Source organism: Eucalyptus grandis, chromosome 1 (genome assembly GCF_016545825.1).
Source record: "Eucalyptus grandis isolate ANBG69807.140 chromosome 1, ASM1654582v1, whole genome shotgun sequence".
In the NCBI taxonomy this organism is placed as follows: domain Eukaryota; kingdom Viridiplantae; phylum Streptophyta; class Magnoliopsida; order Myrtales; family Myrtaceae; genus Eucalyptus; species Eucalyptus grandis.
The window spans coordinates 2933217-2990205 of NC_052612.1; the positions used below are offsets into that span (position 1 = coordinate 2933217).

The 56989-nt window shown below is 36.4% G+C and overlaps 3 protein-coding genes across 10 annotated transcripts; 2 read left to right on the forward strand and 1 right to left on the reverse strand.

Annotated features, from left to right (window-relative positions):
• Window positions 1–25723: 25723 nt before the first annotated feature.
• LOC104428003 (transcription factor bHLH153) lies at window positions 25724–27529 on the forward strand (the record flags this gene model as incomplete). The annotated part of the gene is made up of 5 exons (XM_010041003.3): window positions 25724–25819; window positions 26124–26189; window positions 26371–26436; window positions 26622–26669; window positions 27176–27529. Coding segments are annotated over 5 exons (447 nt in total), but the record flags the coding sequence as incomplete, so codon positions are not given.
• A 1316-nt stretch (window positions 27530–28845) lies between these two features.
• On the reverse strand, window positions 28846–45075 carry LOC104428004 (BAG-associated GRAM protein 1). Of its 4 annotated transcripts, none has more exons than XM_039307825.1 (20): window positions 44484–45075; window positions 43486–43536; window positions 43256–43353; window positions 42367–42442; window positions 40551–40615; window positions 39594–39627; window positions 39177–39305; window positions 39048–39094; window positions 36680–36800; window positions 36444–36560; window positions 36169–36198; window positions 35988–36087; window positions 34714–34820; window positions 33704–33847; window positions 33526–33630; window positions 32029–32175; window positions 31753–31806; window positions 30819–30882; window positions 29382–29443; window positions 28846–29285 (listed from the first exon to the last, which is right to left on the reverse strand). In XM_039307825.1, the coding sequence occupies exons 1-20, from the start codon at window positions 44661–44663 to the stop codon at window positions 29172–29174; spliced, it is 1845 nt and encodes a 614-aa protein (XP_039163759.1). In that variant the 5' UTR covers window positions 44664–45075; the 3' UTR covers window positions 28846–29171. The 4 variants fall into 4 exon arrangements, with proteins under 4 accessions (XP_039163759.1, XP_039163763.1, XP_018721527.2 ...); XM_039307829.1 differs by having other exon boundaries at window positions 43486–43555; window positions 44484–44617; XM_018865982.2 differs by lacking the exon at window positions 39594–39627 and having other exon boundaries at window positions 39177–39247; window positions 40552–40615; window positions 44484–45074.
• A 4590-nt stretch (window positions 45076–49665) lies between these two features.
• Window positions 49666–55888, forward strand: LOC104428005. 5 transcript variants are annotated; one of them, XM_039301174.1, is made up of 7 exons: window positions 49672–49768; window positions 50268–50662; window positions 50793–50846; window positions 52288–52604; window positions 52697–52753; window positions 53798–54273; window positions 55182–55888. In XM_039301174.1, the coding sequence occupies exons 3-7, from the start codon at window positions 50833–50835 to the stop codon at window positions 55497–55499; spliced, it is 1182 nt and encodes a 393-aa protein (XP_039157108.1). In that variant the 5' UTR covers window positions 49672–49768; window positions 50268–50662; window positions 50793–50832; the 3' UTR covers window positions 55500–55888. The 5 variants fall into 5 exon arrangements, with proteins under 5 accessions (XP_010039310.2, XP_039157108.1, XP_010039311.2 ...); XM_010041008.3 differs by having other exon boundaries at window positions 49666–49768; window positions 50493–50846; XM_010041009.3 differs by having other exon boundaries at window positions 50268–50846.
• The last annotated feature ends 1101 nt before the right edge of the window (window positions 55889–56989 follow it).

Here is a 56989-nt window from a genome sequence, read left to right on the forward strand (position 1 = left end):
TTTTCTACTAAATAGATTTACTTTACATGGACTTTACATAAAGTTATATTCATTTTTTATTTTCTACTAAATAGATTTACTTTGACGGATATGGGACATATCAAAATAAGTGGATTTGAAAAGAAGTATATGAAATTGAATGAAATGTCAATATGCATGTTTCAACTAAGTTAAACTTTTTTAACTTCTTTTTCTCATAAATTATTGTGATAGTTATAGTTAAGGCAAAAATTCATATAACAGGCTCCTTCAAAATATTTTAACATAACTTAAATTGAGTAAATAAACTGACTAGTTATTCATGTGTTGAAATATGTTGTACTTCAAAATACAAAAAGATATAATTCTCTCTAAAAAAAATTTTAATTAACTAAATAAGTTATGTATATCAATAAATTTTTATGTTTTCACTTTTTTCAATTTTTAAAATGAATAAGAGATAAAATTGGATTGGATAAATCTATCGAAAGGATAAAAATAATTATTTTGAAAATATTTTGTCTATTTTGAATTCTTCTCAAATTTAAAATCAACAAAAGATGAATATTTAGAGAATAAATTTGATATGCTTCCTTTTAATCCGCTTTCTTTCTTGAAATTGAACTCTATAAAAGATTCGGAAATTACAAATCAACAAAAATATATTTATTGGGCGAATGTGAGCCAGTTGACGTGCCTTGCCATATGACAATCAGGAAAGCATAGTGCCAACGTGGCGATCCGATTTCAACAACAGAATCTTTTCAATTCCTAAATCAAAAGCTCTAGATAATCTCTTTTTATCCATTAGCTAGATTTTTATCAGAATTGTAGTACTTAAAAAATTATTCCAACAACAATCTAATATAGTAAAGCTTCCGAACTTCTCTCTTTATATTTTTTTAATCAATTTCCAATTATTTGAACTTTACGTAAAACTATGTTCTTATTTATTTTCTACTGAATAATAATTGCTTTTAAATAACTTAAGATACATTTAAAATAAGTGGATTTCAAAAGGACCTTTAATTGAATGAAATGGCAATATATCAAATTTTTAACTTCTTTTATTAATTTCGACCCAAAAAAAAAAACTTCTTTTATTAATAAATAAGTCGTGTTGTAATATTTAACTTTTCTTAAAGTAGATTAGTGTTAGTGTAGTTTCTATATTTAATGAACATTGAGCAAAAAAAAAAGTTATAACATAAGCTATAAATCCAAATTATGTAAACATTAATTGTGTAGTCATTCCCATCTTGAAATATTCTTCAAATTATAAATCTTATTCATTTGTTTGATAAGATTATTTCCATTTATAATTTAATTTTCAATTTACTGAATAAATTATCCATCAATTTATGTGTATATTTTCAGTTTTTTGAATTATAAGATGAATAAGAGATAAAACTTGAAAGCGATAAATATTTTGGAAAGATAAGAGTCATGATATGCAAAATATTTTGTCTTTTTTAATACATTTCGAAAGGATAATAGTTATAATCAATTAACAAAGTAACAGCCGGTTGCTCGTTTTCCCACAGTTAAAGACCATCCTAAAAATCCCCCACCAGCTAGCGGGGAAGGATAAGAAAATTGGGAGATAAAACATATCAACACTTTTAAGCTTCTCATTATATGAGAAGTTACTTTTCTTTTTTGCCCCTTTTGAATTTATACGGCGTACACTTCATGCAAAACTCTTAATCACATGAAGTCTAGGCTTGGGAACATTACCGACATAGTTATAGAAAATCAATAAGCCCCTTATGCGGTCCTACTCTCTTTAAATTTGCTTTCTTTAAATATCCATCTTCGAAATTAGAGTGAGAATCGGAACGACTAATCAAGAGGAAAATGCAAAAACTCCATTAGAATATATAAATAATAAACCATGATGGGGAGTATTAAAATATTTAAATAATAAACCATCAGCTTAAATTTTTAGAATAATTGACACTAGTATCACTAAATTTCACAAAACCTTAGAAGTGGCAAAATTACTTTCTGAAACCTAGGCGTAAGAAAAAACAAAAGACTGAAGTAAAGAAAATCTACTGTGCAAACGCTGACCCCGCTTCCGCTTGCTCTCACCGTTCACCGATGCTCCTCGCCGCAAAAGTACGAACAAGACCATCATCAAATAGAATTCGAGGCGGGACAGGAACTCACCAATGCGCACCATCTTGCCATTGCCGCGTGTCCATCCGGCTATCAGCAAGAACACAGTAACAGATACCACCGCGGTGAATAAAGATGTTGAGATTATGAGAACAGGACTGGGATGGTCAAGGGCAATATAAATCAGGAGCGTGGCGCCCAAAACCGCAGAGACGACGAGGGTGAAAAGGAAGGACTCTCCAGCCCAGGCACAGTCAAATACGCCAGAGAACCGCTGGCTGTTACATGCTCCTTGAGGGGCGTTTAGGTCTCCTGCGACAAGCGAGCTGTCGTGAGCAGAGGAGTTCGGATATCCATTCAACATGTCCGTCGGCCTCTGAACAACCAATTCTATATCTGGAACTTGAGTATCTCCGGTTCTTCCAGCAAAGGACTGGTTCGGATTTGTGGCCATGGCCAACGACTCTTGAAGGTCTGGTGCTGGATTTGCCGCCATTGATTGATAGGAGTCCATGGATGATGGAAGAGTTAGTTTCTAATATCAACCACAATGCATTATAATCAGATGGGCAAGAGTTAGTTTCTAATATCAACCACAATGCATTATAATCAGATGGGCAAGATCCTAATCCTAAAGGGAGAGGGAATCCAGTTATCATGTGAAACCATGAAAAAAGACGGGGGTTAATCAGCTCTATCAACAGACAAATAATGATAAGGGCAATGACTTGAGGTGGCATCTCATCTAACATCATCTACAGAATAGGGTAGGTTTCTTCCCCAAGAAAAAATAAGGAACGTGTTTTAATATTTTAATATTATTTTTAAAAAAAAATCGATAAAAGGGTATCCGAACTCTGGGCCGGGAACAAGAGACCCGGATCAGATTCTGTCCCCGGCCATTCCTGGCCTTCCCCAAATCACGGACACCATCATCGACTATCACTTACCATCATCATGAGACTCGTCAGTCTAATGCCACCGGGTCATCATCACTGATCACCACCTTGATTCGCCGCGGGAAACGAACGCCAAATGGATGGATCGAAGACGGATGTTGCGATTTCCAAATGAAATGGAACGTCAAAAAGTCCTCAAACAAGAAAACAGCTTCGTTTAGACATTTTTACAAACGATTGGTGGCCGGTTTCAACACATTGCACGAAACATAATCAATTTCGGTCCATATGCTCAAGCATTACTCAAGAAATTCATGTTTCCTTAAACTAAAACAAAACGAGGAGGCTCGTACCTTGACAAAGCAAACTTTTGGAAAATGAATTGTTGCGAAAATGTCACACGGCTTCAAAACCAATTTTTCATAATCAAACTCCTGTCACATGGCCACAAGTCTATATATATATAAGTGAAACCCTTATTTTTTTACCGACTTCTCATAGGATTTTGTTTTCAATCTTAAACGATTTTATCCAAAACATATCTCTATATATTTTAAACAAAATCCAAATCTAAATTAAAAGTTGGACTTTCTTATTTTAGCGGCCAAATTCTCCAATGTAGATTTGAATTTTGGGAAGTTGATCTTCGGATCTTTTTTGCTCGATTTCAAACGTACGCAACACATCTAATTCGGAATATTCGAAATTTCACATTGGGCTCAAACTTGAAATATAATGTATCAAGCAAGAAGGGGATGTTCCGAAACTCATCATCGGTCGAGGATGACCGCCGGTATTTGAAGTTTCGGCTCGTCGAACTTCTCTCGGCTGACAAACGGACCGAAAAAAGCATGCCTCTCAAGTGATGATGACATGGGCACAGCAACGACCGCCACGAAAGTCTCAAGCTTCTCAGATTTGCTTTGCTCGAATCCTCCCTCGAATTCTAGAACGACCAATCCATGAGAACAAGGCCAAACTTGGCTGCAAGCGAGGCTTATGAAGTGGCCACGACGAATGAAGAGGAGGTAGATAACCCTGGTGCCCAAGGGGTGATTCTTCTTATTTTTGCAAGATTTGAGACAGTCACTAACCCTGGCCCATTTCGATTAGGCTTCTTTTTTTGACGTCAACAGTCTTACTTCTCCATTCTTAATGGTGACTTTGCAACAAACTTTATCCATTCTTAGCCATTTTGGATTTTTGGATTTGATGTTTATTAGGAATTATTAGCCATTTTTTAAATGTGTTCTAATGAAAACTATTAGTAAGCTAGAAGCAATAATTGACCTGTTTTCATCCCCAAATTGTGTAGTGGTATAGATCTATTGCATATTGAACTAAAACGGGTGGAATAGAAAAAAAATCATTTACTTAACCAAAAGAGCCATAACATAAGCTATCTCCCCAAATTAGACTAAAATCTTTTAAATTAAGAAGATAAATTGTGTACTTATTCACATCTTGAAATACTTGATACTACAAAATATAAATCTTATTCATCTAATAAGTTTTGTCTATTATTTCCAACTTAAATTTTGATTCTGTGAATAAATTATGTATATGCATCTCTTTTAATTCTAACATTAAGAAGGGATAATATCTAAAACTGATAAATATTTCGAAAGGATATTCATTATAGTTCTCAAAGATTATCCATGAGGAGAAATATTTAAATAGATAAATATTGGACTCTCTAGGTGCTTTGTTATTTGAAATTCAAACTCAATAAACAACACAACTGGTTACTCGTTAATATCATAATAGATAAGAAGTTTCTTTTACTTTTTTTCCCTTTTGAATTAACACAACTTCCAAGCTCTTAATTACACAAAGTCTGGGCTTGGAAATATACCAACTTAGTTATGGAATCAATAAGCCCCTCGTGCAATGCAATGCTTTTGTCTCTTTGAATTTTTAATATTGAAACATCCGCTGAAATTAGAGCAAGAATCGGAGCGACGGATCAAAGAGAAAATCCCCACTAAATTGAATTTTGGGTACAAAAGACCAAACAAAGTGCAGAAAAAGAAGAAGAAGAAGAAGATGCAGGTGTCATGGCTCGAAAGAAAGCATGTCCAAAGGTTCCTACGGACGGGCATGACACATCCGACCCTCGGCTTATCCCGTCTACTAGGGTTTTCTCGAGTCTTCTAGAACACCTTGAGACGGGCAGTAAAGTAATTGTACTGTTATGTAATAAATACAAGTAGCTAGTAGTTGAGGAGATGCAATCTTCACCGTTAGATTCAAGGGAGATTTATGGAAAAAACAAAAGGTTTCTATAGCTAAAGGACCGTGCCTTTCCGAGGAGGACCTCTTATGATTGCTAAGATTCCCAACAAGAGCTCTTCCGGAACGTTCCAAGGGCGGACGATATGGTCATTATGCCAAGATCTAGAAGTCTCTTGTAGTTGGTAAGTTGGGCGGTATGATCTCGTCTGCCGGATGAAAAGTCGATCAATGGATGTAATTTGAGGACCTCTAGTATAAGAAGGGGTGCATTCCCTCTCATTTGAATTCATCCAACCATTTCAGCAATACAAAGTTCCTTTCTTTCCATAGTTTATCCTCTAGGAACCTTCTTTCACTACAGCAATACAAAGTTCCTTTCTTTCCACAGTTTATCCCTTAGGAACTTTTTTTCACTACAACAATACAAAGTTCCTTTCTTTCCAAAGTTTATCCCTCTAGCAAAAAGTAACATCGTGTGACAATATTATGTAGAAGCTGTGGGAAAACCTACTGGAATGGCAATTGCAATGAAAAGATAAATTTATTCTTTGACAATCACCAATAAACAGGGCAATCGCAACAAAAAGAGAATTTCATTGTTTGACAATCACCAAGATAGCAAGGCAATCGTAACGAAAACCATTAATGCTACCAGAGCTATAATGGCCATATACAGGGATGACCGTTGTATGTATTCATTATGCGCAAAAACTCCAAACATAAGAACGAGGATTGTAATGCAAACCATGGAGTGAAAGACATATGCAGCATAGCGAATTCGACATTTTGAATTGTGCTCCGAGACGTATATCGTAGCCATGAGTCCCATCATGCTAATGGCAATCAGGAACGTTACCAGCTACCGAACTGGTGGAGAAGAGCACTTGTTCAGATGCCCAGCGGGGTGCTGCTGTGTCGCCGGAGTCAAAGATCGTGCCCCAACGGGGTGCTGCTCTATCGCCGGAGTCAAAGATCGTGCCCCGGGGTCTGCTATGTCGTCAAAGTCAAAGATCGTGTCATGAACAAGCAAATACAAAGAAACTCATTCAATGAGATGAGACACATACCAATAGACTTTACAATAAGAGGTTTTCCAATACCTTCCCAAAACCAGTAATGGCACTCGCACAAGTACCATGCCTTGTCAATGCTAAAAGAATTTAAAACATGATATTGATTACGAAGCTTTGAAATGCGTTTTAAAGGAATTTTTCCTATTGAAAATCACCCCCACGAACCATTTGGCGAGGCACGGGGCGAGCCAAGGACGATATTAGGCTATTAGCCCCACCTTGTCCCATTTATCCACCGCGTTTATATTTGTTGAGAAGTATAGCTAAGTAGAATCCTGCTCATAAGATTGTGGGACTTTTAATAACTAGTTATAGATGGTATAATTCAAAATTGTAACGAAAATTCCAATCAATATGTGTTTTAAATAAATAATTTTAAAACATGAATGAATTTTTTCCCCATACGAGACACAGTGCCCCTAAGAGGACTATCCCCCTCCTCCCCTCCTCCTCCTCCTCCTCCTCCTCCTCCTCCTCCTCCTCGAGGCAAGGCAGCGGCCGCAAAACACTACCCGGCCTAGTCTCCATCCTTAATGTCATTAATAACTAGATCTACTTATCATCTAATAAGAGTGCATTTGGTAATGATTTTTTCTTAAGAATAATTTTTTATCATAAATGGTTTTTTCTGATTCTACTCCGGGAACAATTTTTGAGCTAAAATACACGCTTGGTAATTATCCAAAATTCATAGTCCCATGATAGAAATGCATTTGGTAGAATTCTTAAATTATTTTATTTCTTTTAATTTTTTAATATTTTTATTTTATTTTTCTTAATTTTCTCTTTTTTATTTTTCTTTTTTCTCTTCTTCCTCATTTTTCTTTGTAGCCGATTGCTAGCCACGGTGGTAACCGACGTTGCTGGGCGAGGTCCGGTGAGCTCGTCGGAGGCTCATCTAGCCACCAACAAGGTCGAGCCTCACACTAGTTGGCAAGACTAAGCCTCATCCAGCCACAACAAGGCTCGGACCGATGACGCTCTGGCAACGTCACCGACCCTCATCTGGCAGATTGCCGGCCATAGTCGAGGTCAACAACCAACCAAAAGGAAGAAGAAGAAAAAGGAAGAGAAGAAGAGATAAGAAAAGAAAAGAGGAGAAAAGAAAAAAAATATGAACTAATTTTAGGAATTGTTCCCGAAAACAAAAAACTGCTTTATTTTACTTCTTGATTTTATTCTAAACCTATTTCTGGGAACAAAAATAATACCATCAATTTTCTTTTTTTTTTTTTTTTGTTCCGGAGAACAAAAGAGCAAAAATTGTTGTTTCTCGGAAGGTTACCAAACAATGCCTAAATAGTAATCTTTTACTACTCCCACCCATAACCAATTAAATTTAACATTCCGTTAAATTAGATGGAGACAAATCAATATGCTTGCTAAATAATTAAAGGCATTATTTGAGAAATTGTGCTGTGCTTAATCTTGTAGTTTTTTTAGCCTCCAAAAAATCTAATTTAGTTGTATTGTGCTCATTTTGATTCTGTTGGTACTCTGGAAAGTTTAGAGCACAAGTTACGAATTACTCCAAGAAAAACTTATTTTATTTGTTGTCAAGCAACCGAGACAAGATAAATTACCTAATATTTATATAAATGCATATGTATATGTATAGATTCATAAACCTATAGATTTTTGGAAAACAAAATAAAGCCGACATGCATCATAAAAAGCAAGATTTTTCTTTTATGCCGCCCAAATTTTAATCGACAATATAAGTCCTGGATCTACGAGGAGAAGGATAAGTCAAGTCAATATTCAACTTAGAAATTAAAAAAATAATCAATTAACTCTCTCTCTCTCTCTCTCTCTCTCTCTCTCTCTCTCTCTTTTTCACGAGTCATGAGTCTTGTTCGGTTTTCAATTTAAGTTATTTTGTCAAATCTTAGATTTAGATAATTGATCCCCGATTTATAAATTTAACATTTCATTCACGACACTTGCTTGATTCCCAACACGGGCTCTTTCGGCCTGCTCGGAACTAATTCAAGCCTGAACTCATTCAACCGAAGCCAAGCCCAGATTTAACAGAATTCAAAACTTAAGCCCATTTCCTATTTTTCTTTTCTTCCTTTTGTTTTGAGATAAATGCATTGAAAAACCTAAAACTTATTATGAAAGTGCAGTTAATTCATAAAATTTATCACAAAGTATAATTGAATCAAAATTTTAAAAGATCAATCAATTTCAAACTTGTTAAATTGGTTCAATTAAAATTTGTTAATTACATTTTGAAAATTTTAGAACTTGATTGAACTTTCATGACAAATTATAAGACTTGATTGCACTTTGAAAGTTTTAAGATTGGATTGCATTTTTATGATAAGATTTAGGAATTGATTATATTTTTTGTAAATTTTAGGACTTAATTGCACTTTTATGATAAATTTTAGGATTTTTAATGTATTTATCATTTTTATTTATTGATTAACTTTTTCTCTCACAGCATACTCCTTTTATCTCTTCTTCAAGACGAGCTGAGAAAACACAGATCTAAAAATGCAGCTCACTGCACCAGACCATCAACAATGGAAGCTAATCGCACCAGCACATCAAGATATTAAACATACGTTCCTCGCAGCAAATTTCTCATTCTTAAAGCAAGAACTACGCCATTTGTTATCATCTTCGGCCTTCACTGTTCGCCCGACTGCGTTTCCGCGCACGTCCAACCAACCCTGTTTATTGGATTTTAACTCAAATCATGACTTACCGAGACAAGAGGATTTGAACATTCTCCATGGACCTCAGCCATTTTCTCGCAATAGGACATAGGACATGAGAGTAAAACGCGGTAATAAGAAAAGACGTTCAATTCCTGTAAAATTGCTAAATTTTTTCTTAAAAGATTTGAAAATTGTTCAACATAACTTATTAACTTTATCCATTTTTGGATTAGATGAAAACAAAACTAATTCACGAACAAGTGGAGTGCATCTCAAATTGACAATCACGTAACATCTCAAGATTTCCCATACACAAAGGACCATATACAATTTAAGAAGATTGGGCCAAGTCTCGTCGGGTTTTCTGAATATTCCCAAGGACGGTCAATATGCTAAATATAACATGTTCTAGAGCATTCTTGTCGTCTTGGTAGATAAGGATACAACCTCCACTGTTAGATCGAAAAACAATTAACAGATTATAATGAGAAAGACTATTATATAAATAGAGGTGCCCCTCGCCTCACTTGTATCCATGCAACATTTGAGCAATATAAAACATTGTCTGCCAAAGCCGCTCTCTCTAAAGACTTTTTCTCTTTCTAATCCAGACAAAAGGCTTAGTTTAGGCACTCCATTAATCCAACATAGCCTAAGTTGCCACACAATTCCAATCCCAAACAATTGACCTATGACACATGCGTGCAGACTTAAGGGAATTCGATTTGGACTTTTCACTAGTAAAAATTCAGTTCATGACCACTAACGATTTTAATCTTAATTGTTTTCCAAACAAACATCAACATCAATATAGCTAATTGTCCGTAGTAGCAATCCAAAGGAGCACCATCATCGCTAGAAATCAATGTGAACCAGGATGACCCCTACGCGCATAGACTTGGAGCAGCTGCACCAGCCTCCCACAACCACCACCACCAGCGCCCTACAGAATGATTGAAGGAAAAATAGACACTGGTCCGATGTCAATCATTGTAACCACGTAATAACAGCGGCATCAAGGTTTACAAAGAAGAAGCCATTTGCTTGGCTTTGATCAGTTGCCACGTAAGTTGTGGCGCAAGCATCTAGTGGTTCAGGTTCGAACTCCCCATCACAAGCTCAGATGCTTCATCAGGAATAGGTCAACGTGCGGACGTTTCCGCCTCAAACTAAGAAATGTCAAGGAGGCGGTGGACGCACGTGACGAATCTAGGTCCGAACTCCGCATCACAAGCTAGTTTGGGCTATTGTTATTGCCAAGACAAGTCCAAGTTGACGGTAGATGATAAAATGGGCTAAAGCCTGAATGGAATTCCATTTCATACGTATATAATCACATTATTGTGTAAGAAAGTGAAATTTGATCTTATTCAAGTTGCTATGTCTTCAAAGTTCAAAGGCAGCCATCAACTATTGGGAAAATTTTCCACTTGCTTCGTGTTTGCACATTCAAAACCATTAAATCCAGGGGTTATCTTCTTTCTTAAGAAGAAGAGAGCCCAACTTTAGAAGAAGAGAGCCCAACAATTCAAACCTCTTCAAGATGAGTAGGAAAGAGCGTTTAATACATCACCATGTCAATGCTTTTCCTATTCTATGATCGCAACCTTTTCATATGTGTAGGCACGAATTACTGTTCTAAATGTGATTGTGCTAACTTTGATTTATCTTGAAAAACCTTGAAATTAGTCAATGAAGGAGAATGGTATCGTTTCTTATTGACTTGAACAGCAAGTCGGACCCAATCCCAAATGAATAAGGATTGCTTCCTAATTGTGCAAAGTTTAGTTACATTTCCCCAGAATCCATCCAAATTTACATCCTAAGATCATCATGCTAAATTATATGTAGTTTGATGATAATCTTGCTCATTTCAACCCCAGATACATTGTTCCTAACCTTGGAGAGAGGGAGAGTCCAATTATTGTTTGAAATGTATGATGATATTTAGTCTTCTTCCGATTCGTAGGATGATGAAAAGATGGGTGTGATCGTCTCCGTGACAAAATACATAATGATTAGGATAGAAACTCGAGGGAGGCATCGCATCAACCGTTGTCAACAAATTCAAAAAAGAACAAAGGAGGGTAGGTTCTTTTCCTTTCAAAAAGTATTTTTGCATCGACAGCGATCTCTATTATTGTTTTCTCAATGAGCTATTATTAACCATCCGAAAGAGAGAGCGACATGTTAATCTTGTGAAATTTACAATGCTATAATCAAATTAAACTCAGCAAATATTGCGAATTTCCACTCTCAAATAAATTTATCCTTGGATAACTACAAATCTAGACGTCATGGAAAGTAGATTTACAATTGAGCAAAGAGTCAAGACTTGGATTAGGAAGATGAGAGAAAAATGCCATGTTAACGCGTCTTGAATGGTTCACATCTCAAGATAAATCGCCGATTGATCAATAAAACCACTCGAAATTTTGTCACGTGGTTTGGCAGCTGTCTTTGGCAAAAAAGTACCAAATCGTGACTCCCTTTCAATCAGTCATAATAGCGAAGTTGATAAGAAGCCGCTCATTAGTATTATTTCCAAAGCAACATTTTATTAGAGTCAAGCAATTTAACGTAAATAAATACTATCCCCATTGACAAAAGTATTGATTTTCGCATAAAATGGGGACAAGTCCTTTCAGAATCAAAGAAATCTGAAAACCCTCAAAATAAAAATAAAAAATACACTTTGAAAAATATTTTCCTGTCTCAATCATTCAACTTCAAATATTAAATGTTGGATTCCACGTTTCATGCCACAATTCCCGTTGGCCCTAAATTTTCCTGTAAGCAAAGTCCAATTTGGTCAACCATATGACTGACCACCCACCTAACTCCTAACGTACTCACCTATACACACATGTATATATATATATATATATATATATATATATATATATTGATTAATAAATATCAAATTAGATTTAACCCAAATGTGAAGTCAATTTACCGTCAGAAATCTGTCGGTCAAATGTTCTGGCTGAAGATACAGAATACAGTCAAAGGAATGTCCAATCATATAATCTTTTGAGGATATAATATGCAGAACTAGTCTTTTTAATGCTTTTTTACCATGGGCAATTGAATCCTTGATATTTTATGTTAGTGAATTAAGTCCTTAACATTAAAAAAAGTGTATTCAGATTCTAATCCTACCCTAATGTAGCCATCGGAGGTTTTCAAAGGCTAAAAATCCCATATGTCACTTATAAGACCTTTTCATCATGCCACGTGACCACGGGCAAAAGAAACACTTAGATTTATGAAGTTAAAAATCCATTATCGACAAGTTTATGATTTGAATGCACCTTTTAAAAATATAAAAATCTAATTCATCAAAATAAAAATTAAGGAATCCATCAACTAACAACCAAAACTTTAATGACTAATTCCGCACTAATGTGTTTGGTGAGTTCCATTTAGGTAATGGCACATACATATGGCTCCAAAACGGCGAAACCAGAACCACCAACTAAAAAAGAAATAATCTTCTGGAGATTGAATATATTATTGTGTTGTTGTATTATTAAATTTAAATAAAGAGCAACTCTTTTGGACTGACCTTCCTTTAATTTTTCTTTTCTTTTCTTCTTAACAACAATCAAAAATTAAAAAAAAAAATAGAAAGTTAGAAGAAATAAATTATCTCCCAGACGGTCAGACCAGTGCAAGCATGGAGGGTCCCAAAAAGAAGATAATTCCTTAATCGAGCATGCGCAAATGGACTCCACCAATCGCTTAGCTGCTGCTATGATGATGAAGCCATTCGACAAATCAATAGATGTCACTGTCTAGTCATTGGCGTATCCTACGAAGTTAGAACAAATTAAATAATTTGAATAATAGAAAAAGAATAAGAGAGCTTCTATATGGTGTAACTTTTGCTTAAGTTTATGCATTATTTGCGACATTCCGATCCAATGAATCTTTTTTAAAACTGTTATGGCCCAGCGATCCCAAAATAATCATGAAGCACCACAATCCATTTTACGATCTTCAATTAGTTGGGCGTCAAGGAATTTTCAATGGCAACTAGAGATCATTGTTCAAATCTAACGAGGCGTTATAAATTATTTTGGAACTAAGATTTGAGGGTTGAGGCAACCTATGCGAATCAAAAATTTAGACTTAATCGGTTTATGGGATTTACTTCATGGTAATATTTCTGGATCATTGTAAAGATATAACTAGGCAATAAATTAATACTTTGATCGATATGTGAGTTACGACATACCGTTCAGAGTTCGCCTTGTTCTCTACAAGTTAAAATGAGTGGCTATTCTTGAACCTAGTCCCTCTATTTTGAGGTGATCAAGTGGACAGGTATGCCTACTAAAAAAACATACTAAGCCGCAGGTTAGTGGTTGGTTTATATCATGGATGAAAATGAGATAAGTTTGAAATATCTCTCCCATTAACTTTTTGTTATTTCCCACTTCATTCAAACACATTACAAATTTTGAGATTAAACTTCAAATCCACCTTACTAAAGTAGACGGTATTCCCCCCCCCCCCCCCAAAAAAAGTAGTTGGTATTAGATAATAAACGTATTGGATATCTTAAAACTTGTCTTGAAAATGCAGATGAATCTTAATACATTCAAAAATTGCAATTAAGTCCTAAAACTTGTCAAGAAATGCAATTGAGTTTTAAAACTTTCAAAAATATAATCAAATGTGACTTAGATTAGACCAGCTTTAGGATTTTATTGCATCTTTTAAAAAATTTAGAATTCAATTGCACTTCGTAACAGATTGTGGGATTTAATTAGACATTTTGAAAGTTTTATGATTCAATTGAATTTTCATTATAAGTTTTAGGATTTAATTACTCATTTTGAAAATTTTATAACTCAATTGCACATTCGTAATATGTTTTAGGATTTCTAACGTATTTATCTCAAAAAAAAAATATCTCCCACTTTGAGCTAAAATGAAAACCTGTAAGCCTCTTGAATTGAACGCCTCTATTTTCATGTGGTCAAAGTCACCCGTCATGATTAAATAGTAGATTTTCATAATTATGGGTGTTTTTTTTCTTTTGTCAAAATAACATTACATTCATTTTCACGTAAACACAAAAGAGAAACAAAGCAGTCCAAATACAACGAATCCCACACAACTTCAAAGCAAAACAAGCTTTAGATAACAAGATAACAATATTACGAATCACAATCTATAAGTCTTTCAAATAAAAAATTAGCAATTGTTTACCGAATTTATTTTTAATAATAAGCACACACCGAAATTTCTAATTGTTGTTATGACTTTGCCTTTCAATGGTACACGTCCAAGTTCGAAGTCTCTAATGCTATCACCAATTTTTTTTTTTTTTTTTTTGGTAAATGGTGATAATTATATTGACTTTAAACCAAAAAGCTGTAAGAAGCTATACAGTAAGAACTCGGCACCAAAAACTTGCACTCACAAAGACAAAAGTCAGAGTGAGCGGAAGGGTATCAAGATGAAAGAGAGGAACCTGCACAAGAGCAGAGGAAAGCCAAAACAGCAGCAAGAGCAAACAAAAACGAAAACAGGGAGCAGAAACTGTACACAAGTAGCCCCACCAACAACACAAAGTAAGCTTGGTGGGTAAGGACGATATCAATGCTGAAGAGGGTTCCGACAATCCCAAAGCAGCCCCGTCAAGGCTTCCATCTTCAAATGTGAGGAAACCAGGAGAACCTCCGACCAAGAGAGGGTTGGAAGACACCCCATACGCAAGAAGGTCTAATGCTATCACCGTTCATGATTATGGATATGGAAAATGTACAATAGTCGTAGAGCGAGGTTAGTCTCCATCTCCCTCCATCACAACCTGGAATCTTAGATTAGTCAATCACCTTAGCAGGTCTAAGGTTGGCAACCTTAAATACCAGGACATCCGTAATCATCGATGTTGGACTGCGTTGAGGGTAAGTTCGGTGGCAAAAGGGGAAGAAAAATGTACGGAAATTTGAATTTTCTCTCCACTTAAATTCCAGGAAACTTTGCAAGTTTTCTTTTTATATTCACTTCCTAATTTTAGAGAGGTGTCAATCTCACACGAAAATCCACTATAGGAGGAGTTATTTTTTTATGACATATCCTACGTTCGAATTTTACTAGTAGTATCATTTAGCCCTCATCTTTTTTTTTCAAATATACGGGGTTGCTTCCATGACTTCTTTGAGCTAAAGAAGAGGACAGACTCTGAATTACGTTCAATTGATTTAAATCCATCTTGTTTCCATTCCATGAAGAACTTACATTTCATGCTATATAGTGAGAAAAAGTTGGGAAAACAAAAAGGAAGAATTATCAAAATATTCCTAAATTTATTGTAATTATGTTAATTCAAACCAAAACCTCGTTTCTTTTTCAAATTAAACCTTAAAATTTTTGCATTTATATCATTTCAGTTAATTTAACCAATTTTAGCCGACTAGCACCAACGTGAATGCTAATTATCCTATGTAGTGCAACCAACAATAACATAGACAATTTAATAATATTTTCATATTTTATTCAAATATTTTATTCTTTTCTTTTTCTTTTTTTCCCTTCATCTTCATCCACTAGATGATTGCCCACAAGAGCCAGCGAGGTTGGTCTCGCCCATCCCTACCTCACTAGTGGTCGGCAAATTCAAGCTCGCCTAGGCATGGTAAGGCTTGTCCTCATCATCCATTGGCGAGTTCAACCTTGCTAGCCCTTGTCTCTAGCTAATCATTAAGTTTCAACGATTTGCTAGAGGAAGAAGGAAAAAAAAAATAAAGAAAAAAAGAAAGACAAAAGAAAAATAAATTAAGAATTCTAAAAAATAGTCCATATCAGCATTGATTGGTCAAAATTAATTAAATGAACTGAATTGAAATAAATGCATAAGAACTAGTACTCAATTGCCAAAAAAAAAAAAAAAGTTTTGTAAATTGACATAACAACAATAAGGTTATGATTGTTTTTATAATTTTTTTCTAAAAAAAATTAATAAGAAAACTAGCTTGTTTGGCATGCGTTTCTTTGGGGAGTAGATGCTCTATCTGGTTGGTCTCTCCACACCATCTTGTCAATTAAAATCATTCATCCATACGAATAACGGTAGTTTCAAATTTTACGATTAGTGTATGAATGGTTGAGATTTATTGAGATACCGATATAATAGAGGGTGATTCTCCGTTTCTCAACTTATTATCGGTTTCGTATTATGCCAATGGGGCTTTTGCAAGGTTCGGAGTGACTGTGGGGATTTCTCGATGCTTGAGTGAGTCCCGGTTCAAAATCTCAACTTCGGACTAGAGAATGAATGGTCATCGCGAGGACGGAATCCGCAACTGATTCCGTCAATCCAAGCTCAGCCCGCTTTTCATTCCGTGCCACATGTGGTCGAGAGAAAATGGGAGAGCAAAATTCAAAGCAAAAAAGGCTAAAAATGCCAATAAAATAAAATAAAAATTCACTATCTTGCGCGGCAAAAATATCTCTACTTTTTCAATCGATGGAAAAAGAAAAAGAGGCATCAACTTTGACTTGAAGGACAGAAATATCAGCTTTAAATTTTCGATACATGTGAGCTGATATGAGGGCTCCATTTGTATGTCAGAAAATATTTTCAGAAAAAACATTCAGTCTCGTTTTTCGGCATTTGATTTACTTTAGAAAATAAGTTAATAAAAGTTGTTCTCTTAATTAATAGAAAATTTATGATTAAATCCACGAAAGTGATTCCCCTATAAAAATCGAAAATTATTTTATAATATATGATTAGGTATTAACATTTTGCTCGAAATTTTACACTTGGGCATGGAAACCCCAATAACAATTCTTGGGCCTTGGCTTCTAGGACTAGACCTCCAGAGCCTAGGCCTAGGTTTATCGAGGTTGGGTCGTGACCCCAATGCCATTGCTTGGATCCCCGTCACTCCTTGCTCTTGTCCATCAAGGCAAAGCTCGAGACTCGGGCCCTCATGCTTGCACCCGGGTCCAGGTCGATGCCTCAGCACCCGGGCTAAGATCCACAAAGGTTGAGCACGAGATCCTAATACTTAAGCTCCGATCCCTAATAACTAGGCCCAAGTCCACAAAGGCAATGCCTGGGTCCACCAAGGTTGTGCCCAAGTCCATCAAGGCCAGGAATGAGACCTAGGTGCTTGTGCCCCAATCCTAGCACTCAAGTCGAGGTCCGTTGCAACTAGACCTGAGATTCTAGTGCCCATACACAATTCCTGATTGTCCATGTGCAATTTATTAAAGCATGAATAATAAATATTTATTTAAAGTCAAATAAGATGTTCTATATCCAACAACAAGAAGTATTTTTCATTAATTTTTAAGCTTCATCTAATACTTGAATGGTGATGTGTCATAATAAATAACTTACAGAGATGTTAAATTGTTCACAAAATGAACAAAGACTAGAGTTTAGAATGCTGATGTGTCATAATAAATAAGGCGAAATGACACTCATTCTTAGTCTTTTGAATTGATAAGTCATTTGTTCAACGAGAAAAGGGAAGCCTAAAAAATAAAAAGTCCCAAATTGAGCTAGGTTTTTTTTTTCCCTCAAGTTCTTCTTCACCGGATATAAAATTAATGTTCCAAATATGAGGATATTGAGTGACTTAGTCAGTCTTATTATGTGGAGAGAAAACTTAATGAAGGGTGCTTTTGTACAATTTTTTGGAATTATATGAAGAAATTGGGATGCATTATTTTCGGGCACAATTTTTGGCTAGGTGGCAAAAAGATAAAATAATATAATGAGACTGCTTGGATTTTTTCATTTTTTCCTTGGGTGCGAGGTGTACGGTACGGCAAGCGTGGTCATTGCTCCTTCAGAACCCAAAAGGCAGGAAAAAGAAAAAAATAAAAATAAAAAATAGAAAATAAAAGAAGCAGCAGAATTCGCCAAAAGGCGCAGGTAGAGACAGCAGACAATACGGAGAAAGAAGCAGACAACCTAAAGCGAAAACCGCGTGGGTCCCACCCTCCCTTCGGACCAAATCAAATCCCTCTCTCTCCCTCGTTTGGACTTCTGGGCGCACGCACGGTCGCTGTACGCCCCGTGGGTCCCGCGTCCTTTGAGTTTCGCGTCCCGATTTCTCCCAACTCCCACCCGCCCCCTCCCCTCCGTGCACTCCACTCGCCCCTCCCCTCTCCCGCCACGTGTCGCTGACGACGCGAGCGCGTGCCCGTGAGGGCGCGTGGCTGGTCCGGAGCGGGAGAGGGAAGAAAATGAGAATCGAGAAGACGCTAAAATTAGGGGGAGAAGGAGGGGGAGGGAGGGTGGGGCCCGCGCACCGCCCACCTGTTGCGGTGGCTTCCGCCTGACGCAGCGATTCCCGCCTAAACCACTGCCGTGACGACCTGCGTCATATCTCATGACAAGAGGGTTCTCGGCCGGCACCGGGCCTTCGAATCACGAATGATTTGAAGATGATTTGATTTAAATCGAAAATTTCGTACAAATTTAGAGGACTCTTGTGATTAAGATGGCAATTGACGAGTTAACTAATATCGATATTGACACGTAATGCGTAATATGATATGATATAATATGTTCATTAATCATTTATTAAAAATAAAATATTCAAATATGCAGAAATACATTATGTATTTATATACGTGATAAATTATTATTTTTATGATTATTTCAATCAAATTGATTTGATCTAAATTTATAAATAAATAATAAAATATCCAATAATGAGTTCACACGAAAAATCTCGAGTCATGGAAAATAAGAATCATAAGAGAAGAGAAAATCAAGTTTTTCTTCTTTACCTTTTTTTTATTTTATTTTTTTACATATTTGCATTTTGATATATCATTTATTGAAAATTTTTAAAATTGACTTCATGTGCATCAAAATCGTATGTCGAAATTCGGGACTCGTGTGTTTGAGAAAGTTGATTACTTGTCGAACACAACATGAGAGCTCCCAAAAAAAGTTTGTGCTTCCTATTTGACGAGTGCTTGAGATTGCCTTTCCATGCCCTCTTACTGATAAAATCCCTCGGCAATTCATGTTGAATATTCAAATCAATATCACCGGTTCGTGTCATTTGCATTATTACATAAATATTTCATGATTTTTTCTTTTGTGCTGAATAGACAAAAAAAAAAGTGTGTTAATTAGCATTAGTTGCAAGTTGAGCTGTATCCGATCGAATTCGATTTCTTTAAATAAGTATGCATTCGCAAGATTTTGTAATCTCTTGATGTCATGTCAAGAATAGTTGCTTAAGAGTATCGATATTTTCTTTCAAAATTTCAATCATCGCGCAACACCCGCTAAATGTTGGTTTGGTTATTAGCACCTTTGACTCATGACATGCGATTTGACCGAATTTAAGGTCTAAATAGTTTCTTGAATCAAGAGTGAGTCTATGATTTCAGTTTGTATTTATCAGTTCAATTTATTTATAATTTTCGTATGTTTACTTATTAAATAATATAACTTTTCTCGTATTTATGACAAACGACACGATTTAATAATTTTTGAATAGTTAAATGTAGATTTTATACTTTGCGATACAGTTATGAATGAAACGTTTACATTAAAATGGATCCTCGTGTTTTAACAATGGGAAGCAATGCCTTCTTCCACGTAAAAGTCATGACATGTACTCAAATTTTAAATTAATTCTTCACGGGTCACGAGTCTTATTCAATTTTCAAGGTGTTATATCGAATCTTACGATAGTTTATTGATTCACAATTTATAAATTATGCATTTCATTGACGATACTTATCTTGATTTAATAATTACCATCCATTATAATTCTGGTTAGTTACCCGTTAATCCATCGTAATTGCCCGTGTGCCTTAGTCCTTCCCCCATCCACGAAGGCATGGAAGCGAGCTCCATGGTACTGGCAGAAGCATTAGTGATGCAATATGAATGACACAATTGGATCGTGGAAGTGGTCTTAGAGAGTTTGTTGTAAGAATCTAGTGATGAAAGGAATATCATGTGGAATATGTCCAAAGGCGAGTTTGGTCATATGTGCACAAACAAGATGGAAGTTAATTCCATTATTTTCATGATGGTCGATAGGGAAATAGTTATTCTATTGAATCGAGACATGCTTCTCTTCTAGATGGTGAAATGTCCAAGTCGATGGGAGATACGAACTAGTCAATCATAATGAGACATTCCATGATACAAGCCATATGATCAAAAGCAAGGCTAGCGTAATAAATCGGTTAGCTTACACTGCACGGTTCCTTGACCAAGGTCAATTCCCTAACTGTGTCAAATGGTATCGAAGCAGGGTTCATGAATTGTATGTGTGGATACCATCTATTACTATGTGTCGATAGAAGTCAAAACCTTTAATTGGTTTTGAGCATGACCGGTAAAAGATATGGTGAAGTTGTGTTTTTGTTGGGCAAGCATGGTCCATTCACGAAAAGCCTAGAGATAGGTAGTGATTATGTGGTACGCGAGAAAGCAAAATTAGTGATGCATTTTGTTGGTCGAGCATTTACCCTACATGTAAGAGCTAGGGAGAGGTGGTGTTGGTTAGGGGAATGTGAGAAATTGACGAAATAGCCGGGAAAAGTATGAGAGACGCAATATGAACTATACAAATGGATCGTGGAAATAGTGTTAGGGAATTTGTATATGACCAAAACAAACAACTAACATTGACGACAATGAACCGACTTCATGGGGATGATTCCCAGTTAAAAAAATTGGGAATTGGCCTTGACTTGTTTGCTTCCCAATTCTATAAGTTTGGTTCCGGGTTTTATACTTTGACCCAGCCAATTCTACCTGAAAATCTACCTAGAATCTGCCAGGCGGGTTTAAATATCGAACCTAGAATTGAACTGGTTTTTAATGGTCCACCCCTAATCCTAGGTAAGTTCTTTTACTTCAAAAAAAAAAAAAAAGTTGAAATTGAATATGCTTGACATATCATCTTGATACATAAAGAATCACATTCATTTTTGACACATACATTGTGCGTACATGATAAAAATGAATAAAAAAAAAAACCCATCATTGGTTCCCAAAATGACCTTAAAATCAACAGGCTTGGTTCTAAGTTAATAGGATTGGTTCCCAATTGCAAAAATTAGGAACTAACCCTAGCAAGATAAATTCTAAATTCCATATCCATAACTTATTTATCTTGAAACTGTTTACCCTAAACAAAATAAACGTACTTTGAAGAAAATACCAAAGAGGCTCCAATTTTTCCCCTCGAATAGTCATGTACCGAGCAAGTGTTGGAGGAAAAACTGATGGGAAGTGAAGGCACGTTGAAACTGAATTAAACAATCGAAAGGATGTTAAAATTTAAGGTGCAACAAATGACTACTAACCAAACATTGGTAGAAGGACCAAAGTGGGATAAAAACAAGGACCAAAAGTGAAATTCTTAAAAGTTCATGCAATGACAGCGTAATTTCCCTAAAATTGAACTTATTAATTGTGAGTGGACTTGGTGTTAACGGTTTGATATCTGCGAAATGCAAATTAAAGTAATCGACTTAGTTTAAATTAAAAATTATTGGTTCTGATTTGATTTGGATCGAGATTCTTTCTTGCATCGATTTGATTTGGCCTCGATTTGACTTGGGTTAAGATTGCCGCCTAAATATAATTAAGAGGTCCCTTACTTAATTGGGTACATTTAGAAAAAGGTGAGCTTTTATTGATTTAGACATCAAGATTGTCCAAGTCGAAGAAATGACAATTTAGCACACCTATAAATTTTAATTTGATCATAATTTACAAAATAAAATAAAAAATTATAGTTAGGGCAAAAGAAAATAGTTGAGTATTTGGATGGCCTGACCCCACAAGAGTGAGCTAATTTCAAAATTTTGTCCTCAATTCGAATTTTAAGATGCGATACACAAAGTCATAAGTGTCACCAATAGCCGATCAACCATACAGCCCACCTCGAAGATGACAAGACTATAATCTCGAAATCTGTGATTTGTTTGTTACAATAAAATTCTCAAAAGTAATTTGGCTTGGTTCAAATATATTCAAGCCAAATATGTTTATCTCCAAAATAAGCATTTGTCAATTATAGTTTTTAAAATCATAATGTGACATCGTTAAAATATCTAAATAAAAGTTTGTATGCTTCACGTGAAGAAATGAAATTCTCACACCTCGACCTTAACATGGAACAACTTTTAATTGGGAGTTATAGGAACTTAAAGTACAATCGAAAAAGTTCATCCAAGCTTTTCTATTACCACGTTATCTTAAGAATCTATCTTTCAATATGTTTCGAGAATTCTTTTCCAATTTGAATCCTAGTCCCACGTTATATTCAGCACCTGTGATGTTTGATCACTAATTTCATATTGTGTATGAATTTGTTAAATTTACATGTGACTTAAAAATTTTTAACATGTTTTCTTTTGAAAAAAAATAGTAGGCCTCGAGGATTATTAATTTTTAAGCAAATAAAATGAACTCTTTTAATGGGTACGTAGCTTGTTTAACGACTTTATTTTTATCATTTAAAATATTAGCAATTAAGTTTAGTTCCTTATGAGGCCCTATAGTCTTGGCTTGACCATCTATATTTGACCATATCATAGAGGTGAACTTAGTTAACTGCACACAAAAATTGAATTGTACATTTTAGAATGAATCTGTCACCAACAGTGTTTTTTGCATTATTTCAAGAAGTTGTGAATGCGATTTCCATTTTTCGACACATCGAAAAAAAAAAAACAAGAAGAAAATACCATCAAGAATCCTCAATTATCCCCAATGTCACACCAATACACTAAACTTTATTTTGTACCACTAAAATTTTAAAATTTGTACCATCATAATAAAAATACCCTCTACCTATATAAAAAAAAAAATCATAAATTTTGCCCACTAGGACACTAATATTTCAATTTTTTTCCTTGTCACTAATACCCAAAACTTGTATTAGTGTGACCAAAGTTTGGAGTATTAGTGTCGAATTGGTATAGTTTAGTGTCTAATTGTATTAATGTGACAAAATATGGTTCATGAACTTTTGGTAGATGTTCAATATAAAAATGCTCAAGATTGTCCTTCTATTAATTCGAGTTCAAGGATAATATTAAACATTCAAATTGAACATGCGTCAAAAGTTTATGAATTACATTAAACAAATTAAAAGTTAAGAAATAACAATACAAATTAGGTTAAAGTTTGGGGTACATATTGAGTAGATGGGCCAAAGTTCGGGGATTATTTGTGTTATTTATCCTTTATTTTATACAAAAGAAATTTAAAATGTTAATGTTATAATGGGTATGATTTAGGGTTTTTGATGATATGAAAAAAACACAAATAAGAGAAAATACGTATTAAGCACTCCATAAATGAACCGCAGGGATCACTGCAACCCAAGAACGAAGCTACTGTTTATGTAGAAAGAAATAGAAGAAGCCAATTCTCAGATGTCGTTATCAAGATATGTGGAAAAAGAATGACATCAAACACAAGTTAAACTACTTCTTGCGTGGTTGTAAATTAGCTGTCAAAATTTTCTTTTTTTTCACTAAAAAAGCTATATAATCAGCCGCATATGGAACACATCAATGTCATCCTCGTCAATTTTTAATAACAAATTTTTTTTAAAAAGAGAGAAAAATTAATAGGCTCTACCCCAGAGAAAAGTTGAAAAGAAAGAAATTAATAAAATAATAATGGCTGTCCACTGATTTATACTTAACTCCTGTACCTGTACCTTATATTAATCTCCTCCCTAACCCGTCTCTCTCCCCTCTTCTCTTTCGTCTCTCTTTTCAACACCTGCTTTTCTCTCTCCGCGTGTCTGTTTTCTCTTGCGGGCAGTTCAGTAGCTTCGCCCGTTCAACCTTTCTGGCCCTTGGACTGCTCCAATCTTCGCATCGGTTTCGTAAAGTTTTCATCTTTACAGCTCTCGAGCTGACGATTCTGTATTAGATGACAAAGGTCCCATTTTTAAGAGAGCCAGAGAGGAGGCAGTGAGGCTGCTGACTGCCAGTCTGAGCCCGTGTTGAGTTGTGTTCTAGGTGCTTCTGGGTTCATCAAAACAGAGCTCTTCTTGAAGTCTAAAGTCGTTTTCACTCTCTCTTCGTGTCGGAAGTTCCTGGGAATTGCGTAAAGACTGTATCTTGACGGTGCTGTTTTAAGAGGGCGGATTTCCTGCTCACCTTAGAATGCGGTGTATATGTTCTTGGTAAGTTCTTGTAATGTCTAGCATAAGTTCTGTTTATGTTGCTGGCTGTTGCTTCTTCAATCACGGAATGGGGTTGTTCACTTCCTCATGTTCCTCTATCAATTTGCCTAAAGAAAAGCTGCAGAATAGTTTGACCTTGGAAATGGAGGGGATTGTTTTTTCTTTAAGACGGTTGCTTTTCTTGACTTTGGATGCTGTTGTTTTTGCGCTTGCGTCCTAGCCCTGAAGCATAAAATATTGTTTGTGCCCTGTTTTCAAATGTCCTACTTATACCGTATTGAGTGGTTGCGGAAAGATGAAAAAAATGCTTCAGATGCATGGAATAAACTTGGTGATCTAGAAACATCAGATTGCTTAAATATTTCGAGTATTTTAGCTTTCTGTTACACCGACGCAAGGCATTATTTTATCAAGCTTTTACGCCAGCCGGTGATCTTGGGCATAAAATTGAAGCTTTAACTGGCTTTTGTGGCGATGATTGGGGTTTTTGCATTAATTTAAAGCACCCTTGTTTGTTTGTGTTGTTAGTGATATTTAATTGTTAATGACATGGTACTGAATAGACTTATTAAAATAATGTTTTAGGTAAACCTATATCTGTCATGTTGTGATATCTGGCATGCTGTGGAGGATGGACTGGTGGATTGTCTTCTGGGCAAAACAATGGACAATACTATTGAAAATGATATCATTGTCCATGCTCTTATCGATTTGTTTATTGTTTGCATGGTGTCGTGTGCGGTTTATCCAATCCACGATTTATTTAATGCAAGCAAGAATGCCTTTTAAAATACTCCATTTGGGTTTTGAGTTTTTGTACTCTAGCTTGGCTCCATCATAGGTTCAGTCCTATTGGATGGTCAACCGCAATTTCATATTTTGGATGTGCTGTCTCTGCATTTTGTCAACCGCTTTGGTGTCATGCTTGAGTATAGTAGGAAACAAACCTTTGTTGTGCTGCCTGATGATATTGGAAGAAGTGGATGAACCTCATATAGAAAGAGGTACTTGAGCTTCCCAATGGCCTTTAGAAGCATACTGAATAGATCTTGTTAAAAGCCAGATTTAGGCACTTCGGTATCTTTTTTAACTTCTTTACTTAATCAGGACAAATGGCTTTTGTTAGAACCTAGAACTTTTCAGGAGAAATGTTAGAGAATGTCATGACTCTTGAGAAACGATGATCAGAATAAATATGATCTTCAATTAATTTGCAATTTAGGCTGAAAATAGATGCAGAGTGAATGCTTGATATGCATATGAAACTTAGGGAAAACTTGTCAGTAGTCACAAAGATATCCAAATCAACATCTGCCCTGAATTGATAGGATATGCAATTGCTCCTATAATTTGATGAAAGAAAACGACAACTAGTTTTCAAAATCACAATCTCCGCTTCAAAATATCTCCCCTTTATATGGTTCCTGTTACATATGAGCAATTATGTGTTGTATCCATCTTGAAATCATAATTTGTCATCAAAAGCTATACTTTGTGGATTCTTGTCATCTTATGCTGAAATGTTTATAGATATATTTGTGCTTTGTATCAGGGAGAGAAAAGGTTAAGGGAAAAGATGATGGAACAAAAAAGGAGTCCTTGCAGTGTTGACCACGGTACTTACACCTCCCTTCATACCCAAGCGTCAGAAGAGTGATTTATCCATCTCAAACAAGGTTTCTTCATTCTCTCTGTCCCCTTCTCAGATTCCATTTAACATAGCATTTGCAATCTTCTGATCTATGTCAGGCCAACACAAAAAAATTCTAATGGATTAATTACTATCTGGAATGTCTTGGTTCCTTGACTTATTACACTTGACAGAAGATAAATTTGCATTCCAAACACTTTCCTTCGTCTAGTTTCTAATTCATGGAAGTCGTTGCACCACCTGTTTATTTTCACTGGCCATGTGACAAAATAGATGAATGATCCTGACTCTGCCTCTTTCTCTTTCTTACCCTCTTCTTCTGGTAATAGGAAAGGAAAGAGAAGCTTGGAGAAAAGATTGTTCAACTGCAACAGCTTGTTTCACCGTATGGGAAGGTACATGAATAAACAAATATGAAGATGACTATAACCCCTTAATTTTCATCTTTTACGGCTAGGAGGTCTTTGAAAGCCTGTTGGTTAGTCAATTTAAGATCCATAAGCTGTTGCCTATGCTGTTGGCATCTATGCAATCACTTGTAATGGATTTTTTTTCCCTGTAATGATCTTATTTCAGACAGATACAGCTTCAGTACTGTTGGAGGCTTCTGAGTACATACAATTCCTCCATGAGCAAGTTAAGGTTTGGCTTTCTCTGGTTACATATGTGCATTGCAAATTAGTAGCATACTATTAAAGTAGATGCTATTTTGCTTATGCTGGTATACTGTCAATTTGACAGGTTCCTTCATGTCAGTAATCTCAAAAGAAATCTCTTAGCTTTTTGGCCAAACTTTTAATCTTGAGCATAATGTTTTGGCTTTCTAGGTATTGAGCGCTCCATACCTTCAAACTATGCCAGCAACTACAATGCAGGTTAGTGGACCATGAGGGACAGTGGGAAGCAGCATTTAGTTCACGGATTTTCTTCTTAAGCAAGTTTCTTCTTTTCATTTTGTGAGATAAAGCACCTCGTGTTAGACTGATGTTCTGTACTGAAGCCATAAATGTGATTGATATATAACTAGTTTCGTGCATATCCTGTCTTTTGCTTCATGGGTTGTTTCTATGGTTCCCTGGAAACATGGATTGCCACAAAATTGTAAATGTTTCTATTGCCAAGTATTGCATCTTCTCCACATTATATAACTTGACCACAAAAATTTATGGAACTAGCGATCTTTTTAGCTTGCTTTATAATTTTAGCAATCATACCTCAAAAACCTGTGAGCAGCTCTCATGGCTTAGCTCCGCCAACAAATGATGGTTCAAATTATTTGGGTCTGGACGTTCATCTGTAAATTTTTGTCAGACGTCACCTAGCTTTGATCCTTTGAGAAATATGAATAGTCTGATTTTATTTTTTTTTCCTTCTTCCACAGGAAGCGGAGCAGTACAGTCTGCGAAGCAGAGGTCTGTGCCTTGTCCCACTCTCATGCACTGCTGGATTTGCTAGCACCAACGGTGCGGACATATGGGCTCCGATCAAAACTACTTCCCCTAGACTCGAAAGCCAATCTCGCTTTTCGAGTGAAGGCTCATCCTTCGTCTAATGTAAACATGATCACGCAAAAGGCGTGGACATGGTGATCGCCTGGTTTCTCAGTAGCATCACTCGTTCTGCTATTTATATTGTATATTTGAAAAGCTTGAGCAGCATATCTTGACTAGAAATGATGAAAGTAATGGTTATGAAAAGTTTTGAATATATATATATAAACCCACATCTTTGGCCATGTTGCTTTAGGACCTCATATGCCAAATTGCTTCTCAAATTAGTTGAGATCCCTCTCGCCTTCTGTTGCCAAGCTCGGGCATCGATGGAATCATTCTCCTGTGTTTGTGTTCTTACTTGCTAGTCTTGCATGGTTTACATATTTGACCTTAACATTCTGTCTCAATGGGCATGTGGATCTGTTGGCCAGCGGGGAGGGCTCCGGGATAAGAACCGAGTTTGAAACTCGGCACTAGCACCAAAAAAGGGAAGTAAAAACGTACATTCTGTCTGTCGACTTGAGCTTTTGGTTTCCAAGGAGGTATCAAAGTAGTGATTGGTGTGTTTGAATTACAAGGCCTCTTGTCGAGATCTTTTTAAATTTAGAGCATTTGTCGGTCTACACGTGAGAGAGAATGGTAAAATGAATTAGAAAACTAGTTGTCGAGCGGCAAGTGCATGTGGATGCTTGCATATCTCCAATGAAGGCGGGCTTGACTCTGCAGGGAAGTCCACACGTCTGGGATAGAGTACGTCATGAGCAACATCTCTCCATGATTAAAGCAGTAGATGTTGAAGCCTGGGGCAGAAGTAAAAGATGTTGTCTATGCTCATTTTAAGGCTCTTTTTTTTTGTGATGGGCAATCAATCAAGCTAAGCCAAAGGTATATAAAAGCAGAAATTTTTGGCGCATCTCGTGGGTCAAATGCTGCAATACAATTCAATCTTTCCTAACTACTAAGCCAATACCATGCTTTGTTGATTCTAATGAATTTCTAAAATCAAATGATCAGATATGAAATTTTGCTAAAAATTTACCCTTGGGCCACTTATTAAACAATTAAACAAGGAATTTTAAGTTTTCAAAGCATGGAATGTGTATATTGAATAAAAGATGCAAACCTTAGTGCTTGCCCGCGCCTCAAAGCCCTAATTTGCAAAGATGGCAATTTGGAAGTCTAAGTGTCACAGAAGTCTCACCTCTGCTTTCATAATGGCATAGCCCTTCTTAAGACCATATCAAGAGAAAACTGGCCTAATGTATCCATTTAATTTGGCGGGACTGATTTGTTCGACCAGATCAAGGTAATCACACGACCCCACATGCACACGCACAGAGAGAGAGAGAGTTGTGATCGGAGCTTCATGAAATTGAAATGTAACAAAGCTGCCAACATAGAGAGATCGACTATTGCAGACGCCCAAAACATATCGAACTTCTCCACTGAACACATTCTGTAAGATTGTAGATCTCGATTGCAGTTCTTCTAAGCACTCTGCATTCACGTAGAAAGATGATTGTCCTGTAATCTCGAGCATTGATACAGCCATTCAGGATTGAAGAACATCTTACCACAAATTTTCTATTTTCCATCATATAAGTAACAAACACATAAACAAGGCGAACCATCCTCATCCCAAGCCGTCTTTTCTTTGTAATCGCCTTTAATGGCTGTATCTTGCACCTTGCTTGACAGGTGATATGACAAAGTACACACAACATACACCTCTAGTTCTCCCCAAAAAGAGATAGGGTGAAGTGGCGTTGGACATCAGAACCTACATCTGCTTTGGAAAAAAAAAAAGTGGCAAAACCGTTTCTATTAATCTCATGGTACAAGTACAGACTGAATGGTACATGCAGGTTCAGACATTGTGCAATACTAGCTGCTGCCTTCGGTCATGGTGGCAGATGAAGCACTCTCATTGGTCTTGCCGGCATTTGACTTGACATAGGAGGTGGCCACATCTAACATCAACTCTACCTCTTTCTTGTACTGAATTATCGATCATAACATACATTAGAAGATGATACTAAAGAAAAAGGGCAGGAAAAAAGAAGATACAATGCTTTAAGCAAAAGATGCACAGACCTCATCGATAGCCCCCGACCTGATTTTGGATTGCATTATACACCATTTCTTAAAATGGGCACCTGCAGAATTGCAACTTCTCTAAGTTATCGCAGCACAATCTTTTACCTTGAATTCTATCAAAAATGAAACAAAGGAAGATCACAACTAAGGAGTTTAAGACTCCTGTGCAGGAGATTTCAGGATCATTGGTCACAGAGCTGGAATCAGACAGTAGAATGTAAGGTAACCTATCTGCAGCAGAAGTCTAAGATAACATTAAAACAACACAGGACTCTGTTCAACTTAATTGCCCACACTCACTAATTAAACAGTGAGGTGTCAAAATTCCACTTAAAGGAATAGCCAAACTCATGCTACAAGGGAAAGATGTTTCCTTGACCAATTATTCTCTACATACAGTGAGTCCAAACTGGATCACTGCAACAAGTGAACAATGAAATCAGCACAATCAGATATTCTCTGGACAACTGCATTCGCCCACTTTTTATGTATGTCCCATGTTCCCTTAATGGATTATCTTAGTGTCAAGCAAATATTTTTCATCTAGCAACAACAGTTCCAATGTCTTCAAGCATTTGTGAACTAAAAAGGACCAAGCTTCTTTGTGTGGTGATAATTTTCATCAACCAAAATGTTAATGACTGGTTGAAATCATAATCCTCGCCATTAAATTTTCTTGTTCTCTTCCGAGTACATGCGCTCTGGTACTTCATTCATGTTCATTTCGTTTCCTCCACTTTAATTAAATATCTGGACAACTATCAGCCATTTACTCTATCACAGATATCTGAGCTTGGTAAGCATGTCGGTTGAGATGAAAGAGGCGTCGGACCAAGAATTATGTCGCTGATATGGGGCACCCATTTTTCATCTTCAAAACCATTAGCACCCCACACCACCCCCCTCCCCCTTTCTTTTCATCCGTCCATCTTTGTCTCCAGATGTTTAAGGCCCAGTACCATCTCAATCATTTCCTTTTTCACAGATGAATGCTATATTAGTTGCTATTATCTAACATCATGCAGACCATTCAACAGGTTCGTCTTCCAAACCAAACAGCTCTGAAATTTCCCAGCATTCTGAACATGTCCAACATTTTATGGTCGACGAAAAACTGACCAACGAGATCACAGACTTGTCCTGAAGATTGACCTCAACAGAAATCAGTGCTGATTATTGTACCTATGATGGCTTACATCAATTATCCTCTAGATTCCATTCTACACATTACGTGTGGAATGAGTTTGCCAGTCAATTACCTATATCAGTTATCATCAAACAAATTAACCACATTGTTAACTGGTATTAGGCAAATCTAAAACTCCTTCGTGTATCTTGTGTGGCACACAGCAACAATGACCATCTAGGTGAGTGCTCCACATCACAAATTTAGTTAGGAAGTGACTGATGGATGATAGATCCCAAGGAACATACCAACTTTAATAACAAGGGTACATGAGCTTTCATCATTCGTTTCCAAATGCCACCTACAGTGAACCTGAGATGGCAAAATCATTTCAACATAACAAATTATGTGGAATGTAGACAGATAGGACGACAGCCTTAAGCAAAACGTGTATGCTGCATATTGGCATGTAAAAAACATTCAAAGAAAATTGAGAAAGAGAGACCGCTACAGCAAATTATCAAAGATGGTTGTGTGATGGATGTACATTGTTCTGTGTGCAGGTGCGCACATGAGAGAGAGAAAGAGAGAGAAAGAGGACAACATGAGATGAACCATCCATAAAACAAAATCGATAATACCAAAATGTATTTTCTCCTCTCAAAAACTGCTCTACCTTTATAAAATATTTCTCATTTTTTTTCATGTGCCCATCCTGTTGTCTTTAATCATTTCCAAAACCCTTAAATCATTCAACTGCCTTCACTAATAACATTTATCGGTGTGCAGATTCTCATGAAAAAGGAGATTTAAGTTTATTAGTTTTGAGCACTTTTAACAGAATGGGAGAGTCTTACATAGCTTCATGGAAGTAGGTGCAAGTTGCGTCATCCAACTCACACATAGAATGAATGAGAAAATGACTAAAAATGTCAAGAGGGGTCCACTGGTCCTGTTACTGGTGCGCCTCTAAGAGGCCCTAACCATATCCATAGTAACTGGCATTACTAATTGCATTATGATACTTCCAGGACTCTCCAAAATCTATGGTACAAATTTACCATGAACCATCGAAAAAATGTGACAAGCTGATTGACATCACAGTTACCAATAAAAACATGAAAAACCAAGATTTATGTAATTCTAAAAAATGTTAATATCACTCATATGATTATACTTGATTAAATAGATCAGTACTTTTTAATGGGATCTTAAAATGAAAAACAAAATTATATGTAAAACCTCAAAGTAGGATCCAAAAGGGACATCATGTGCCTGCTGGACTGTCTCGAACACCTACAAGGAAGAGGAACATTTTCTCAACCATAGTAGATTTAGAACCATAAGGAGATGCAGAAAAGAAGACAAGGGTAAAACCTAAATGCAACAGATGCTGCAGAATGTCAGCCAAAATAAAAAGGAGGGGCTATAGAACAGCTCCACAAGGCAGGTTTACATGTAGTGAATAAAGAGAACATTGACGAGAATCAATTAAGAAGCTATGGCAAGCAAGCATACCAGAGTTTTCTTATCTGGTGATAAAACAGCATGCTGATACTCTGTCATGGCCGTGTCAGGTGGGCACATTGGACTGCTACAAAGAGATCTAAAGGTAATCTCCCTCACTTGACCGTCATATTCGTCAGCAGCATGCCATTGGCCCATCTGGAATTCCATAACAAAAATAGCATGAAATTTCTATTCTAACAAAGATGATTTGTCTTGCTGGGTAAACATAGGGTTCAGCAATCATAGGAGAGAAACTATGATGCCAACAGCCATCTATTGAAGTAAACCCCAGTTTAGCCACCAGAAAACCAAAGCAGGCATTAGTATCACCCTTAAATATGTCTATGGACAAGAAAACGATGAGAAATTCTGTTATATTGTAACAAACTAAGCAACATGTTTTCATATCAAGTAGGATGAAATCTGGCTTAACCTTGCTTGTCTGCAATAAAGGAGAGTCCCAACATCATTCAAACTAAAGCAAGAACACGATATGCAAAAGATGACTCTTACAGAATGCTAAAGAGACGCACCCTTCAAATATGGACAGGCTATAACACAGATGAGATAAACCAAGCCTTGTCAAGACGGGAAACTCCTACCAGCGCAGACAGGCTATGAATACAGACAGACAATTATACTGAGTAGCAGCCATGGAACTACTGAAGATCAGCATGCTATTTAAATTAAGCTGTGGTCATCATGAGCTCACAGAAAAAAGGACAACATTGTAATCAAATGGAATTTCATAAAGGCATATTCGAAGTTCCTTGATCAGAATGACAGATCAGAAAAGGTTTGTGATGAACCTATGGGTTAAAGGAAACATGAGGATACTGAACTAGAGAAGCAACGCAAAAGGCCATGCAATTGGATGAACATAAAGTTTTTCTGTTTTCTTCTTTAATGCCCACTTAACTTTCATTTTTTCTGGACATGAGCATAAAGTCTAATATACTTAACCGATGAGGCATCCACTAACTTTTATATTGTATATTCAATCAATGCTTTAAAATGCGCAATGCCATCCCACAAGATTTACAAGCCCATGACAATGCTCTTGCTTGTAGAGTCCATAAGTTAACACACCATAAGTAGCCAGAAAAGTTCGAGGCACACAGTCACAAATTAATTCAAGTCTGAACTGCATCAGCCACCCAATCAATGAAAAGTCTATCAACTGAACCATACTTGTGCTACAAAAAGGAAACAAGCTCGATTCTAGTTAGGACTTCAAGCTTGAGAAACTCATATGGAGCTTGTTTATAAAGAACATTGAAAAAAAAATTATACATAACTTGATTTTTGGAAACCCTTAATGAGTTTCTGTGCTATCTATCTCATATGTTTAGATGCAATTTAACTATAAATCAGGGACACAGATGCACTAACGAAATGCCAATGGCAATGGTAATTAATGAGAAAAACAGCTAACAAGGCATATCCTGTGGCTTGATCATATGCATTATTTCGAGTATGTTTACTATAAGCTAAGTAGCAACTTACGACAAGATTAGTATCCTTTCTTGCTGAACGGTACTCGTTTATATACTTCGAATCGTCACTCAAAAGTACATTAAAGACTTTTTCCGCTGAGCAAGGGAAGGTGCCCTGAGAGAATAATCAGTCAGATTGTGTTCACAATATAAAAATTAAACTTCAGTGTGAAAGGGAGAATGCTCACTTTGTATATTTCAACTAAAACTTCTTCTTTAATGAAAGGTTGAAGCTTTCCAGTCTTGATTACACTATCTTCAGGAATCTTGAGAGACCTTCTACTACCCCTCACAGAGCTACTATGAGCTCGTAATTCTGACTCAACCTTTTCCTGTATTCCAGAAAGTATCAATGTCAGAACACGCCATCTACTTTTTAGATTAAGGAGCACATCTGGAAGGATGAGAACTCAAGTACTTCAACACATCAGGTAAAATCTTATAACCAAGACAAAGGGAAAATTTTAGATACTGTTTACTAGAGATTTATCAAATTGAAATCATCCTCAAATCAGTTTTTCAGTTTTAGAATTTCACGATGATACATTGTATGTGAGTTCTAAAAGTAGAAGCCCACAATTGCCTAAATATAAAAAGTACTCTCCCTAACAAAAAGAGATTGTTAGCATCCAAAGCATTTAGCAGTATAATGTAGTGCCAGCAAGCACAGTTTCCTTCCCAATCACAGATAAAAATGCAGGTCCTTCGAATAGGCTAATGCAGCCATCCACAACTTATGCTAATAATAAATCTAAAGATTATAAAGACTTTAATATCATTTCACTCATTTCAGAGTATAAAGTACTATTAATGCAAATCAAGAGTAACCCCTAACTACGTGAAAGTAGGACAAAGACTGTATCATTGTCCAAAATGAAAGCAAGGACACTGAGGGCAAAGATAAGCCAGTCCAAGCTGGGAAATAAAGCACTTAATTTATATGAGATCAAATTGTATGTGAGTCCTAATGCATGATCAGCACCAATGTACCAGTAAGCACAGTTGAAAACATGAGCTTTAAACCATTGGTGGGTGGGTGGGTGTGGGCACATTTGTGTTGTTTTTGGCTCTTTCTTTTGTTCTTTTTTGGGGGGAGAAGTTGGGAGGTGTTTATTCCCTTCAGGTGGGGATTGGGGTGGGGCTAAGGAATTGATTGAGAAAAAAGACAGATAAATTCAAACAAAGTAAGAGAAGAGACCTTCTTTTCAGCTTCCAACATTGCATGGAAGTTGCTTAATGAACGCTGTAGAGCTCTCAATGCATGGTTCCTGTTCCAAAATGATGCGAACTTATATCTAACTCTACCTGGAAATGTTTAAAAAAAATCAAGATCACATAGAATCTATCATTACCATTCGAAAACAGAAACTTAAAAGAGTCTCGCTACTCAAGCAATTTTGCTAAGGCAAATCCACAGAATTACATTCTTCTATCCAAAATTCAACTGACAGGAAGTCATCACTAAAAAGGCAATGTTATTCAAAGGTAACAACTTTTCTCCTCATAAATGGACACCTATCACTCAAACATCCCTGCTCATAACTAAAGCTACTCTTCCACAGAAACAAAATTGTCACATTCCATATGCAGTGAGAAGTCACATTGATAAAACAAAGGTCCTAACATGAAAACCAAGCCTAGAGCACCATCATGTTTGCATATTGTTACAAAATTGAGACATATGCTTGCTAGGAAAATGTCTCTTCATTACTTTAGGAAAATAAACTGAGTAAAAGCAACAATTTCACATGCAATCTTTCACATAGTATTTATACTATTACTGTAAGTAATTCTTTAGAGCCCACATGAAACTGAGTTTAAATGGACTTTGACAAACCAAATCCAGAAAACAGGTACAAATTTAAACAATATCTTAACTGGAAGACAACTCATTATAAATGTTTTGGAAATCTAAACTTTCCTTATTGACACAGGTAATTTTCTTGGAATGAGTACTTCTTTGACTACCAAAGTATCTCAATCAGTGTTCTTACTATTTACAGCTATCTTAACTGGTGCCCTAAGGTTCTGACCAAAAAAAAAAAACTGGTGCCCTAAGGTCATTTGTGATAAAACTAGTTTAAATTTCATATAAATTTAGAAGGCCAAAACAAGATCAAGAAGCAGATAGCCCAACTAAACCACACAGAAAACTTTGGCTCCCAATAAATTAACCAACTACAGGGTCAAAGACTAAAAGCTATGATCTCAATTCTTTCAGATTAGCATTAAAGGAAAGAAACAAAAAAGCTAAAATTGTTAGGATTGATTCATCAGTTTTCCCTTTAGGCATCTGCTTTGCATTGGTCAAACAAGACAAGCTTCCCTCCATGTAATAAAAGACAATTCATCTATAACAACAACAGAACCAAATTCTTTTCACCCAATAGCCAGGTATACGGACTTAATTAACCAGCACATGTCACTGGTTTGCTAACTAGTTTCCTAGATAATTGAATCTCTTAGACTTACCATCAGGACTTCCCAAAGGAGGTACACCATGTCCACCCGCACCCATGCGGAGAATAATCGTTATAGCAGGGTTGATAAATGCATGCTGGCTCCTTTTTATCTAAATCAACCAGGTTTTTTAGGCATATAAGCATCCCTAATCATTCAACAACCAAACATCATATAGATCGAAAGAACATACCTCATCAATATCTTGAAATGGTACAACCACCTGCATTGAAAACAAGGGGAGAGTTGGAAACTTGGTGAGAACAATGCAACAGGAAAAGATGTAAAAGAATAGGCAAATAAATGAATAATATTTAAGACAGAGCCATGAACTAGACTAAGCCAACAAAACTGTATTGAAGGTGATGGGCAGTCAGATTTTCAGTCTCTATCTATCTATCTATCTATCTATATTTTGATGCAAATAAAATCAAATTCTCAAATAAAAACACAAGATAAAAAACTTACCTTCATTTGCTTTGAAAAGACATTAGAGTGAAAGCAAATGTGCCATGCTGAAACATACATTCGACCATGATATAAGAATGATCTCTCAAGGGCACATGAATAACTATGGTCAGCAACCTGAAACAAACAAAGCATGAGGCCTCCAGCTGGAATTAACTGACAAGTATTTAGTGAAAATCAGATTAAAGTTCAAACCAAATAAGAAGCAAACATTGATGAAAACTTCATGAACTCACCTCGTCTGGAAGGAGATTAAATATTGTTTGCAAGGGGCCAGGCTTCTGGTGAACCACTGTTGGTCCTTGCTTATCTAGGGATTTTCTCCTACGAGCAGGTCCAGAATATCCATTTATGCCCCTGAGATAGAGAGATCAGAGGAACAATCCAACAACAACAACAAAAAAAATAGAAGGGTTCCATGAGACCTTATCTGTTCAAAAGTAATAAGCAACAAGTATTGCTTGGAAAAATGCAACATCCAACTTTTAAAATAATATTTAATGATAAGTTACAAGAAAGGTCAGTTCATAACACTTTAGTTTGCAAAAACATTTCAGCACCGATTGATGTTAGACACTTACTGCATAACAAGAATGGTACCGCTTAAAGTGTTTATCTGCCCATATCATGTGTTCATACACTCTTCAAAAAGCTAATTTGATTTTTGTTGCCATATAGCACAGCCTTTAGCGTTCATAGATAAAATCAATGAAATTAGGCATGTTTATAATAGCTAATTAAAGATAACTTATATTCAGTTTGTCTACCCTAGTGTAGATTTAGATACGCAATTCTGCAAAAGTTTCACTGTGACAATTAAGAATTGTGCTCCCTTTTCTTTGATTTAACCAAATGCCATGAAAGAGGATAATCCTTAAAAGTTACATATCTGTATCATAATTTTTAATGGCTAAGGTTCATGTATAGAAAGCCAATAAAAAAACATTACACAGTGCCAACATCCAAATCTAACCCCATCCCAAGGGTCAAAAACTCCAAAATCTGCATCTAGTTAGATAACACATCCGATTTTTTTCAACTTTCTATCATCAAAGGTCCAAGTACACCATACACCATCCACGTTTGATGTTTACAGCAGACCTTTCCACCCTGATCTATATCTCACAAATGTAGTTGCAGTTTTTGAAGATCAAGCAGATGCTAAGCACCCGAATGATAACTATTCTAATCAAAAATTGATTTCTAGAAGAGAAATAGATTTTTTTATTTCTATTTGTAGATGAGTTTCTAAGCAAAAATACGCATTTGATAACGATACAAAATTTCTCCCTTTTCGACGATTGGCGACCGGCGGCTGGCGGACGACAGCAATGGCGACCGGCAGACGGCGGCGGCAATCAATGACCAATGGCAAGGCTGACAACTGGCAGCAGCGGCCAGCAGTTGGGAGTGGCTACAACGGATGGTGAATGGCAGGTGGCGACTGCTGCCACCTATGGGCGATTAGTGACCAACGGCAGCCAGCGATGGTGGCTGGTGGCCGAGAATGGTGACAACGGACAGTGAACGACGGTCAGCAGTGACGACGGATGAGCGACTGACTAATAGAGAGGACAAAAATTGAGAAAAGTTTTTATTTCTCATTTCTAGAACAAAAAAAAAAAGTTTAAAAAATTTACTTCTGATTTTTGTTCCAAACCTATTTCTGGAGCTGCATGACAAACCAGAATTTTTGCTCTAGAAATAATTTTTTTACTCCACACTTGTTTCTAGAATGAAATCCGTTTGATAAAACTGTTTTATTTTTCTATTTCGTAATAGATTTCTACTCCAGAAATAGATTTAGAACAGAAATCAAAAGTAAAAAATTTATGAAATAGAATTGAGAAATAAAAACTTTTCTCATTGTCCGTCCTCTCTACTATTCAACCACCCACCCACCGGGCCCCGCCGCTGCCAATCGCTGATCGTGGCTGCCGCCCCCAAGTTGGAGAAATTTTGTATTGATATCAAACAAAATTCTATCTCAAAAATAGAGATTTTGCATCATTATCAAATAGGAATTTTTGCTCAGAAACTCATCAAAAAATAGAAATAAAAAAATCTATTTCTCTTCTAGAAATCAAGTTCAGGTGAAAAATTTTATCGTTCACACCCTAATGCTAAGCTATGTTTAAAAAGCCAAGGGGATGTATCACAGTAAAATTGAAAATCCCAGGACCAAGAAATTTTAACATCCCAGTTTCTTTTCTAAGAAAATTTTTACTTTGTTCTTACATAACTATCTCTTCATCTTCACTCCTTTCTTTTCCTTCTTCTCAAACTAAAGAGAATTTTCTTGACCTCCACTTTCCTTTCAACCATTTTCATTTCTTCAACTTTCTTCATTTCTTAAGCAAGCACAGAATAACAGAGTAGAATATTCACAGAATAATTCCGATCACTCATTCAAAAGAGAATAAGACACTTGATCCAGAAAAAAGAAAAAAAGAAGAGAAAGAGAAGGGATACTAAAAATGGATTTTTCATTTCCATTTCACATATGGAGATAACCGCAGTCATATATAGTCATATAGATATAACAAGAAATGGGCATAATCGACTCAAAAGGGGCAATTATAAAGTCAACAAAGACAATGCTACCTTGTCGAATTTACAGGTAACTTTGTTGTTTTAATATGAAGACAAACCTGACAAATAAATACAGCATAGTCATTAAAAGTGTAATCACAATATATTCAGAATGCAACCTACTTTTCGAACATGAATTACCTGCCCTGACGAGCTATCCAGAGGATACCATTCAGCGCCAGTTTGACCTTCACTTTCAACTGGTACAGTCACTGAACCAAGAACAGCACTTTTCCAAATTATATCCCAATCATATATGGTCACATTAATCTGCCAGGCATATAGGACAAAGTTATTGCTCTTGTTTATCAAAAAAGAAAGGTACTATAACAATGCCAAGACAAAGTATCAATATAACAAACTTTCCACTGTACAAAAAATTAATACCACACACAACATTAGCTCAAAAAGATAAAGGTCATTCCAGCCAAAGATAAACCAAAGAAGCTGAGACTGCATCTGCATTTCACTAAGATATAGATGCTACAAAGTGACCCCATTTCTACTAATAGAAGAAATATTTAAGTAATAATGGAAGTGTCAAAGTCAGTCACTTACCTTAAGAGGAGAAAGAAAGAAATTGTCAAACTGACTGTAACACAGAAAATTGCATACGCTGAGTGTTTGAATCATCACAAAGAAAGAAATTATCAAACTGACTGTAATACAGAAATTTGCATACGCTGAGTGTTTGAATCATCACACTTTATTCATCATTTACACCTAAAAGTTCATGTATCTTATATTGCGATACCCTATGTTCTAGAATCTCAAATTTTCACAATGATCATGATAATTTTGATTAAGGAAGGATTCACAAAGTACTTTCCTGGCTATAGAAGCCTCTAGCAACCAGTCTGTTTGTCGCAAACTTTTCGGGCATTTGAGACAATTAAAGACAATTTCAATTGCTAAATTCTCATTTTAGTGATGAATTCTACAGTTTTCTCGCCATTCCCAACAAGATGAGAGTGCCCTAAAAACAAACTTCTTTCCGTGAATTATTGCTGATGTCATCGTCATCGTTACCAAATTTCCAATACCTTTAGCATTCTTTGCATATCTCAATCAACATTATCTAAATACTTAAAGTTTATTAGAACAAGTTTGGTGCATTGTTCTCAATTTTCCAATTTGCACTTTTTTAATCCTAATTATGGTTTAAATCATTTACACATTTTAAATCTTCCTTTTATTCCTCCTGCAAATTGAAAGATGGATAAAACAATTTGTTGTCTTCCTGTTTTCTTAAAATCTTTCTAATTTTTAGAAAATTTGAAACCAAGAAAAGCTATCGAATGTACTTCCTAACCAGTTTACTTAAATCAAAAAGAGCAAACTGTAGATTTAGTAAGTAACCAGACACACTCTAAGACTCATTAACCTTTTAGATCATTATGCTGCATTTCTTTACTTTCAAGCTACCAAATGAGATATCCTCGAAATGCATTGAGGCCCATTTTGCATGAATTGAAGCTTTCGAAAGAACAGTTTCCTAACAAGATATTGAAGCACCTTTTAATGGTTTGAATCCCAGCACTGCCTGTTGGAGTGCCATAGTGCCCCAAACCTCCTGCTGTCTATTCGATGTGGTAACGTCAACATATGCTTAAACGTAAGGGAAAGTGTTAAGAGATGAGACTTGTGTTCATTATATGTCGGTTTATAAATATTCATGCTATTAGAAAAAAAAAAAAAAAAAACATTTCCTAACATGATATCAAGGCGAAGATAATCTTTCAACTCTAACACCACCTCTTATTGTTATGTGCCCCATCTTTCCGATGCGAATATGTTCACATCTCAAATTTCAAGTATAGAGTCCAGCTCCACATGAAGTCAAGTACTATTGGATATGCTCCATTTCCTTTTAACGAGAGAAATTCACTATAAGGAATCCAAGGAGGGCTAACACAGTTAATAAGGAATCCGCAATGTCACTCAAATAAGTCAAAAGACATGCTTCTAACAGTTTAAGCTTGGCGAAAATGGTTCCCCACACTATTCTTCATTTTAGAGTGGACAACATCCTATGTTGTGTAATTCCAGTCCTTTTTAAAAAAGTCGAGAAATCAACTACAACGCACAAAAGGACTACCAACCCTTTACAGAAAAGAGCTTAAAAGCCAAAAAAAGAGCTTATTTACAAGCTAAGAAATCCAATAAGTCAATTATGATATTATTCATACATATCGCAAACCCATTTTCTAACAGTTAAGTTTTTGCAGAAACAGCTTCCCAATGCTATCCTTCTTTGTAAAGTGGCCAACATCCATAGTTGCTTTCCGCTTCGATTATTGGCAGATCTAGTTAAAGCCAATACACAATTTTGATGCTTTAGCTAGCTTCTGAAGGATCACTCAATATAAAGAAGGCAGTTTTGGACAACACTTATCTAACAGTATGTACTACCACATTGCTGCCGCCCTTTTTCACAAAAACCATAAACAAAACTACCTCAAATGATACATTAACCAACTATATGAAGGTGGACTGAGAACATACAAGACGGACATATGTTTGCCAATCCATCATTAGCTAGAAAGGTAACAGTGAAGTGCCACTTACCTTTATTTAGCAAAAGAACTTCCTAAGGCAAATTAAAAATGCAATAACTGCACACCATGAATTAAGGGCAAAAAATATTTCGACCTATTAAAAGAAGCAAAATCTTTGAAAGAACAAGTAGAAGTACGCTAAGGTGCCCTTAGCATAAGTAGTCTATTTTGATCTCCAACTTTGAACTTAAAAAATCTTAGAGAATAGAGAAATGAACGAATCAAACTACTGGTGAGCTACCCACGAACCTATCGTCTATCCTAATTTACCCCAGCTTTTTGGGCTTTGAGTCAAGTTCGAGTAGTTTGTGACACAAACTTGACTCAATTGACTCACCAAGATCAATCAAGAACGTGTATTGTTCATAATAATCTTTATGTAGCTTTTGCCAAACATTAGGCTGTATCCCTTTTGAGCACTTTCTTGATGCCTACTCCAAGGACATAATCGTCCATGTGATACTAATATAACTCTTTTTGAACGGAAATAAGTTGTCACGCTCTTTTCATTAACTTAATTTGTTCTCAATTTATTTAAGGCTTAAGCAAAAAGATCACACGTTATCACTCCTTAAAAGTGAATCACGGTACAGCACAATTAAAAAAACTATGGACAAAGATATAAAAAGTTTATAGCCAGACAAGCCTCTTTTTGCAGCAAGTTCACATCAATAAAAATTTACCACAGAATATTCAGTGTTATTGCCTATACAGTTTAATCATCTTAACTGCTTACAACTTCTGGACATAAGGCATATCAAATAATTAGCTACCTCAATAGGAAGCTCATCTACAGAAAAATTGAACTCCTCTCCCCACATGGGATTCCTAGAACCCTGCACCATTGAGCTGCAGCGCAAGGTGATTATTAATCAGAAAACTGAGTGTAAAAAATTCATTGAAAGGAAAAACAGAAAATCATTATTAAAGGACATTACAGGGCAAACTCTTAAACCCATGAATACATAACAAACAAGCAACTCTTCTCATAAAATTAGCCTTCCCTAGGTTATGGGCTGTAAACGGATAAATGAATTTTGCCCTTCAATTGTCGCCGGAGATAAGTTGGGGGAAACATTACTACTGTGGAGGCACACATATACGTGTGGAGACAGACGGAGCAGATTAATTGTCTAATTGCTATATAAATCTCCACAATAGACGAGTGCATTAAGAAATCCCTATATTTTTTATCACATGAATAAACGGTATATGACCGATTTGCCTTTCATAAATAGTCACGTGCTATACCGTGGTCCAATATGTTAGAAAAGTTTGGCTGGAGTCATCGCCATCGACAGATGCCAGTGGCCACTGTAACACCATGACCGCTAGAGCAACTTGCACCATTGTCTCTTTTAAATTGCTCAGTACTTCTAAAAACACACAAATTTGACTCATCTATTTGGCCAAATCAGTCAGCTAATCTACCCTTAGCTGCATCAGTTTGCACCAAGGAAAGACCACCATCGGGATGGGTCAACAAGTCTGAAAAAAAGTGCAGGCATTGTGTATAAAGGTCATCTTCATATTTTTCCAGTTACAATCGAGTGAGCTTCATTATCATTTCTACGATAAATATTCACAAACCTTAGACAATCTATGAGGACACTGAAGATTTATTTACTGGACAATTGCATGGGTAATAACAAATCAAATAACCTGAATCGCTTTTCTGTACCACAGGTTATGATAGCATATGGATCTGAAGTGCCATTCAGATTTGCACCAATAAGATTTTTAGCAGCTAACAATTCCACCTGAAAAGGAACATAGCCACAAACTACCTTATTATGGGAAAAGACCTTTCTAAACTCCAAAAGAGTAATTAATAATGTACAATTCTTTCCGCAGAAGATTTCTGAAATACACATGGAAAACATATATAATACCTTAATTTCATAGGCAGAATTGCTATTAGAATCTCCCTTCGAAAGAGCCATCTACAAAATAAGTGCAGAACTGCATGTCAAACAAGTAGAAAATTACTAGAAGAAGGGTTGGATACTCAGCAAGAACCCCATTGTCAGAGCCAAAAAAGTGTTAAAAACAACAACAGTTGCTCGTCACTTGTAAGACATCTATCCCTATCTCTTTAAAACATTCTTCCAGTTATAGTTATTAATACCGGATCACCAATAACCCGATACATCACAACAAATTGCTATAATCATTATCAGTTACATTCTTAAATGTAGTATCAGCCCCCAGATAATTGCCGCAAAATACAAAACTCTTTGAAATTTCCATTGCAAACGCTAAAAGAAGGGAGTCGTATTTTCCTCAGAAGAACTAGAGAACCTACAGGGGTTAATAATCAAGAGACAAAATGACGCCTGATAATGAGCAGGATCTCACTTTACTTAACTCCAGTTTTCTCCGACTTCATAAAATGTAAGCATCGTGTCTCACATGGTTCACATTACCAAAATACAAGAAACAGGGGAAAACCTTTGAAAAAAAAAAAAAAAAGCATCAGCAGTCCTGCCATTTTAATAAATTTCAGCCTGTTCAATCTAGGGTCCCAGATCCTCCGTTCTACGTCCATGCCATAAGGAACTCCGAAATGGTAGATTAGAGCAGATTAAACACGGTCAGAGTCGTCGCACCTGTACGGCTGACCTTTCATTATCGCCGTTCGGCACTGAAAAAGCGAACTTGTCCCGGAGAAACTTTTACTAAATAGTCCCAAAAAAGGTAACTTTACACGAAACATTACTCACAGAGACCAACAAAGCTTATCCCCCCAACACCAGAGACGACGACAACCAAAAGGATCCACACGTCAAACGCATTCCAGCTCGACCACGACCATGATCAGCCGATCACCAGCTCCAAACATAAAAAAATTAAGAGAAAAATAGAGAAACCGTCATCGGAATCTCCGCACCTTGCCGTTGTCGTCCCCGGAAGCGGCGGCCGAACTCTCGACGGGCAAGTCGGGGCTCCCGTCGGCCCCGGACGTGAAGAACCAGTACGCCAGCGTCACGAACACCGCGGTGGCCACCGTGACCTGGACCTCCCACCACGAGGGTATCAGAACCTCCAGAATCGCCGTCTCCATCGCCATGATCGCCGCAACAACAACACCACCAACACCAACAATAATAGCAACAGCAGCAGCAGCAGCACCTCCTCCGAACAACGAAACTACTCGCGCATCATCTTCGCCGTCACCGTCGCCGCCGCGAATCGGGGGAGGAAGGCCGATCGAGGTTTGCCGGCGAGGGGTTCTAGGGTTTGGCGAGCGACGGTGGAGCCGAGCGATCGCGGAAATGGCAGCATTTGAATGACGGAGAGAGCTAGAGAGAGAAGAAAGAGAGAGAAAGTCAATATTGGAGGGAGGAAGATGGAGACGCTGCCGCCGGAGAGGAGAGCATGGAAGATCACGACCAGGGGGTCTGTTGACCGATTTGCCCCTCCTTACGCCCGGCGAATATGCTCCGCGCGTCGCGCGCCGGCTTCGGTCGCGAGGGCAGATCGGGAAAGACGATTGTGTCCCGTCGAATTTTCTTCTTTTTTTTAAGGTAGGTGGGAATTGGTAACGGCAATCGATTGATCGATTGAGAAAGATAGTAAGCTTTTTTTTTCTTTTTTCTTTTTTGGATTTCGATGAAAGCAACCCTATGCTCGATTTTTTGTCGTGTTTAGTACTTGATTGCAAAACTCAAAGATGCTTCTAATTGTACTAATTTCATGTTAATTCAATTAATTGAACAATATAGTGTATTATATACTTATACTATTATAGACGCCTCTCCATAAATTATTGAATTATTGATAACATGACGCCCAAAAAACTCTAGATTATTAAAAAAATAAAAATCTCTTGTGTCATGCGATGTGACACATACTTGTATATATAATGACATAATTCATCAAGTCCTCCTCTCCAAAAAGGGTATGAATATTGCTATTGTGTCATGCGATGTGACACATACTTGTATATATAATGACATGACGATATTTAGTGATGATGACACATCGTGTATTGTGTTTGTCACATTTAAATGCAGCTAATGGTTGATTGTCATATGTGACATGTTGAATATTTTTAGCCCCATGTCTTAAGATAAGAATCCTAATAGATGCCACTCCGGTCAGAAACCAATTGAGTTGATAAGCATGAGTATTTATTCATACTTGCCTTGGAATGGAGGTAGGTGCTCATTTTTAAATTTTGTGACGGATTTTAAATATATAAATTTTATTTAGTCAAATCTCTTTGATTAAAGGTAGGTGTTAATTTAAAAAATTTGTAACAGATTTTAGATAAATAGATTTTATTTAGTCAAATCTCTTTATTAATTAAAAACTAAAACTTTCAATTATACCAATTTATATGTAAACCTTTGAAGATTTACCAGTTTAGTAATAAACATATTATTTGGACAATTAATCGGAAAAACTATATTGATAAATCGTTATAAGATTTACAACTAGATTGATAAATCATCAAAATATTTATAATTAAATTGCCACTATTAAAAGGTTTAAAATTAAATCAGCCGTTGCATGATGGGTTTAAGATTTCTTTAATAATTTTCCCTTATCAAAGCAAATTATTTTATTTAGTTTACAAGGTTAAACTAATATTATTCTTTTATATCCATAGGCCTAGATAAAACGAATGCATTTTTTCGACGCACTCTAAAGCAAATTCAAGAGGGTCTTAAGACGCCATTTACGATTTAAATATTACCACATAGGATTTTTTAATTTAAATAAAAATTAATCTCGAATATTAAGTCTTTATTAAAAATATAGAGGTTCGAACCCAACTGAGATTTTATAAATATAAACTTTTGCCCTTTTCCACCATTAAAACATCTTGATAGGCTTTCTAGTTGAGCTAGTCTACTGTGCGTATTTTGAGTATTTCATCATAGACAGTGAATTCACCTAATCAAATTGAAAGCATCTGTACTTGTGAAATGAATAACCATGTAAAAAAAAAGGATAACGACGAACTTCCATCCTTCCTCCCTATTGAAAGGGACTATAAATCAAGGGTGAGCATATATGAGCTAGTTCAATTGAAGATTGGTCCAGTTCTTGATTTCAAAAATTAGGAACTTGCCTTGATCAGTTCGGCCTGAACCTAGTTAAGTTTTTTTACTCTTTTTCTTCATTTGTTCAGTCTTCAATGTGTTTGGCGTACTATTCTTAAGCAAAAAGAACTCTATACGTGTTTAATATGATGTGTATTGTATGTTTAACAAAATGAAACGAAAAAAAAAAAAAAAAAAAAAAAAAAGCCTTGGTCGACTCCAGGTTAACACAATCGGTTCCTAATTCTAAAATCAAGACCCGGCTCTAACAGGGTAGATTCCATATTTCAAGTCTCAAACTACCAATTCGAAACCAATTGCTTCCACTATAGATGTGTAACTATGTCGGTCTAAATCATCATTGTTATATAATATCTGGCATATTATTATACACTTTGAAAGGTCCCAATCCTTTTTTCTCAAACTTTCTCAATTAATTATTTTACAAATATCTTAGCCAAAGGTAAATGCATAAATCAACAATTCAGTTTCATCTCCCACATGTTTCAGTATTAAAATTTCTATGGGAAGAATTCCAAATAAAAGTCTAAAGTACCATAATTTTCTCAAATAATAGTATAAAGTGAAATTTGTTTTAAATAAGAGTCTAACCTAATTATATTAGTTTTAAATGAGGGCTTGACTTTCTAGTTAGTCGGCCACCGACGGTGCCTAGAGAGTGTTGGGTGAGGGAAGGCCTCACCTTGGTGAGGCAACCGCCCTCATTGGCCATAGGCAAGGCGACCCTCATTAGCGGCCGACCAAAGATGGCCTTGTCTTGGTGAGGCAACCTTTGTCCTAAGCGAGGCCACCCTCGCTAGATCTAAGCAAGGATCGCCTCGCTACTGACCAACCAAGGATGGCCTTGCCTTAGTGAGGCAACTCTTGCCCTAGGTGAGGCCACCCTCGAGAACTACATGTGAGGGTCACCCGAGGGATGGCCTCAACTCAAGGAGGCCACCCTCACTAGATTTGGACGAGGGTGGGTCACGGCCAATGAGGTCTCAAGCCCTTGAAAGGGGAAAAAAAAAAAAAAAAAAAAAAAAGAGAGAAGAGAAGAGAGAAAAAAATTAAAATAAAAATGGCATGTTTACAAAATCACCATTTAACAAGATGGAATATTTAGCCAACCTGGTGAATCGAGATTTGCTATAGCCACTTAGACTTTTATTTGAGATTGATATGGTCACTTCAAACTTTTATTTAATACAAAATTTACTTCATACTTTTATTTAAGAAAATGAGGGTACTTCAAACTCTTATTTGGAATTTTCCCAATTTCTTTCACTTCTATGACGCAACAACTTTCCTAAAAAATTCAATTATGAATTATCTTTCATCCTTCTACATATACAATTTCATTGAATTGTGTAGTTTCACTACAATTTACTTTCATAGATTCTTTCACTTCTATGACGCAACAACTTTCCTAAAAAAATTCAATTATGAATTATCTTTCATCCTTCTACATATACAATTTCACTGAATTGTGTAGTTTCACTACAATTTACTTTCATAGATTTTACAATACAAAGTGATTTTACTTAATCTTCTAGATACTAGTTCCGTGTGCATGCGTGCATATTTGCTAGTCCATTTAATACAAAGGAAATATGGATGAATAATGGATTGCTAGGGGACTCTATGTATTTAGACAATAGGGAATTAACACCTAATTTACCTACTTTCTTCAATGTGTCAATTTCCCTAGACTAGATGATTTGATTGGCCTTGACCCAACTACATGCTTTGGATAGTAAGTTTAATGAGGTCAAATTACAATAATAAAAGGGCTGAAATCAGGAACTTGTTCACGAAATTTACATATACTGAACAAGATGGAATCGTTCAAAGGCTACCTCTGTCAAATTTCCTCAAACCTTAACTTAGTCATGAAGCTTGGTACTCTTCGACAACTTCTTTTTTTTTTCCGTTTTTTATGGGATAAGTATATTTGAAATCTTAAAAATTGTCATAAAAATGCAATTAATTTCAAAATTTTCAAAAAGTGTAACTAAATCCTAAAACTTATTAAGAAAGTTAAATGAATCTTAAAAATTTGTCAAATTTGTGCAATGAAGTTCTTAAACTTTTTAAAATTGTTCGTTTGTCAAGTTGAATGGAGTTAAAAAAAATAACTTGATTGCACAAATTTGATAGTTTTGAGATTTGATTGTTCTTTTTAAAAATTTCATGACTCAATTATACTTTCTTAACAAATTTTAAGATTTCTGGCATTCTTATCCTCTTTTTTTTTTTTTTGGTAATTTCGTTTATAGGAATATAATTAGAGTCTTATGAAATGTCTTGCAAGTCCCATAAACATATTGAATTCAAACATTTAATGTGTACCAATGATGTTTATCAAAAATAATTCCCAAGCAATTGATGAGATTTAAATAGCTGTAATTTTTTTTTTTCATCTTTAGTGATATCTTAATCGAAGCTCTCATTTGAAAAAGATTCAAATTGGCACTAGTATTTGTTTGAAAAATAATAATACAAAAAAAATTCTAAACTAATACACATGCGATAAATTTATCTAAAATTAATTTTTAATCTCAAAAGACCCTAAATTGGTACATTCAATCATAAGTTTATCATTTGTTAGTTTCTGTCAAATTAAATTAATGTTGTGAAAAATCATAATTTGTACACTTATGATAAATAGAAGATAAAACTCTAAACTAATATGCCTATCAACTATTATATGTTTCTCAGTAATTTGATAGTCAAATTTAACGGAAATAAATACATAGTAAATTTGTCATTGGTGTAATATTTCATATTTTTATAATAAAAACATATTTTAGAATAATTTTATCATAAATGTATAAATTTGGGGCTTTTTGTAGTATTAAATTTGAAAAAAAAAAAGAAATAAAGAAGAAAATGTGGAGATAAAGGAGAAGCAAAGATATATTTTTGGGTGCGGACCAATAGGAGAGCGGCACGTACCCAAAAAAAAGAAAAGCGGGAAGGTGTTTTTCTTTAGGTTTTTAACGTTTAACTTCCTCGTATCTTCGCAGTGCCTGCCTCCTCCTCCATCAGCCGCCGTGCCTCCTGTCCTGGTCTGTCAGCAAGAGCGTGTCTGGCTCCTCACCTCGCCGCCGTACTTCTCCAAGTAAAAATTCCTGCCGCTCGCTTCGTTCCTAAGCTCGGCCTCGGGCTAATGCCTGCATGTCGATTCCCTTTAGCGCAACTGGGTTGTGGGAGTTTCCCTTAGTGTCGTTCGTTAGTTGCTCAGGCTCTGTTGTGTTGCTGGAACGAATGGAGTGCACATGCTGATGATCATTCTCGTTTTTTTACTGTTTTTTTTTTCCTTTTGTCTGGCTAATTTGCTGGGGCGAGAGTTCGTCGTGTACACTGACCTTGCTTTTGTTGACACACGGTTGCATCCACAAGGGTAGGATGTTGGTTATGTGAGTTGGTAGTTTCAAAATAGCTTCTTTTCCAGCTTAGCTTGTCTTTGAAATTACCTTGGAAAGAGGGTCGTTTTTATTTTATTTTTTATTTTTTGCTCTCCTTCTGTTGCATGGTTTGAACATGAATATTGGGTATGCTGAAATTGGTTTAGAAAGATGGGTGCACAAAATGACTTGGCAAACTGTTGTTGGGTGAAGAACTTTCGCAGATGAATCTTAGTACACCTAGCATTGTGCTCTGGGTATTTTGTACTGCCTTGTGCTTGACATGAACTGGTGGCATTCGCTTGAGGTTCCTTGAGAGTAAATTGTCCTGAGGGTGCTCAATTTGAATTTAATGGAATAGTTTGCAAAACCATGGGGTGGCTTATTCTCAACTGTCGATGGACATGGTTCCAGATTCTGACCCAAAGTTTGCATCAGAAACCTTGCCCAGCAAAAGTACTGCGGAGGCCTCTTGCAGTGGGGATTTAATTTGCATTTGAAATAGTGACAAGAGGGCAAAATCTCGATGATGGGATCTGAGTTAATTACAGATGTGCCCAGAAGTGCAGAGGATGCTCAAGTTGATATTACTGAGTTCACCAATTCTGGTAACGAGGAGCTGGCCAATGATCAGGATCCTGATGCAACTGAATGTTCTAGTTCTTTTGGTGGCACTCTATCCGATTCCGAGTATTATTCTGGGATGAGTGAAGCTGAAGTAGATTCGCAATTCTGCAGGGACAATGATTTTCCATCTGCACTTGATGCATTCGATAGTATGTTTCGAATGAGGTGCACATCTTCAGCCTTGTGCTCTTTACATCTAGCATACTTTGACAGTTATTGCAATGAATTTTTTCCCAGATTCCAATCAACACTGGCAGTAATAGAATGTTGTCGATTGTTAAAGAGGGTTGAAAAATGGGGATTCTCAACAGGTAGATGAAAAATTTAGTGAGGCCCATCTTAATTATTTGAATCTCTACATGATATATTGATGCAATTGCATTACTTGATGGCAATTGGGGATGAGCAAGCTTTTAATTTGTGAGTGAGAAAATTGAGTTTCTCTTAAAATTCCTTTCTTTATGTTTGGATACTAGTTATAATCATCTGCAGTAATGCAATCAAACTATCTAGTGGTTTGACAGTTCGAGTGTTGTTCTTGTAAAATTTTGTAGGATCATAGCTAATTGTTCTAAAAACTTAAGCTATTAGATGAAAGCGTGGTTTATAATTTAAATATCCCCCCTCACACTTAGTCTGGTCTTTTCCTTAGTATTAAGCGTGGAAATTTAGTTTGAGAGGTAAATGAGGCTAGAAAATTTGAACTCAGAACCTTCAGCTCTGATACTATGTAAGATTTTGTATGACCACAACCAACTGTTCTAAAAGCTTGAGCTATTAGATGAAGGCGTGGTTTATTATTTAAATATTCTAGCAATCCCCTTGATCTTGACATAAGAATATTGCTTAAAAACACCCCTTTTGTACCTTTCTTAATGGTTGACATCAGTCATTTTTAACAGACAGTGATAGCAAGTTGTACCAACCTTATCTCTTAGAGATGTTGGAAGTCTAGAGAACATGTCTATCATAAGCATCTTGCTAAACATGCATGTGATGCTGCTGGAGTTACTGTGAGACTTCGTAATGGTGACATATAGGTCTTGTTCCTGATGATGGTGTTTAAACGGTTTCAATATGCTGATGTTGACTATTTGAGCTTTTCATAGTGATGAATTTCCAATCAAAGCTTAAACCTTTCTGAAAAACCACAATCAGGCTCTTCCAATCACCATTATATTGCCTAGATGACAGCCTTAGAGGTTCCCAATAGAAGAAATAGGATAGGGGATCATCAAAAGGACTTGATTACACTTGTTAGAAAAGATTTATTGCTCTACTGCTTCAATTACAAGGTTTAAGATTTTATTGCAATCTTTCCCTAAGGTTTTGGACTTCTGCTGTAGTTACCCTAATTTAATGCGCGCATAATTATCTGTGCAAAAAACTTCCATTAGTAAGTCCAATATTATGTGTCTATCATCTGCTCCTTATTTGTAGATGCTTTCTACTAGAATGTTTCGAAGATTTTATGTGCACTCCTTGAATAATGAGTGCATTCTTTTAATTTCCATGTTCTTAAGTCGCATAACATGTTCTTTACTTATGAATCATTTCTGTGAGAACTAATCAACAGAGTAGCATAATATGGAATTCCACCTTTCAGGAAGAAGAAGTTGACAGATCACTGGAGGACATTCATACGTCCTCTGATGTGGCGGTGCAAATGGACAGAACTGAGAATAAAGGAAATTGAGTCACAAGCACTTAAATATGCTAAGGAACTGGCAGCATATGAACAAAACAAACATTTGGCATCAGATCAATGCCCAGATCCAGTAGAACAATTTGGTTCAAAGTCGCTGCCATTTTCTGGTCACTGCTATAAGAAAAAGATCATGAAGAGGAGGAAAAGAAAGAAGATTGAAGATACCACAGATATAGCATCATATATGTCGCATCATAACCTTTTCTCTTATCTTGGTAGAAGTTTCTTATACATAAATGCAGCACCTTTGTCGGGTGTCTTGCTAATCAAATAGTCAATGCATGACCCTATGATATGCTCATTGCAGAAAATAAGAGATCGGATCAGGAAGGAACTTTTATTGCTGATGACTTTTCTAACCCAGGTGTTTTTTGCTGCATCCTGATTACTCTACATGTTTCTTCCATTTAAATATGCAGCGAACTCAGATAGTTTCTTCTGTTAACAAAGTTTCCAAACTTGTGGTGGGGGTGCGACATAATCTCTTTCCTTTGTTCTTTAGGAGCATCTTTCTTTCTTTTTGTCTTCTTGGGTGGTAGGTGGCAATGGTGTTGGAATATGTTGACCTTGATCATTTAAATTACTTTGACTGATGCTCCTTCAGATGGAAAGGATAATCTATTAATTCAATAAATTTTATATGAAGTTCCTAAGCATAGGGACTGCAATACAACAGGTGACTGCGTGAACAGATGCAAAAGAGGTAGCTAGAGGCATACTGCAGCAGTAGACATTCCATAGTTTAGATGACTCCAGATAGCAAAATTTTCAAATTGCCGAGAAAATTTTATTGTCTAAAAAATATAGTGCACTTGCTTCCCCACTCTGGTAACCTTTACAGTCTGAGAAGGAGTGTGCATAGTAATGTACCTACTGCTTCTTCTGGAAATGTCTTCTCTTTCAAGTCACAGCCTTATTCATTTGGCATTCTTCTGGTTCTTGCTACCAATATTATGCTGTGTTTCTCTGCTTCCCTTTCTCAGTAGCAAATAGCACTTCTACCACTTCAACATCCTACCAACCTATACATTACGAGGATAATTTGAATAGAAAATAAACAATGATGACCATGGAGAGACTGTCTTTTTCCTTCTTCTTGTCTTTTGGTGCTTTGAGGTGGGGTGGGGGCCTGGGGGGTTGGGAGGGGAATGAGCAACTTAATTCTCAGAAGAATCAGGATGAAGATAGAAAATATAACAGCTTTGTTTTATATTTTGCTGCCATATCTAATACATGCATCTCAAATGGTCAACTAAGTCATATGGTTCTTTCCAGTTCAGCTGTCAATTGCTATTTTCTTGATACACTGTAAAGCTTGGTGATGCTTTTCTTTTAAGTGACTTTCTGCTTTGTCAAATTCCCTGGGACCATGAATAAGAAGTCTTTCCTTTTATTGTTCATTTGGCAGTGTTGCCAGACAAGAGCAGGATTGTCAACACCGAATTTGGACATAGTGATAGCCAAGCATCGATTGAGTTCAAAGATGGTGATATGCGCTTGGAGCAGTTACTCCAGACAATTGAAACTTTGCATTCTAGAGTTCATAAATTGAAAGGCCAGCTTGATGTGGTGATTATACAGAATGCTGCTAAGTTCTCTTCTTCTGAGAACTTGACCCTGCTTGCACCTTATGAAGCACAGACTAGTTGTGCACCGAGTCCTACGTTTTCTGCTGGCAATGGAGAAGTGAAATCAGTTGGTGTATACTCCTCAGCTCAGCACATGCCAGAGTGTGACATAGGAGATCTTGTTCTGCCTGAAAGCGTGGTTTCAAGTTATGGGCATGCAGTTCCTGTTCCTGATGTAATCGAAAGCACTGTGGGATTATTATCTGCTACCAATGTTACCATCCAACAGCCGCTGATCAGGGATACAAGTGAAGATGTAAGCTTTCAGTGGCTAACTTACTTGACAGGCTTAAGCGCATATCTAATCCCTGACAATTTTGGTTCATATGCAGATGAACATAGTTATTATATAAAAGCTCTAAGCTTGCACTTTGCTTTCGTGCAGGATTTCCTGGATAATTTTTTATAGGCGAAATTGATGACTGTCCTTTATTTTCAAATTATGTTGGTATATCTACTAGATGGGTGGTGTTTGGTTCTCTAATTGAATGGAGTTTCCTAATTTTGTGCCCACAATTATTCTAATCCTCCCAGGAGTCTGGTCCAAGTGAATCTATGTTCGAAGTATTCTTCCGCCAGATAATGGCTTCTGAACTTCTTTATGTTATCTTAGTATGATCCAGGAGACACCGACAGTCCTCAGCAGTTAAAATTTGAAGGACCAAGACATAATTCTACTTCTTTAGTTATATGCTCTTCTCTACTTCGTTGATTCTCTTCCTTAACATATAAAGAGATTTTTGCAGCCAATTTCAGAAACTCACGTCTGGAGGAGATATACTGTTCTGACATTCCTGTTGCAACTTATATTATTTTCCTGTCATCCTTTGCAGTGATTGTTAATGTTTCATCCTTTTAAATAGATTCATACCACCTCTTTCGCTATAATTTCTTCCTCCTTTTGCTAGACTCGTATTTTGGTTGTCGTGTTTATAGCATGAAATGTTTTCTCAGGTTCCTGGTAGGCTTCTTTAGCTTATTGATTAAGCTAGGGCACCTGACTATGCTTTTTTTGATCTGCACATTTATATTTTACTATGTTTTCTCATTATCACATAGACTTTCTAGTCATCCACAATTCAGGCGCTTTCACGTGTTATTATAACTAATGGCTGAAGATTCCTCAATCACTCAATTATTTTTATATGATTTCTGTATTTACAGATAGTGGATAATGTCCTCATACATAATGAGCTAGCTGAAGGAGAGAGTCAAATGCTAAAGAGCTCAGAAGTGGAAGCATTACTGAAGCAACCGGAATTGGATAAAGGAGAACAAGATGAGAGCAATGATCCTTCTCCAGTTCCTGCTTTGAGGCCCGAGCCCGGGGTGAAAGGCGTTGCATCACAGCAGGAGTCGACACTAAAATCATGTCTAGCCTCAGATATTAATTTTCCTAAGAACAAGAGGAAACGAGCAGAACGTAGATCTGGTTCAGGCGGTTGGACCAAGAAGTGCCCAGGAGAGCCAGATAGCCAGTGAGAACTTTTATTCCTCTCCAGGCTGACAAGGGCTCAGTGACCAAGGTTAATGCAGGGGTCCTTTGTTCTAGATTAGCAAATCTTCAGGTCAGGTATCAGGATTAGGCAGGCTTGCGGTAACTTATTGGTTGTCGTGGCCTTAGGTCTTTCTTCTCCAGTAAGTTGCAGAAATTTTCTGCTAGACCATGAATCCAAACTAGCAGTAGCTTTCTGAAAATGGACTTTTCTCTGTTGTAAATCTTGAGTTCTAGATACATATAGTTTTCAGGAGAGTTAGTTTTTTGTGAGAAAAGTCACATGATCATCTCTCTAACTCTCGAAAACAAGTTCTGCGTATCAGATAATCTGAGATTGGATGAAGGTTGTATGGGTAATTCGATCATTAATTTATGCTTGCATGAGTTAAAATTAGGAGGGAATTTTCTTTCTGAACTTGTTACTTCATTTGTCAGTGGGAAAGCAAAACGAAGCAGGTGCGACGACGACAAGAAAAATAACAATGAAGCCTCTTTCTCTAAGACTTGGCTTCATAATTTTTTGGAAGAATTCTAGGTTCCGTCTGCCAAAGAGCGTTTCTGGTCGGTAAATCTATGGACACACTTGTAAAATTCGAGTACTACCTGTTACGGAAAAATGAGCACCGACTAGATTTAAATTAGCAATTCTTATTTTAATGACTTATCAATGTCTATTCGATCATTTTCAAGTTACCGACTCTACCAACTTTATTTAGGTCGGATGATGAGATAACCACTTAATTTTTAGTTTTTTGGCTGCCAACTTTTATCATACCAATGATGATTGAATTGTTTGCTAATTATCAATTCTTTTTAATCGACTTACAACTTTCACTGAAGCGAGCAATTTGTAAATTATTGCGAGAAAGAAAAGGAGGGGAAGAAAGAAAATTAAAGAGACATTTTACCTCGACGTTAAAGCAGAAAAGCAGCCTTAAGAAAAGGGAGGAAAAGAAAAGGGAGCGAGAAACGAAGATGAATAGCTGCGAACGTCACTCATCAGCCACTTCCCCCTAAATTCCGTAAGGATGTCCTATTCATGTTTGTCGTCATCATCGCCCTTTTCCTCTCGTGGACCAAATGATTTGGTCTCCAATGTACGAAAGGCAAGAGGAAGACCGGGAAATCTCCCCACATTTCTTTTGACCGGAGAAAGCCTTTAACTTTCCACGCAGCAGCATCTGCGATCGTACCCGCCACCAGTCTTTTCTTTTTCGCACAAATTAGACCCTTTCCTACAAATCCCTCTAACAGATGAAGAGGTCAATTAAGAGGTCATGAGCAATTCTCCCCATGCACCAACTTCTTGTGACGTGAACCCTATTTGCAACTTGAGTTTTTGATGTGACGTGTATTAACATGCTCGAATTTAGACTTACTCTTTGATCTCCTCAGGCCAAAGGTATCAGGCATTTGCTGTTTGCTCCTAACAGCCAACCACTGAAAAGTACGAAGAGATTTCATTCATCAGCCA

Excerpts from the sequence above, each read along its gene's own strand:
- LOC104428005 (XM_010041008.3), top strand. The coding sequence starts at position 50,581 with ATGATGGGATCTGAGTTAATTACAGATGTGCCCAGAAGTGCAGAGGAT. Across the intron at positions 50,847-52,287 it reads GATAGTATGTTTCGAATGAG|GAAGAAGAAGTTGACAGATC; the intron begins GTGCACATCTTC and ends TCCACCTTTCAG. Across the intron at positions 52,605-52,696 it reads TAACCTTTTCTCTTATCTTG|AAAATAAGAGATCGGATCAG; the intron begins GTAGAAGTTTCT and ends TGCTCATTGCAG.
- LOC104428004 (XM_039307825.1), bottom strand. The coding sequence starts at position 44,663 with ATGGCGATGGAGACGGCGATTCTGGAGGTTCTGATACCCTCGTGGTGG. Across the intron at positions 32,176-33,525 it reads GAAAGGATACTAATCTTGTC|ATGGGCCAATGGCATGCTGC; the intron begins GTAAGTTGCTAC and ends ATGGAATTCCAG. Across the intron at positions 31,807-32,028 it reads CACCAGATAAGAAAACTCTG|GTGTTCGAGACAGTCCAGCA; the intron begins GTATGCTTGCTT and ends TCTTCCTTGTAG.